Consider the following 72,089-nt stretch of genomic DNA (forward strand, 5'->3'; position numbering starts at 1 on the left):
CGGGTTCTAGATCTGACAAAGATAGAATCAAATCTAGTTTTTTCGAATTCGATCCAGGGACATTTGGACTTGGGTACTAGATTTGCAACCCTCTATCCAGATCCAACCCGATAGCTTTATGGGTTGATACAAATCTGCGGATTTGGATCTAAAATAGTGACCCGATCCAGTGAAATAGTATGGATCGGATATAGATCCAGAGTCTAGATCGGATTCCATAAACCCGACCCGAATCCAAAACAAAAAATGGGTCTGGGTTGCAAGGGTCTTGGGTCTCTTACCCAAGAACCAGATCTGATCCAAAGAACCTTTATGGATCGGTACAGATAAGTTGGGTTCTAATCCAATTATGGACTTGATCCCGATCCAAAAACGACATGGGTCTGGATTTTTGAGAAAAAACAGGATCCCTTACCCAAAACATAGACCTGATCCAGTGAACCTCATGGATCGGTTCAGGTGGGGCGGGTTCGGATCCAAATATGGACCTGATTCGAAACTATAAAATCATGTTTTATGAATTAGGTTTTTAGAAACCCTGAATCCCCTTTTTTATTTTATCTCTCTTCATGAAGAATCGTCGTCGCTGCCCCCTTTCGAAACCTCATTGCTCGAAGATGTCACCAACAGCCAGAGGCCGATGACATTAGTTGCAGACGGAAAAGGGGTTGTCCTTCACCCTGTTCTGGCCGACCACCGAATGAAAGCCGAAGAACTACCGCGACAGGGAAAAACGTAAATGGGCGGCGATCGTGAGCCAGCGACTACGACCGGTTGGTCGATCTTCACTGCCACTGAAGATCGATTGGCTGTCTCCTTCATGGTCGTCAGTCGATGGTGGTTCTGGAAAGCTCCTCGCAGAAGAAAGGAAAACACTCGTCGGTGATTGGTAAGATTTTTTATTTGGGCATTTCGAGAAACGACTGGCATAAAGTTGGGCATTCCTGAAACCCAGTAGATAAAGCGTCCAGCACAGTGATGCATCTCCCTCCGTGAACCCTATAGGGTCGATTTCTTGAAGGGGGGAGACACCAACGCCTTGTAGCCGGATAGGGACCCGATTGCCGAAAAATTGTTGCATCAAAGGGGCATAAAATGCAACTGGCAAGTGTGGGCCCATAACCCAATGTCGGGTTGTGATTCGGCCAACCTGCGCACAAACAAACAGCAACAACAAGTTGCTGATAAAACAGTGCAAAAAGAAATGCAGGGACAGGCATACCTGATACCAGCATCGTTGAACCGAGATCGATGGCTGGAGCAAGGGAAGCTGGTGGTGGTGGCTGAACAGGGGAAAAACTTCTCCTCAGTCGGACCGCTTCCCTCCATGAGCATGGGCTGCTGGATGCAGTAGGTGAGCATGATCTGTTCCCTCACCGGATGGAAAACCCCTTAATGGAGAGGTAAGATATACAACTTGATTCTCTCTCTCATTTTTCCATTTTTCACACTATGTTTTCACACGTATTTGGGGGTCGCTCATGATACCCTTTTTATAGGCACAAAGTGGGAATAATTTATGTAACCATTCCCCCTGATTCTGTGTGAGTTTATCGGAATGAGCATCTTCTGTGAGGGGGTATCCACATCGTGGGTAACCACCACCACTAGCTGGTGGTTTGTCCCAACAACTTCATGAAATATAAAGTAGGAACTTGTAGCACACTATAAAACAACAAAAAACCTAATCTTTTTCTTGTCAATTGTATAATGATATATTATATTATTGATCTTTTATGAAGATCTTCCCTAAATTAGCAACATCCAACAATGTATTGATCCTGCGAGTAGCATCTTCTACTCACAAATGGTGCATCTTACTGCCCCAAAAGATTAGACCATGTTGTTTTATTTTAAAAAAAAAACATAACCCTTTACTGACGTAAATTTTTTTTGTGCCAGTAAAGTGGTGAGCTTCGTTTTTGTTTTTATTTTTTAAACACAACCCTTTACTGGCACAATTGATTTTCATGCCAGTAAAGTGGTCTTTACTGGTGAAAAAAATACTCAAAAATAAAATCTCTACTGGCACAATTTTTGTGCCAAAAAATCAAATGGGGGAAATCTCGTTACTGGCGCAATATTAGCGCTAGTAAAGAGATTTTTATTGGCTCAAATTTAGCATCAATAAAGATAGCCTTTACAGTCACCAAATCTGACAAGACCTACTATGGTGCACTCACTGACGTAACGAAAGTTCCAGTAAATACTTATTGTGGTGCTTTTCCTGTCTTTACTGGCACGATTTTCGCACCAGTAAAGGTGAACTTTTTTTGTAGTGCACATATCCATATATATCTTTGTCCACTTTGAGTATATATATATATATATATATATATATAGAGAGAGAGAGAGAGAAGGGCGTATCATCAGACACATAAAGTGTCAGATGAAATTTGGACTGATTTCCGCTGCTGATCTCGCAATATCAGCGGTGGAAAGAGTCATTTTAAAAAAAAAAGGGTGCTTTAGCTGAAAGCATCTATTTGGTTTACATATTTTAATCATGCATTTTGCTACATCCAGATGTTGAAGGTGGTCTTCTTTATTCGGAGAGGACCTTTCTTACTCACAATTTGTAACAAGGTGATGCACTCGAGGTTAGAGTTTAATAGCAAGCTTAAAAGTGGCAGATTGTTTTCTATTGATTCCAAAAACTCTTATCACTTACAGAAATATTTGCATAATTTGAATCTACAGAAGTATTTTTATAGCTTAACAAGGTATTGTTGACATGTTTTTAGGCATGTAAAAGACAACAGCTCATTGTGTTATGATTTGAGAATAAAAATAGCGAAGATCTTAGTTAAGTTCGGAATTCATAGTCAGCTTTTTTTTCTCTACTAAACGTATAAAATGAAATAGAAGTGGGTGACTGGCGTAATCGGGCCCAACAATACCTGATTGTTTGTTAGAAAGGAATTTCTTGAGAAACTAGTATTTGCACCCATTCTTGATATAATAGCTAGCTTTTGTGAAATTACTGATCGGTGTTTCCTGTGTTGGACTTTGCAGCTCATAGTCTAGCATAGATCGGGTGTAAGTTACCTTCCGCAGCAATTGTAGGTGAACCAACATCAACTATATATTTCCATTTTCTCATACCCAACACCCATGTCAAGTGCAGTTGCCCATCTTCAAGTTCTATTAAGGGATATGTTATAGTCTCATCTGTTAAAATTACAAATGTTCCAACATCAAAGATAATGAGGGGTCATTTGGTCTTTGAGTTAATTTTTAAATGTTGTACTTGAACAATTTGGTATACTATATTGAACTTGAGCATAATATTGTGTCAGTGATATGATAATATTTTTTTCTTTGTCCCATATTAATTTAGCATTTATGCTCAATGTATTGTTTCAACAACTATGCCATTGTGAATGAACTGGAAAAAAAATCATCAAAATAATAGCATTAGGAACAGCCAACGCTCATCTTCTTTTCTTCTGCTAGTATTAGTTTCAACAGTAGCAGAATTGGCTTGCAAAAGATGTGGCGGGAGTTTGAGCGCATACCAGCAGTAACTCCTGTATTGCTAGTATGAGATCAAGTTTGTACTGGCAGAAGCACTGGATCGCCGCAACCAGAATAGGAAACAAGCTTGTGACATTTTCAACAGTAAATGGTTGACGTATGATTGATGTAGTGAGGCGAGGCAGGCGATCAATACCAGTATTGCGCTTTTACTGCAACTATTTGTAAATTATTAGTTGCAGAAAACTTCTGTGCGAAGCGCTTAGCAACATTGACCTATACTGACGTCATTGTGGCATTAAGGTTACTACTGCTAAGTGCTTTTACCAACAATTTAGTGGCAGATATTAATGCGGCTAAAGCCTATTTTTTCGCAGTGGCTAGATACATAACTTTCCTATCGAGTTGAGAAGAGGGTGAGTTGATTTGATCGTTGCACTAAAGAGAGGGATAGCTGCGTTGATCTTTGCCAGATCAAGACCCCACACACGGCAAACCACCAAAAAATGAATATCAAAGAATCCTAAAAAATTGAATTAAAAAACACTAAATGCATAGTAGTCCAAACTGATAGATAGATACACAACTTTCGGATTGCCTTGAGAACAGGGAGAGCTACTATCATCTTTGCAAAATCAAGAACCTACCAAACAACACATTATAAAAAAAATCAAAATTAAGAATCAAAATTAATATAAGATAATTAGAGAAAAAACCTTGGAAAATGAGGACATACATAGAGAGAAATCAAAAGGAACCACAAGTGAACAATATGCAAGTCTTAGGTACACGTCGAAGGTGATTTATCCCATATCAAACCATAGCTACTTGATGCCATCAGCCTTACGTGGATCAAAGGCTGCCAGCGCTTCATATCCCACAACAGTCGAGCATAAGAGAGCAAGCCCCTTCTCCAATAGTAGCAATACAATTCACACACACACACACACAGCAACTCAACCAACAGGGAAACAGAGACATCATCCTCTCTGGCAGCTATACAATGCAGAGACAGAGCTTGTCACAAAGACGTGGACGCAAAGACGCGAAACACTTCTCTGAAAAAAAAATACTCACTACATGGGTTTGACTTGTAAGTTCGAATATTTTTTGAAAAATAGGACACAAGTACACAATCTTTTTATTTTCAATCAATAAAAAAAACTTTTTTTATATTTTAATATTAAATATTTTGTTATTAAAATAAAACTTTAAAATATTAAAAAAATCAAATAATATTAAAATATTATCCATACAGGTCTAGTCCATGTCATTGTGTCCTCCCGGTGGCACTAAGGACACCCTACTAAAATGATGTGTCCTTCTAACATAACAAAGAGAAAAAGAAAAACCTAAAAGCATAGTTTAAAAACTCGTCGGGTCAACCCAGTGACTCAGTTGACTCGGCTCAGGTCACTCATTCATTGGGTCAAAAATGAGTACAAACTCGTCTTGTACAAAACTCGACTGAGTCATCGAGTTGACCCGTCTGAGTCATGGATGAGTCAATCAAGTCATGAGCGAGTTAGTCGAGTCATGAGTCCCATATAAAAATATAGTTATACATATATTGTAATGCCCCAAAATTTTCAACTTGAAAATATAGAATTTTAACCATAATTTTTTTTTGAAATAGCACAGTGAAATTAATTTGGGTTTTAAAAGTCTGACAATCCTCGTGGGTTACAGAAATGAGTTGCTTATTTGAAATAGAGATTCATCCCACAAACCAAGAGAAATAGTTTTCATTCCATGAGTCTCATATAGTTTAAAATATTACACATCCCCAATGTTAATAAAATATCTCATTTAAAAATGAGACACCCAAAAATTGGTTTCAAGATCAAAAACTTAGTTAGAGAATGATGGATCATAGCCTTGCCGCGCAATGCACTTTTGCATCGCATCATCATTCGTCACATGTGCCCCATGAAACGGGGTCAAAACTCTTACGAGCCAGAAATTTACTTAACATGCATTATGGTAAGTAATCAAACATCTATCATACCATGCTTCAGAGCAGTCATATACTTGCAAATAAATCAACGTGTACCTTTGATATTATATCATGGAATCTCAAGTAAACTATGTGAATAACATGATCATAATTTGAAATCTCAACTAAGCAATAATCATAACTTGGAATCTCAAATATGCAATAACATAATCATAACTTGGAATTTCAAATATGCAACAAATCACAACTTATTATGTTAGTCAATTAACAGGGTTAGTGTTTTTGGTTTCAATAGGCTTACCTTCTCTGGGTACACAGAGACAATTGTTATTGCACCACTAGAGCATATTACGGTGTTCATTATGCAAATTATATTTTTGTTGTAGCATCTTAGTGACCAGCTAAACCAACTCAAGCCTGCAGTCTAAAATTGAGAGATTTTTGGTGCAAGAGCAAACTCAGATTGCAATTCCTACCGTTGCAGCATGAGGCCTACCGTTTTTATGTAACCTCAACCTCCCTAACTTCGAGTGATTGAAGGCCCCAAGGACGCCTTTGCTCATTAATTTCAAGCAGGTATGACATGTAGCTAAAACCTACATGAGACATCATCACTCAGGGTTATACTGTTCCACCCTCTCTAAAGTGAACCAGGGTGTGAATGGGTGACGTGGGTGGTTTCATCTTCATTAGGGTAGTTAGTACTCATGTCCTCATTTTATGAGGTAGTTGGGCTCAAAAGCCTCTATACTCCCCTCAGGATAGTATGACATAACAAGGTCTTGCCCAGCCCAAATCACATGATCCCAAGTGAGTACCTTGCCTGTGAAGGAGATAACCAAGATCTTAAATGTGTGGTTGTTTGCATATATAGTGAAACTTTCTCTCACGATGTGGGGTCACAATCCACCTAGGCTCTCATTAGAGTACCAATGCATTTCACAGTTAGTTCATACCATACATGCCTCAATACATCATGTCATAGTATAATAAAGCATAACCATTCATATGCAAATAAATGTATTTCTACAACATACTATGCATCTCATTTTACAAAGGCATCATAGCCAATTTGAGAGGCAATAATCTATATGAAAAACATAAACATCATGATCATATGCTTCTATGCATCAAATGCTACTTATGCATGTATAAGTATTTTTTTATGTCATATGCATCTTTTTTTTTATATAGCCTTACTATTTCATAGGCAATTTGTATTTAGCACAATACAAAACAAGAGTAATCATATGACACTTAGCCCGTGCATAGACATTATGACTCAATGTGTTTATGTCAAGCATAAGCATACCTGTTCTATGTCAAAGTGTACTCATTACATTCATGAGCATAGATAAACATAATTTCAGTGAGTGTTTGTCATATGGCGAATTTCATAAGCATAGACAGGGCAATGCCGCTTTGCCTTTATCATAAGCATATGTAAAAAATATTGGTCAAGCATCTATCATACACATAGACCCGTATGTTCTTTCATGTTGCATTTATCTCAAGTATAAGTATAGACAAGTGTAAGCCTTTTGTGTGACAAATCATCACGCATTTATTGGAATCATACACATACATGTATTGATTTTTGTATAATGTCACCTTGCTTCAATCTTGCTCATTTGTGTAGACAAAAATGAATTCATTCTTTGCATTGCATTTATCTTAAGGTAATTAAACCCAAAATTTCAACAGTGTATGTGCATCTAACTCAATATGATGTTCTTTCTACATATGAAAAAGCTTAGGCATATGCAAAGATTCTCTTCCAAGTATGCGTAGGAGAGTATTATTTGAATTGGACTTTGCGCAATCTATTCAAGTTGAAACTCTATTTTAACCATTATCATCAAAAACTATTTTTTTATAGATACCTTGCTTTTCATTTCTTTTTTTTCTTTCTTTTCTCTTTTTTTTTTGATTTCAATGCCAATGGAGACCACCGACTGCTAGTCTATTCAACCAGCTTGGGACTGGTCTAGACCATATAGCACGATTTGGTTTGGACTAGGCTGGATCGGACCATTCAGTCCAGCCGGTTTGAACCAACTCAGCACAGACTGCCCGAACCAGTTTTTTCAGTTTCGGATAGATCGGTGCTGACCCAAAAGAACCCAGGTCAGAACCGGTTGTTGGTTCAGACCTGTACGATATATGCATGGTTTAGACCTAGCCTGGACCACAATTGGGGTCCCATCTAAGGTCTGTCCGACCAACCTTGTTTCGTCATAATTTGAGAAAATTGAAAATGGGTATGGCAAACAATTTTTGAGATATATTTGTTGTTTAATTTCAAGAATGAAACCTCAAGAGATGCGAGAATTGTTAAAATAGATATGTATATTGGCTTCTTCACCCTTTTGAAATAATTCATTACCTATTAAGACAATTTGCTTTTATCAATGAGTTTAAAGAATTTGAGTAAGTTAGTTGATTATCTAACACTTTTTTTCTTCGTGAGTTATTCTAGATTCTTCAAGAAATCATTTTCAATTTGTGAATCATATCTTATTCACACAGATTTTTGAGAAATCATTTCCTATTATCATATTCACATGAATTTCTAAGAAATTGTTTCCAATTTGCGAATCCTATCACATTTACACAAATTTTTGAGAAATCTTTTTCAATTATCATATTCTCATAAATTTTTAAGAAATCATTTCCAATTTGTGAATTCTATCACCTTCACACGGATTTTTGAGAAATCATTTTCAATTTGTGAATTATATCACATTCACCTGAATTTTCAAGAAATCCTTATTATTGAGGAACATTAGGTAGTAAATATGATGATCTCTCAAGTATGGTTTGCCTAAAGAAAAATAGAATTTGTGAGATGCTTAAAATTTTCAAGAGTGATAACTTTCTTAAAACACAAATTACTTTTTATGATTGATCATGGTTTTTGAAATGAGAAAATACCATTAGAGTTGGTGTACGTCCATTTCAACCATGAATCTTGCCTAAAAATCATGTGTGGTTCAATAAGTGTATACATAAAAAGAAATAAGCATCATGGTTCATATCATGCAAATTCCTTCATCATACCCACATGTATTATGAAACATATGTTTATATGATTTGAGGAGAGAAAGAGAATAAGAGAGAGAAGAGTTTGAATAAATATCAAAATGCATAAAACATAAATCCACTTACGTTATCTTGTTGTTGCAACTAGCTTGATCTACTTCACCTTTGGATCTTTGAATAACTAATGGTATAGAGTAGAGTTCCTCAACGGACACCCTACACTACACTAAAGTGGAGAAGATGAGCAAAATATCAAAACCGTGGGAGAGAAAAAGAAGAGTGGGACAACTCTTGGATGCTTCTCCTTAATTTAGAGTGGTATTTATAGGCAAGAGGTAATGATTACAAGAAAGATGTGTGGCTTAGATCATTTGGAGGGAATGGAAGGATGAGATTTGTCCAATCCAATTCTCAAAAAAAATCTCTCATGCTTAAGCCTTCACTTCTATAGCACATGAAGACTTTTCCTAATATGGAAACCTACACCAAGCTAAGGATTCTAGCTTTTTTTCTTCTTTCGATTTACCTAAGATTTGTAGAGATTCTACTTGGGATTTAGTAGATTTCACATAGATTATAAATCCCTAGGTAATGATTAGCAAAATTCGCCCCTCCCCCCCCCCCCCTTATTTGTCCTCTAGTTTAGTTCTAATTCAACTATCTTAACTACCTAGTTGCCTTTTTACTATATTTTATTGTTTATTATTTTTATTATTTGTTGATATTTCTGTTAGGAACCTCAATTTATGATAATTCCATATTAGTTCTTATTTTTTTTTTTTTATTTATACTTATTTTTCTTGAAATTCCATATTAGTACTTTTTTCTTGAAATTTTATATTAGTACTTTTTTTAAATTCTATTTCACTACTTTTTTTTCTACTTTTAATCTTCCAGTTGGATCTGATCCAATTAAGTCAAAACTCTATATTAATACTTTAATATATTCTTCCTTAATTAAAATCATAGCTTAAGGAATAATTCAAAACTAATTAGCTACTCTAAGGTTAATTAGACATTGTTTCTAATCAATTAAGATCTTTTAACAAATAATCATTGGTTTAGTCTTTTTTGTTAATTAATACAAAACTCTACATTATAAAAATATAAACATCATTAATTAACTAAGTTAAACATTAAATCAATATTTTCACAACTTTGATTTTTTATATTAAAATTCTTCTTTATTGGATTAAAATTTCAAAAAATTTATTAGTTACATCCTGCTCCTCTTAAAAAGGATTTCGATCATTAAATCTGATCATATAACTATACAAATAGGTCAAGATATTTTTCTCTCATACTGATCTCAGGTTTCCATGTATAAAAACCATGAAAGCGCATGGTTTTCCATTCTAAATGGAGTTTCATATGAAGCGAGCTTTAAAGTTTATACAAGCTTTTGGTAACTATGGTTTAAATTATGCTATAGTTGTAATATTTGCTCTCTCTCTCTCTCTCTCTCTCTCTCTCTCTCTCTCTCTCTCTCTCTCTCTCTCTCTCTCTCTCTCTCTCTCTCGAGATGAGATAAGAAGCTCATGACTCCACTCAGTTGGGATCGTCACAAACTCGTTTGTGCTTTTGCTTAACTTTCCATGGGCTCATGTCAAACTCAAACATGATTTTAGCCTTAGCACGAGCTTGAAAAGGCCAAGCTTACTAATTTCCTAATGAAGGTCCTAACCAAATGTGTTCTAATGAATACATGCCTATGCAATAGATGTTCATCAAACCAACTTAGATAATAGCCTCAAGATATCTGACATGTTACAAAAGAATAGAGAGAGCATATCTCTACCCCCCTCAACAGAAATTTTCTCCTTATAAAATTAAAATCAGGGTTTAGAGGTATAAGAGTGATGTAAACTTGCTAAATGGGTTTTCGAGCAATTTTTATTTATTTATTATGTTCGTGTAAGGCTATATGACCATAAGGTAACTATTGGGGGCTATTCTGACAGTCACAATGTTCAAAATACAAAGAGACGTGTCTCTTGGGGCTGAAGGGATTTTTCTCAGAGATGTATCACAAACTTGAACTCTTTATAAGATTATAAATGTGATTGAATAGTATAAAAACATACGCTTACAAAAAAGCCATTCAAATTGTAAGTGAGTTGAAAGTGTGGACCTCCTTGGAAATTTTGAGCATAACAGCGTGCACTTCACTTCACAGTAATTCTGCATCCAAGTATTCTAGTCCTTATATTGGTATCAGAGCAGGTTCGACAGGTCTCTGACAGTGTTGGAAGTCACTTGTGTGTGCGGTATATATATATAGCTTGCAAGATAATTATAAAAAGGCTACTCATATTTTCTGAAATTATAGAAAGCGAGTTGAATCTTTTTGTTTAACTTAGAAAATTTTTAGTTTGAAGTTTTTGTTTTTGTTTTTGCTTAGAAAGGCTTCTGCTTTTCTGAAAATTGCAGAATGGTGGTTTATCTTTTTTGATAAACTCAAAATTTTCAAAAAGTGTTTTATTTTATTGATTTTTTGCAAAACATAGGATCTAATCTTTTCTAATATTATAAAAAGAGGGTTAAAAACTTTCTGTTTAACTCAAAAAAGTTATAGAAAGAGATTTATGTGTTTTTGCTTACATAAAGTCTCTTCTTTTTTTGCTGAAATTACCAAAAAGTTAGAAAGAAGTAGAATACAACTCATGCAGGATAAAGTTAAAAGCCTCTTCTTAGTTGTAGAATGATGAAAGAAGTTAGAAAGAAGTATGATATGACTTCAGAAACCCACATTCAACTTCTTCTGAAGCAATACAACTCATGCAGGTTAAAAGAGTCAAAAAATATAGTAGATCATATGAATCGAATGCAGGTAATGGCTAAGGACTTAGCCATAGCTGAAAATGATATTCTTGAGCGAATGCGAATCTCCACCATACTAAATAGCCTTCCTCCAACTTTAAAGATGGTGTCAATTACCATGAGAATAAACTAGAAATAGCCTTCCTCCCTCTGTAATTATCCCTTGAGCAAGCGCGCATGTCAAAAGACAGGAAGGAAAAAGTTATGAATGCCCAAGAATCATTTTCAGCAACCCCTCATAAGTTTAAGCCTAAAGGCACATTCTTCAAAAAATTTAAGAAGAATAAATTCAACAAAAAATGTCTAGTGCAAACCAAAAACTCTACGTCTGCAACTAGGAGAGCATGTTTTTCTTGTAGAAAAGTTAGGCATTTCAAGAATAATTGCCTAAATAGAACAAAAAAAGAGAGCCTAGGAAAGCAAGTAAATGGAGAACAAAAAATAGTATGTATTGTGTCTGAATTATTGATCGCAGATAGTGATCTCTCAGGATGGTGGATTGATTCAAGGGTGATGCAACATGTGTCTAAGTCAAAGGAAGGACTTATGAAGATGAAGGAGTTAAAGCCTAGAGATCATAAGGTGTATATGAGAAATAACATTTATAGTGATATGGTCGAGATAGGGACCTACAGGCTCCAAGTAGAAGAGAACAGTGTCCTACTAATAAGTGTACTTTATGTACCTTCCATAAGAAAGAATCTTTTAGCAGTAGGAGATTTTGCTAAAAAGGGCTTCAAAATCTGATTCTGGGGTGACAAGGTCACTATTGAGAATGATGGAAAAGTGAAGCTCATGGGTTGCTATGATGTTGACCATGGTCTTTTCCGTTTAAATGTAACTCTTATAAATAATGCAATGAATATTTCTGGTTATATTGATTGTGCATTTAATGTTGATGCATATTTATGACATTTAAGGTTAAGACATGTAAATGGCAATAAAATGAAAAGAATAATTTGCATGGGATTATTACCTTCTCTTAAAAATGTAGAATTTGAAAAATGTAAACCATGCATATCAGGTAAAATGACCATAAAATATTTTTTTAAGAGAAGTAGACCATGTGACTTACTAGTTTTAATACACACAAATATATGTGTACCTTTAACAGTAGAAACACATGAAAAGAAATCATATTTCATCACATTTATAGATGATTACTCAAGGTATGGTTACATATACCTAATATCTAAGAAATATGAAGCTCTAAAAAGGTTTAAGTCATACAAACATAAAGTTGAAGGATTAATAGGAAAGAAAATACGTACAAGTTAATAGATCTGATAGAGGAGGTGAATATAACTCTGATGAGTTTAAGACCTTTTGTAATGATAATAACATAACTCCTCATACAATTATGCCTTATATGCCTCAATAGAATGGTATAGCAGAACGAAGGAATAAAACTTTAATAAATATGCCAAAGTCCATGTTGGCACATGCAAATCTTCTCAAAAAAAAATTGGAGGGAATTAATTTGCACCGCAATGTATATCCCAATAAGGTTTCTTCTAAGGTTGTAGAGCTTACACTCGGTGAATTATGAACTAGTAGGAAGCCATACTTGAATCATTTACGAAAGTGGAGATCACGTGTTCATGTGTTGATTCCTAGTCAAATGAGAGATAAGTTAGATAGCAACATTATCAAATGCATCTTCATGGGATACCCAAAAGGATCAATAGAATATCGTCTATATAATCCTGAAAATGGATTTATAGAGAGTAGAGAGGTAGGATTTCTGAAAATTAAAGAAAGTAATTTTGATCCTGAAGATGATGATATCTTTCTGGATATCATAAATGATCCTAGAGTATATATTCAAGAGTTAGAGCATAACGATCTAGTTATGAATAATGAGCAAAACTTATAACCAGTAATTTGACAGAAAAGAGCAAGAACTCCTCCATCCTATTTGAATGATTATTATACATTCTTGAGTGAGAAATTATATTATTCCATGAATTTAGATGAAACTCTTGACAACTTGAGTTTTGAATATACAGTTGCTTCCAATGAGTCTGAATTATGGAAAAAAGCAATGAAATGTGAGTTAGACTCTATAGAAAAAAATGGAATTTAAGAACTAGTCACACTGCCTAATAGATATAGAAAATTGGTAGTAAGTGGGTTCTCAAGAAAAAACTCAAGGTAGATGGATATATTGATAAATTCAAGACAAGACTAGTAGCAAAAGGTTATTCTCAATGAGAAGGGATTGATTATAAAGAAACTTATTCTTCAGTAGCCAAACTAGCATCTATTTGAATTATTTTGGCATTAGTAGCTTATTTTAATCTTGACATATATCAAATGGATGTGAAAATGACCTTCTTAAATGGTGAACTAAATGAAATTATTTTCATGCAGCAACCAGAAGGTTTTGAAATTGAAGGTTTAGAAGATAAAGTATACAAGTTGAATAAATCCTTATGTGGACTTACGCAGTCACTAAGACAGTGGTATTTGACTTTTCATAATGCTATAACCAAATTGGGTTATGAGGCAAATAGCCTGGACCACTATATATGTGCTAAAAATAGTGGGAGTAAGTTTAATGTGTTATCCTTCTATATTGATGATATATTAATTGCAGAAAATGACATGGACATGATAAATACGACTAAATCATGGTTAAGTTCTTGATTTGAAATGAAGGATATGGGTGAAGCTTCATATATCCTTGGAATTAAAATGCAAAGACATAAAAAATCAAGATCACTATTTCTAAGTCAAGAAAAATATTTTTACCACATTATAAAAAAAATTAGAATAAAAAGTACCAAGGCAAAGGGTACTTCTGTAGTAAAAAGTCTAAAACTAAGTAAGAATAATTGTCCAAAAGATGGACAAGAAAAATTGAATGTTCTCTATGCCCAAGCAATTAAAAACTTGATGTATGCAATGCTTTGCACTAGACCTGATTTAAGTTTTGTTGTAAGTCTAGTGAGTAGATATCAAAGTAATCCTGGGCTCTTTCACTGAGAAGCAGTGAAAATAATTTTTTGATATTGAAGGGAAACTCAAGTTATGCTATCAGTCAGATAGTTTAAAGCTTGTAGGCTATTCAGATGTTGACTTTGCTAGTGATAGAGATAAAGCAAAGTCCACCTCTGGTTATGTATTTATGTTAGGAGGTGGGGCAATTGCATGGTCATGCAAGAAACAAGGGTGTGTGGCACAACATACCCAAGAAGTTGAATATATTGCCGGTAATATGGCAGACACATTTAGAATGTGGATAAATTGCTTCCTAGATGAGTTGAAATTGGATATTTCAAAAGGTCTAGCCTAACTTTATTGTGATAAAAAAGCTACTATAAGACTAATACAAACAAGAGTTGATAGCTCTAAAAGTAAGCATATTGAAGTTAAATATCAATATATTCATGATATACTTATGAAAAATGAAATAGCAGTGGACTATACTCCTTCAAGTGACATGGTAGCAGAACAACTAATCAAGGCAGTCACTGATGATGTTTTCACTAGACATGTGAGTCAAATGGGACTCAGATATGTCTAAGTGGTGAGTGAGTAAAGATCACTCAAAAAATGTGTGTGCAAGGTTCTTGTTGAACATATAAACACAGGAAATCCTTTATGGCCAAGTAGGAGATGTAAGGCTATATGGCCATAAGGTGACTCTTGAAGGCTATTCCAACAGTCACAATGTTTAAAATACAGAGAAATGTATTTCTTGGGGCTGAAGGGATTTCTCCCAGGGATGTGTCCCAAACTTGAACTCTTTACAAGATTATAAATGTGTTTGAATAGTATGAAAACATATGGTTACAAGAAAGACATTCAAATTGCAAGTGAGTTGAGAGTGTGGACCTCCTAGCAATTTTAAGTGTAACAGTGTATACTTCACCCCACAGTAATTTTGTATTCGAGCATTCTAGTTCTTACAGTTCGCACCATTGGCACTTGAAAAATTGGGAGTCCATTCCTCTTTGGGGCCTACATCACTGATACACTGATATTGAAAAGTATGATCAATTCAATTGATTGTTTTCCTAATATACTAAGACCCTATATATTACTTATATTTTCAAGATTTTCTCTATTTATGTTATCATTGCTTTCTTAATTCTAAATGTACCAAGGTTTTCTTAATATTTTTTTGAAAAAATTTAAAATTTTGTGAGATGTTCTTGACAAGAGCAAGGCTTTGCAACACTTTTTGGAAGGCACAATCCATTTGCAACCAAAATGTATCGCTTCCAAAGTCTCACTATCAGCAAAGAAGAAAACTGAAAATTGTATAGATATAGTCTGTAATCTTCTACTCTCCATGAGGCACTGGAAGAATGGAATTTAGAGGTGTGTGGGGCATTGACTGATTCCAAAGCGAGTCTAATTGATGCAAAGCATGATGATCATGCTAGCTATCTGAACCCAAAAGGAGAAAACCAACTGCCAACCATAAGAGCATGCAAAACCAACCTTCAATGCACATGTAGACTAACAAACTCCAAAGTCCAAACATTGTTTTGTACATGAGCCACAACAGTTTTTAGGTTGCATACATTTTATTCATTTCTAAAATATCCTCTAGAATGCCTGAAGCATGGCATGATTCATTTTGTGAGTTTCATCTTGAATTCAATGTCAGCATAAAGGGGGGCTATGAATAATCATATCAAATATCCTTACTAAGTTATATCACTAAATTAATAATTGATAACGATAGTATCATTACTAAGTATAGCACTAAATTAACTGCATATAGACGATGATTATTTTGTTTAATTTAGATTTCACCTTGTTTTTATGAGCTCAATTGTCTTGCATTGCTTAACTTTAATGACTTGGAACTCACGTTGAAAGTTTGTATTGCAAATTCAAATAAGGTTTCATTTGACCACTTTTAAGTAGCTTGATCTGATAATAGCTTTGCCCATCTCCTTCCTAGCATTTAGCATACACTTGCATCCTGCAGAAGAGGGTACCTCCATGGAACATAAATCCAAGGGTGGTTGAATGTTAATAACAGGGATCACTTTCCCTGCAGATGAACAAGATTCACAGCTTGTCCCAAGTTACTGCCTATGTAAGTGTTAAGGAGATCTCAAATCCACATCAAGAAGTCCAGCAAACCGATCCAAGTTTAGATAAGCTCAAATATGGTAGTGGTGCCAAATGGATATCCAGCTCAAGAGACAATAGAGAGGAATCAAATCTAGAAGATTGTGGTGTATATAAACATTCTCAAAATAAGATTTTATGTTTCTAAATTGAAGGAAAAAGAAAAGAAAAATAACCATGCATGGTAATTGTAATAATATATTTAAGGAGAAAAAGGAACCTGCATCTCATGAAACATGAAGAGAAATAGAGAGAGATTTGGGATGGTGGACGTAGACTCCAAAAGTGTCGAACCACGTTAAGTTGAATCATGTATTTTTGCTTTCTTTTATCTTCTTGGTACCTTTGCATGGTATCAGAGTCATGCATCTTGCAATCAGAAATCTGAGTTCCTAGTTGTCTTTCGGGGGAGGGTTCAGTATCTTTAAGTTCTTTTCAATTTGGTTCAAACGAAGGACCAAAAAGTAGGCTCGAACTTGCTACATACGAATATTATAGTTTGAGCCCAACAGTCTCGAGAGTATCGAACCTTCAGTTTTTTGGTCATGGGATTTGTGGGTCAGGTGTTCGGGGTGCAGAACCCTAATTGACACAGTGAGGGAGAGGTCTAAGGTTTCTCGTTGCTATAATCAAGGTGAAACATGGTCAAATAGCTAATCAGGTAGATGCAGTTTGAGCTAGGTAAGTAGTTCAACTAGAGTTTTTGGTCCATAACTGATAAGACCTTCTTTAAGGGTTCTAAAGTGACCTAGGAACATGTGTAAGATTGTTGTATACATTCTAGGGCTCAAGGATATCAGGTTGGGTCGTGGAAGAGGCTGGTGAGGTCGAACGAATCTACCTATGCATTTTCTTGAATCAGCAAGGTGTGGTTTCAAGTTTTTGACTCTTAGAAAAAGGTAGAGATTTAACTAAGGCTGAGATTAATATACCTAGGATGTGTTTGAAGGTTTGTATCATAATTGAGGAGTGGTCCACACGTTCAGAAGAATAGACACTTGATCTGCAATAAGATAACTCGAACCGGAGTGCCAAAAATATAAAACCACACACGTCCTAGTGTGGGAAGAGCTTGGACTCTTCAAGAATGTGTCTTTATGAAACTTTTTTTTGTCATTAGACCAACCAGTATTTTCATTGTTCTTGCGATTGCCATTGTAAAAAAATGAGAACTATGACAACTTGATGTTAAATACGCTTTTTTACACAGATCTCTAAATGAGAAATTTTTTATGTGTCAACCCAAGGATATTAAGATCACTATCACCTCAGTTATGTTTATCATTTAAAAAAGGCTTTATATGGTCTTAAACAAGCTTTGAGATCTTGGTTTGACCATTTTAATTTTTTTTTTGCTTGAATTTGAATTTTTTGTAGTGTTGTCGATACATTCATGTTCATTTGTCATTACAAGAAAGGTATTATCATTTTACTTATTTATGTTGACGATATGGTCTTCATTGGAAATATCATTTTGTACAAATTATGAAAGCCAATTTATGCAAACACCCACTAATTAGCATTATCAATTGTTTAAAAGAATACTAAGATATATCAAAGGGACACTAGATCATGAGATAAGAATCTTCTCACACAGTTTTCTTAACCTATGCGCATTTTTTGACATTGACTATTCTGAGTGTTCAGATTCAAGAAGGTCCACTATTGGGTTCTGCATTTTTCTTGGAAGTAACTACATTTCTTGGAGTGCCAAGAAATAAAACATTGTTACTAGATCTAGTTCAAAGGCCGAATATAGAGCCATGACCTCCACCACTGCTGAATTAAACTGGATTACATATATTCTTTGCGACATTGGGATCTACATTTTTTAAGCTCTTATTCTTCATTGTGATAATTTTAGTGTTTTATACATGATTGTTAATCATGTATTTCCATAATAAATCTAAACATATTTATATTGATTATCATTATGTTAGAGAAAAAGTTGCTAAAAATGCCTTGATTACTAAATATGTTTCTTATTCGAAACAACTTGCTGATATTTTTATGAAACCCCTTCCAAAAGCTCAATTCATTAGCTTAAAAAACAAACTCGGCCCATGTAATAAGCCCAGTTTGACGAGGAGTGTTGAAATTGGTAAGCTCAATCTTGACCTTAGTGTTGGCATGTAACCCATTGCTAATGATGAAAATGAAAAAATTAAAAGAGTCAATCACAACCGGGCTAACCATGAGAAAGGCAACCACAGCAGCAATAGCAAGGCTAAGCATGAGAAAGACGATCACAACAAGGCAGGAAATAGCAACAGCAGAGGCACCACCAGACCATGGATTTACGGTAATCACGATTTTGGCAACAACAGAGCCATTGTGGACAGACCCTGCTATGGTAAGTTTAGCAACGACAACATCATTCCTTTGAAAATGAACGTTGAAAAGCTCATCCATAAAAGTGGAAAGCTTACCCCACTAACAGCAACCCTGTTGATACAAAAAATAGGAAAAGCAAGAATATCAATCAAGTATAACCTGGAAAGTCAACTTTCCTGTGTGAGCAACTTGGGAATGTGGATATCAAAGAGAAAAATGGTAAGATATATATCAAAAAATGAGTCAGCTAATACCTCTCTTGGATCAGAAAAAAAAAATTCAAATGGTAAGATACTCATCAACATAAATAACGCGATCTGCAATCACGTTAATGCTGGAAACAATTTCGAGAATAGCAGAGTGGGTCTCAAACTGATTTTGTGAGAAGGAAAGACCCACAAAACCGTTTTTCATTTCTTTTTTTCTCTAGTTTTTTTCCATTGTTAAGATGTACCTTCTTTTTCATTGTTTTTTTGTGAAATGCTTCATGTTTTTATAGGGTTGTTTACGGCTCATTTTGTAATAAAAAATATAACCACTCTCTCTTTCATGTGGAGATAGGCCACATTGGCCGAACCACGTAAATTGTTGTGCTGTTCTCTCTCTTCTCACCCACCAAGCTCTCTCTTTCTTTATTTGTTGTATGAACATGTGAGATTATTTGTAAACTTAACTGTTCACTTGGTCAGGCTGAAAGATGTTTTTCTCCCTTCTTTTAACAATCTTCTTTCAGTTTATGAGCCACTTTTGCTTCAGTTTGGAAACAAAACAATTTAGCTTATTTTTGCCCTTCATTAGTACCGTGTAAACTGGATTATTGAAGTTGTTTAATCATCCATACCAACAAGGGGTGTCCATTGATGTTGAATTATGCTTCTGAGCAGATTACCTAATATCATTCTCTAGAATAACATCCATTGCACATGCAACAGTCCATTCTTTGCTCCTATCAAAATCCCTTTTGTGGTGAACTCGAGATTCCTAGATATATAGCAGTATTCCAGAGTTGTCCAATTTTTTTCGAATAATTATTGATTATTTAATCTGGATAAGTTATTCTGTTTTGTCCTCATATGTACTTGAGGGAGGATCAGGTGCAATGTGATTGCACACTTTGTGTGCTACTGCACCTGATCACCCTCCATCTTTGGGATGCAGCCTGTCAGCTGTGGAGCCTATAACAGCAGATGGTGGGTGATCAGATGCAGCAGCGCACCAAAAATGTGCAATCACACTGCACCTCATCTTTCATTTACAAGGGCTTCCTTTTTATTTCTTTTATTTAGTCGGTTCAGTGTGCTTGCATTCAAATGATTAGAGAGATGCAGTGTTTTACCACATATCATGTTCTTTTAGGGTGTGTTTGCCTGTCGTTGAAGGAGGCTCTACAACATGTCATGCCACGGATCCACCTTCTGCAAAAACCGAGAAGATAGCAGATCAGGTGCAATCACAGTGCACACTTTAGTGTGCTGCTGCACCTGATCTGACTTCCATCTTCTGTTGGGCCCCCACAGCTAACAGGCTGTACCGCAGAGATGGATGGCAGCCAGGTGCAGTGGCACACCCGTAGTGTGCAATGTAATTGCACCTGATTCGCCCTCCCACGAGAAATGATGCTGCAGAAAGGAGGGATGATTACGTTGAAAACAAAGAGCTCAACGTTTGCTTTCTGCTGTGGGGCCTTGATGCAGGGCCAGAGCCAGAAAAGAGAAATGAAGGAAAGAAGTTAGATAAGTACTAGCTAGGTTCAGGATCCGATTTAGATTCAGAAAAGTTCATCTATTTTTTGCATTTTACCTAGATTTGTTTGGATTTTGGATTTATCCAAAATTGGTCGTAGGACTAGGGTTTTCTTTTAGTATAAATATATTATTTTGGGGTTTTGTAACTAGTTTTGATGATTAATTATTCTAAACTCAGTTAATTCCTTCTCTCTGTTCTTCCCTAAACCCTTTCTCGTTGCTTTCTACGTAATTTGGTAGCATAAGCATATATCCTAGCATTGTTTCTTCGTAAATTACAAATGTCTCTATTTGAAATGTTTTCTTTTCTCTCCCCCTTTTGAAACATCTAAAATCAAAGTACAATGTCTTCCATTTCCTATAAAATATGGGAAGAATTTTTCCATCTCCCTTATGTATGGATTGCTTCTTAAGTTTACCTACTAACCATAGTAAGCATACTTTCTTTGTTTACCATCTATCATGCTAAGTATATTTAGATTACTCTTCGCTCATTAGACTAATGGATAAATCTTTGTTAACGAAAAACATGTCATCACTCTTCCATGTGAAGTACGCCTATTTTTTTTTTTTACTTTTTAAGTTTTATTATAGTTTATATGAACCCTTTTTTAATAAGTAAGATGGGGTCAGGCAGACCGCTACTAGGTCAGAGTTTTAATACAATATCAAAAAGAAATATGCCATCCACAACTACATACTAAGAGAGCCTACGGATCCTTGCAACCAGATCCACTAGATCACAGTCACTACTACAACAATGGAAGGACTAAAACTAGAGGTGGGCAAACCAGGCCTAGCCCGTGATGGATCGGGCTTGGGCCTTCATTTTATACCCAACCTCAACCCAAAGCCGGCCAAATACATGCCGGCCCGGTAAAGCCCCAATATGTGTGTGTGAATCTATATATACACATATATGAAAAAAATACATATATATTAATTTTATAATACATATTTATGTTTATATAATTAGATTTATAATATATACCCATATATAATATATATTTGTATATATTTACAGGCTGGCCCGTCCAAGCTCAATTAGGTCCATGGACCTAATGTGCAGGCTGCAGGCTGCAGGCCGGACATTCCGCAATGGGCCAGCCTGAACCGGGCCTAGGGCCGACCCATCCCGGTTAGCCCAGTTCATTAGCTAGCCAAGCAAGCCTGTTGCCCACTCCTAATCAAATCCAAGGATCATCACTTCTTGTTGATCAATATGTGAACCCTTTTGTCCACCTTTTAATGTGATAACAACAATTTTTTATTTTTTCTATTTTTCTTTATTTTGCAAGAAGGTAAGGTAATTTTGTGTATCATGATATTTATCTGCTTTAGATTTTTTAGTTATATGTTTCAAATTTAAACATATAGTAAGTGGCGTAAAAAAAGGTTTTATTTGCTTCATGTTTTTAATTAGATGTTTTAAATTAAAATATAATATAATTTGTTTTAAACATATAGATATTGTCATTCTTTATTTATCTATTTGTCATAAATTATTAATTGAAGCATGATGTATCTAGGCCCGACCAACAATAGAGAGAGAGAGATCCTAATTATTTATGTATTAAACCATATTAAACACATATAAAAAAACATAATTGCACATGTTTTTTGCTTAACGCTAACATGCAGATACATTCATTATCACTTATTCACTAAAAACATGCTTTTGATCTACTCAAATACAGTAAGAAACCTTGGTTTCTGTTTCATGAAGTTTTGATACAATATGAGCCCAAGTTTTGATGCAATATAAGCCATCAATTTTGGATTGCTCTAAGTATCTACATATGAAAAATGCCTAATCTAAAACTTGTTTTCTATAAAGAACACGTCTATGAGTTTAGATTAAGCAAACACCTGAACCTTTGTCCTTTGAAACCGATGGTTTAAGAGATATGACTGTTTAAAAGACTCTCTCTCTCTCTCTCTCTCTCTCTCTCTCTCTCTCTCTCTCTCTCTCTCTCTATATATATATATATATATATATATATATATATAAGAACTGAACATATTAGGCCCCGTTTTTCATTTTATCCAACAGGTTTTAAGTGTTTTATGATAGATTTGAACCATTAGATGTGCTTAGCATGCTCGATTTAGTGGGGATCGACCCTTGATCATGTTTTTTTGATGAAAAAATATATTTTTATAAGCCAGGAAAAACTGGTACCTTCATACCGATTGATTTTGGATCACTGGAAAAACCTATATACAGGTCAGATTCCGGCGATTCAAAGCTGGTTCTATGACTTTTGAAGGGGCCTAACAAGACCTAATGAAAAAGGAGCCTAAGTAACGCATTACTATATATATATATATATATATATATGAGAAAATGGTAGCTGCAAATCATTTGTTTAGCTAATTGTCGTGATAACCAACCTGTCGAAGGGTTTTTCTATGTTTCCCTTAAATCTGATTGATTAGATATGTTCTACATGCTTGATTTTATAGGAATAGAGTCTTGGACCACCCGATTTTGATACGCAGGTAGGATTTTATAAGTTTTAAAAATCGATGATCTATGATTTTTCTAAATATTCAAGGCTTAAAAAATCATATTTTTCATCGAAAAAAACATGATCCAAGTGTCATTTCCTAATAAATTGACCATGCCCAACACATTTAAGTAATACATGGAAAAGCCCTTAGAAAGCCCGATTAGCACGGTGGTTAGCTAAAAAAGTGGTAACAACTGCAACCCTCTCTCTCTCTCTCTCTCTCTCTCTCTCTCTCTCTCTCTATATATATATATATATATATATATATATATATATATATATATGTGAGACTGTCAAACCAAAGGAAAGTCCAAAATCTATAAACAACAACAATAGGAGCACTCTCCTCCAATGATTGAGCATCTCATCGACCGGACCTTATATATTTGTTCTTTATAATTGATTTAATAAGAAATATACTTTAGACCAAGACTTTACGACATATAAGCATGTTTTTCAAATCGACAACTCAATGCATTTAAAACTTTATAATAAAAAGTATTATGGGCCATTGATTTTTAGCGCTTTAAAAAACACATCTAAATATCAAAAATTCATAATCCAAAACATGTCGCTCATTAAATGAATGATAAAAATCCAATTTGTAAAGGCCAATGATGAAATACTCGACTGTTAGAGAAAGTAATCGGTTGTATATTTTGGACATTCCTTTGGTTGGACGGTCTCCCTATATATATATATATATATATATATATATATATATATATATATATATATATATATATATATATATATATAGGCTAATAATGAAGGTATGAAACTAATGAGTAGAAATCACTTTTTTATTCAAAAATTTCTATTTTTTTGTAGATCAAATGTTAAGGATGTGATGTACATGGTTTGTTTTGTAGGAAAATTGTTTTGAATCATGTGATTATGACAACTAATTAGGTTTTTAAAAGGGTCCAAAAATCAATGGCCCACAATGTGTCAAATTTTCATAACTCAAAAGATTACATTTTTATATCAAAAAAGCATGATCCAAGGCTTGATCCTTAACAAACAAATCATGTTGAACACATTTATGTGCTTACATTGAGTCGATACAACTTGAACCTATGATTTCTAGCTCATTAGTTTTGTACCTTCATTAGTAACTAATATTTACCATATGTATAGGATAAATATTGGATACTAATGAAGGTACAAAACTAATGAGCTAGAAATCATAAGGGCAAGTTGTATCAACTCAATCTAACTAAATAGATGTATTCGACACCGTTTGTTGGATTAGGATCAAGCCTGCCTTTCTCATGTAAAAAAGTGATCTTTTGAATTATAAAATTTTGGTACATTGCCGGCTGTTGATTTTTGGACCCCTTTAAAAACCTAATTGCTTGTCAAAATTCTACTGAACAAACCAAACCATGTAGCATAACATTTGATCTACAAAATTTTGAAGAAAAAAGTGATCATTAGTTCCTTACCTTATTAGTAGCCTGTATATATATATATATATATATATATATATATATATATATATATATATATATATATAGAGAGAGAGAGAGAGTTACTGGAATATAAGAACCACCGTGTGAATCATGATTTTCATAGATTTTTATTCTCTTTAATCTAACCACCTTGGTTTTATAATGATCCGCTCAATTATGATGCATAAATGAGATTTTTTAAGGCTTTAAAATAATGTATCATAATCTTCATAAATATTCTAGCATCTAAAAACCATATTTTTCATAAAAAATACTGGATCTAACAATTGTTTCCTAGCAAATTCACGATGTCAAATACATCAATATGGTTGGGTTTGCTAAAAAAGTACTGAAAATGCCCAATCCACACGGTACCTCTCATATTTCTAGTTCTCATATATATATAAAAAATGGTAGCTGCCTACCACTTTCTGGGACCCATTATGGGCCTTTTATTTTTGTAACCGTAGAAAAACCTGATTAAATGTCACACAGATTATTCAAAACCCATTTCCTATTAAACAAATATTGCAGATCACATCTGTAGGGTCTGATCTACAAAAAAAACCTTAAATATGAAAACAAGGTGATTTTTACTCTATTTCTGTACCTTCATTAGTACCAAATATTTACCCTTTATGCATGTATTTACTTGTATCCACATACTCATCAAAATACATACAAGACATGTTCCACAAAATAAAGATGGAAACTGCTTCCGCATGTCATCTCCAATTAGGTAAGCCAATGTGCTTCAACGACTGGTGCGGCCACCACTCAAAACATTAGGAATGCACCAAGATCAGGCACTCCAATCTACATCTCTGTGGTCAATAGAAGTGTAAGCGAGCTCATGTTAGTAATAAGAATAAAAGGAAAAAGTAGGAGATTAATTGGGAACTGTTCTTTTTCGGAAGAATGAGACTTCAATCCAATAACCTTTGGTCAGGGCACAACTCAACCTTTGGATTCACAGAATTTGATTAAAAGCATGAATGTTTTACAGCTGTTTCAGACAATTTTTTATTTAGTTAGGCTGCTTGTGCAGAGTTGATCTAAAGAAGCATATGATTCTTCACCAGCTATGCGTGAAGCTGAAACACCTTTTCTAGTGAGGCCATTGCATTGCCTCTAAGAGGTTGTGCTAGACATTACAAGATGTTAAAATAAGAGAAAAGGTGTAGGCCAGGATGGTCCAGTTGCCTGAGTAAATTCCACTGTATATGCAAGGCCAGCTTCAGTTGACATATCATAGATAGGCCTGCTACAATAAAGTTAATGATAAGAGTCTGTTTGGATTCATGGAATTTGAATCTATATCACTTCAATTCCTTTTTCTTCCGTTTGTATAGTTTAAATGTACTGTGGAATTGGAATCCGTTCCACTTGATTCTTGAGAATTACATTCCATAATGAAAGCAAGGATTTCAATTTCAAAAAATTGAATTCCACTTTCACTACCTAAAAATGAAGCAAGGGCCGCCTAACATTTCTTCTTGAGGATTGCAGTGGGTTAGAGTTTTGACAGATTATATCACATCCAATCCATATTAGTGGATCTGGAAAACTTATATCTAAGAACAGATTGTTTCAAAACAAATATGGTAGGATATATTTATAGTTGGGTTGAAACCAAGTGAACAAATGACTAGATTCTTGGTTGAAACTGAGTGCAACATAATCATTTTATCTATTTAAGTTAAAAAACAAATAGGTTCTACATGTTTTCAGCAGATCCAGTATGACCTTAGTTGTCAAAAGCGCGCCTAGGCTCCACCTAGGCTGCCTAGGTGGGCTAGGCGCAAGGCAAGGCCACTGTCTAGGCTTATGGGTCTAGGCAGTAGGGGCTTAGTTGTCAAAAGCAGTGCAGGGGCAATGTTGTGAAAATCATTGAAGCATAGCGAGGCACTCCACAAAAAACCGAATCGAGGCATAAGCCTCAAGGCGTAAAGCGTAAGCCTCAGTATTTTTTTTTCACTTAAAAAATATTTAAAAATATCTAAAAATACAAATGAATAGAAGAGATGCTTTATTGATGAAGCAGCAACCAATAAGTTTACAGATTATTTCCAAAACTGACACAATAAAATTCAAAGACATAACATAAGCATCATAAGTTGGACTGCAATTTCTAGAAGCCAAGCCAGAAAAAAGCTTCAAAGATATAATATAAGAATCAAAAGCTGGATAAAAAAAATCCTCATAAGAAAATCAGTAATAATAGCATACAGAAAAAAAATCTTAACTTAATACAAGTTTAGAGAATAGTATACAGAAAAAATCCATATTCACTAAGTTACAGGAATGAAAATCTTAACTTAATACATGCCTATGATTCCAGTTTAAGAAAATCTTAACACCACTAAACCAATTCCAGTTTATTGATGGCCCTACTGACAATATAATTCAGTTTCTGTGTTCTAATATAACAAACAGACACAATTTCAAGGCTGGTCAGATCCAGATTTAAATTGAAAAAGGTGAAAAGTGACAAAAATCAATAGAACATTCTCGAATAGGAGTAGGACACACAATCTTTACAAAAATAAACACATACAGAGTTAATTACATGTACATACATAATCACATGCACAGTCAATTAATTGCACAGAAGAAAAAGAACATTCGAAGAAGAACAAATGAAGAAGAAGAAGAAAGAACTGAGGGAGGAGGGAAGAAGAAGAAGAAAAAATAAGAAAAAAGGAAAAGGAAAGAAGCAGCGGCAGCAAAAGAAGGGAAGAAAAAGAACAGAGGAAGAAGAAGAAGCGGAAGCAGAGGACGGGAAGAAGAAGAGAGAAAGTACAGCCTCTGGTGATGGTTGCCGCCAGTGGTGAGAAGGGTGGGGTTTGGGAGCAAAAGGGAGAAGAGACGAAAGGGGGAGGGGTGCCCTAACATCGGACCTCCCTCCCCCTTTTATTTTTATTTATTTTTTAATTGTGGAGTGCGCCTCAAGCACCTTGGGGCACGCCTCGTTATGAGGCGTGCGCCTCACCTTTAGGTACTCCTCGTTACAAGGTGCATGAGGTGCACGCCTCATACACATTTGTGCCTTAGCCTTGTGCTTCAAGGCAAAAAGCTCCTCGCCTTGAGCCGAGGCATGCTTTTTGTGCTTTGAAGAGCATTTTTTACAACACTGCTATGGAGGCCATGTTTTTCTACCTAGGTGGCATCTCGGCCTCAAGGACATGGTTGTTATTTTTTTAACTTTTTTTTTCTCTTTCCTTTCGTCCCAAAAGCTTTCTTTTTTCTTCTCTCCTTTTCTTCTACTTTTTCTTTTCTTTTTTACCTTCTTGCTTTTTTTTCATTCTATTTATATTTTTCTTCCTCTTTTCACCCCTCCGACTTCTCGTTTTCTTCCTCTTCCTCTTCCTCTTCCTCTTCCTCTTCCTCTTCCTCTTCTTCTTCCTTTTTTCCTTTTTCTTTTTTTCTTTTTCATTTTTTTTTCTTCTTTCTCCTCTTGCCCTCCACTCTCTTATTTTGTTTTCCTTTTTCTCTATTTTATTCTTTCTTTTTATTTTTTGTTATTTACATGTACACATGTGTTTTTTACACACACATATATATACAATTTGAGAAGGGGGTTCATCCTATCCCTTTTTTTTACATCACCGTTAAGACCCTCCAAATATCAAATTTTAATGTGTATTATGCTCAATTCCAACCATTAGATATGTTTATCAATACTTATTTAATGAGGAACAAGCTTTGTTTCAAATTGATTTGATGTAAAAATATGAACATTTTATCATGAAATTTTAATATGATATCAACCAATGATTTTTTTACCTCTTTAAAATACACATCTGAGCATAAAAATGCTTAATCAGTTACAAGTTCTCTATCCAACAACAATCATAAAGACATCTAATGGTTTAGATAGAGCATAAAAAATCTAAAAATTATAAATTTTGGAGGGTCCTAACAGTGACCTACCAAAACAGGGGCAAGATAACTCTCTCTCTCTCTCTCTCTCTCTCTCTCTATATATATATATATATATATATATATATATATATATATATATATATATAGAGAGAGAGAGAGAGAGAGTAATGGGTAGGTGTGAAATGATAGGTGCTAAATGAGTTTTTCAGGGTTTTTTCATTTTATTTTTAAATTCTGACAGTGATCTATGTACTTGATTTTATAGGGATCAGCTCTTGAAGTATTCAATTTCGACACATGGGTGGGTTTTTACAAGGTTCAAAAAAATCAGCGGTCCAAAATTTTTGAAGCTCCAAATATCATTTTTTTCCATCGAAAACACATGATCTAGGTGTGGATTCCTCGTAAATCGACCATGCCCAACACATTTATGGGGTCGAAACTGCAAAACAAACACTGAAATGGCTGAAAAACACATTTAGCACGTATCAATTTCGCACCTACCATCTCTCTCTCTCTCTCTCTCTCTCTCTCTCTCTATCTATATATATATATATAGTAATTTTGTGACATGTTAAGACCCTTCAAATATCAAATTTTTAGGTGTTTTATGCTCAATTTGAACCATTAGATGTGTTTATCAATATTATTTATTGAGAAACAAACTTTGTTTCAAGTTGATTTGATGTAAAAATGTGAACACTTTATCATGAAATTTTAGTATGATATCAACTGATGATTTTTTTGCCTCTTTAAAATACTCATAGGCATAAAGATGCTTAATCAATTACATGTTTTTAAAAGAAAACAAGGTTCTCCAAAAGATATTCACCAAAACAACAAAGTGGACACTCAAAGAGTTTCACCAAAGAACCAAAAGAACATTCACATGCAACAAAATGGGCTCACACACAAACACCCATTAAAGGGGCAAACAAAAATAATAATAATAATATTTTATTAATCAAGATCATGCAAGAAGTATAAAAGATAGTGGGGTTTTACCTCATATTTATACACATGAGAGAGGAGGCTCAAGAGAGAGTCGTTGGGGGTCCAACTGCCCTAAATAGAGTTGTTGGGATCCCAACGGCCCTCTAGGCTGACTAGTCAATTGATGCTGACTAGTCCTCTCTTAACCAAAAAGAAAACTAGGAAAAGGAAAACTAATTCTATCCTAACACTAATTACTATCTAGTTACACACATATATATATACATTTTTTAACATCCCCCTCAAACTTACTGTTGGACAATTGAAAGTTTGTCCAAGAGAAAGTGAAATCTAGGAGCAGCGAGATGTTTGGTGAAGAAATACATCAATTGATATTATGAAGTAATATAGGGAAGATCGATAGTGCCATATAGATATTCCTCTTGTACATATTGACAATATATCTCGATGTGTTTGGTTCATTCATGGAAGGTTCAGTTGCTGGCAATATAGATGAAACTTTTGTTGTCACAGCACAGTCGTGATGCACTTTTACTCTAAACACCCATGTCAACCAGCAATCTCCTCAGCCAGACCACCTCTATAATGGTTGTAGCCATGGCACAATATTTTGAGAGAAAAACTTCATGTTGCTTCTTACACCTCCATGAAATCAACGAGTCACCTAAAAACACAAAAAAACCAGTAGTTGAGTATCGGTTATTTGGATCACCTCCCTAGTCAGCATCAATATAAGCAATTAAATCTAATGATGAAGAAGCAGACAAGAAAAGTCCGCAAAACTGCTCTCATATGGATAGTAGTGGGAGCATGCTAAAACTAGCTCGTTGTTTAAACTGCATGCGCAATGTCAGCTCTCATAATTCAAAGATATGGCAGAGCCCGACAAGTTGTTGGTATGGTGTTGGATTTTAAAATAGTTCATCATCATCAATCTTCATTTTGACATTTACAACTTCGAAAGTGTCAACCTTTTTATCATCTAAAATACTCGACTTGGCAACAATATCTAAAGCAAATTTAGATTGAGTTACTAAATAACCCCTAGAAGAATAAGCAACTTCTATACCAAGAAAATACTTTAAAAACACCAAATCAGTCATTTAAAAATGTGTTTTGAGAAGTCTTTTAATGTGTTCAACTCTCCGTTTGTCACATCCTGTGATGATCATGTCGTCCACATAAAGGAGAAGGATAATAATGCCTGCATTAAACATCTTAACAAACAAAGTTGTGTCAGTTAGCAGACATTTTAACAAACAAAGTTGTGTCAGTTAGACAAAATTGAAACCCAACATTAAGTATAACTTGATTAAACATATCATACTAAGCCTTTGGCGCTTGTTTAAGGTCATGCAAGGTCTTATCTAAACGAACAGCATTTTCTTTAAGAATAACTATACCAGACAGTGCTTCCATGTAGACTTATTCAATCAATTTTTCATTAGAAACTCAAACTTAACATGCATTTGATATATAGATCATTTTTTCACAGAAGTAAGGGCTACTACGGTTTTAATTGTAGTCATTCTAGCAACTGGGGCAAAGGTTTCTTCATAATCTATTTTAGACTCTTGGGAGTATCCCTTGGCAACTAACCTAGTTTTGTACCATTCAAGAGTTTCATCACTCTTGGTTTTTATCTTATATACCCATCGACAACCTATGGGTTTCTTTCCTAGGAGTATATCTTGAACATTCTACCTTCATGGCTTCTACCCATTCAGGATGTTTTTTTGCTTCAGCATAATTTAAGGGTTTTATATAGGAATGTATCAACGCAATGTATGCTTGATACTTAGGTGAAAATGACTCATAGGACACAAATTTCTCAAGAGGTTTTCTCGATGACCTTCTAGCTTGTATTTCTAAATGATCATTACTATATTTTTCAAGGGCACATTGATATTCAGAATTACTACGCCCGGAATATTGGATACAGTTTTGATCTCGAAATTGTTCTTTACTTATCTCATTATCATGAGATTCTTCTTCACTAACTATATTATTTTGTATTTCTTAATCTTCATCAAGATCATCATCATAATCATCAAGCTTTGGAATTAGATCCAACAAAAAAGAATAATCAATTATTTTAAGATTTTTAAAATAAAAAAAATCTTTTTCTAAAAAAGACACATTTCTTGAAACATATATTTTTTTATTTATAAAGTCAAAGCATTTATAGCCTTTTTGGTTATTTTCATATTCTAAAAAGACACAAAGAGTAGGACGAGGAGAAAGTTTATCATTTTTATCAGTGAAAACAAAACATTTGCACCCAAAAACTCTTAATCTAGAATAGTCAGGGATCAATTTAAAAAGTTTTTCAACTAGTGATATATTTTTCAAGGAGACAGATGACATTCTGTTAATAAGATAATCTGCAGTCAATGTGGCTTCATCCCAAAACTCTTTAGGCACTTGATTTGAATAAGCAAAGTTCTTGTGGTTTCTATAATATGTCTATGTTTTCTCTTGGTCAAGTCATTTTGTTGTGGAGTGTAGGGACAAGATTTTTTATATGTAATACCATTTTGGATACATTAAGATGGCTAAGTCTTTTATGCCATAAATCCAAATATAGTTTCTGAACATTATAACAAAAAAGTATTCTTTGGTATTTTCAAAAAATTCATGTAGTATAAGCCTCCTTCTCTATGGCCTTCCCCAATCAGCTTTCCTAACTGACAATCCTGCACTCGACAACCAATATAAGAGAAGAAAACATTATACCCATGGTCAAATAATTGAGACACAGATAAAATATTTAGGTTTAATTTGAGAATATATCTAATATTTGGAAAAGATAACCTTTTTGAAATATTTGTGAAATTTTTTATTCTTTTTATTTCAAGAGATGTTTCATCAGCAATAAAAACATTTGACCCACTTGAGCTATAGTATTCGGATAAAAAATCACCATTTAGTGTCATGAAATGAGGCACCTGAGTCAAGAAGCCAAAGAAATTTATCGGGGTCAGAGATGCCAACAAAAGAGACTGCAGCTCCGGTTGATGAAGCTCTTTTGATTAGAGGTTGAAGAGCTTCTACGAGTTAAGGACAAGCTCCCAATAGATGATTCTTGTGTAGCTTTGAGCACGCTTGGCTCTTGAGTAATGGAGGCTACATTTTTCTCGTAAAGTCACTTTAGTTTAGAACAATATGTTTTGAAATGTCCCGATTGACGATAATAATAGAAAATAAATTTTTTCTTCTCAAAATCATTGTCTTGCTTTCCATAGTTATCATTGTTTGGTCTCCCATAATGTGGTGGTTTGTAAGCATGGACATGGTTTCCCGGCCTATAAACGGCTAGGACTGAATCATCATCTTTAGACTTCTTTTTTAGTCTATTTTCCCCCATACTTAGCTCTTTAATGGTATCTTCAATAGAGGGGACTTTACCTCTATGAAGGGGAGCCGATTTGGTAGACTCAAACTTCAGTCTTAGACCATTAATAAATTGATAGAAGTGTTCTACATCAATTTGTCTTTGACGAAGTTCTATGTCTTCGAGACAATGCCACCTAAGCTCAAGAAAAGTCAACTCGTTCCAAAGATCGGACAACTCACTAAAGTATTCTCTAATACTTTTTTCTCCTTGAGTCATAGTATGTATTTTGTCTTGTAAATTGCATATATGTGCAATGTCTGCCTTTTTTGCATGTTTAAATTTCACTAGACTCGAGCACTTTTTTATGTCAACACTACTAATGAGCCAAGTCATAATATTGGCATGCCCTATTCTCCACTCTTTCCATTTTTTCTCGTAAGTGGTCATAGCATTGATCTCCTCTACCGCCGTAAGAGATACTTTTTTTTCTCCATCCCCTCCACTAATCCTCACAATCCTTTCCCCCATATAAGGTGCTTCATGATCGAAGCTCATGTTACATAGTTTGTGTCATTGAGTTTGATGGGTTTTATGGTAACATTATCATTGTCATCCATGTTTATAGCTAAAGAGAGTAAAAAGAAGATAGAGAGAAGGAAGAAAAATAAGAGAAAGAGAAGAAAACAAAGAAGATCACAAGCACTTTTACCACCAAGAGAGCACCTCCAATACAGAGCATGAAGACGTAATCACTCCACCACCAAGAGAGCACCTCCAATGAAGGGCACGAACACTCCTCCACAAAGTGAGTACCACAATCTCATGAGTACTTAAATGGACTTGTAAAAGAGACTTTATCTCCTCCAAATCTTGGGTGGCGCGCTTCCCAATGTACCAAAAAATCAGCTAGATATCCAAGTTTTGATACCATAAATGGAAACAAGGTCCTCCAAAAAGATATTCACCAAAAAAATAAAATGGACACTCAGAGTTCCACCAAAGAACCAAAAAACATTCACAAGCCACAAAATGGGCTCACACACAAACACCCACTAAAGGGTCAAACCCAAGAAAGAAAAATAATATTTTATTGATCAAGACCATGCAAGAAGCATACAAGATAGTGGGGTTTTACCCCATATTTATACACATGAGAGAGGGGGCTCTAAATAGAGTCGTTGGGGATCCCAACAACTCTAAATAGAGTCGTTGGGACCCCAACCCTCTAGATTGACTAGTCAACATCAGTTGACTAGTCCTCTCTTAACCAAAAAGAAAAGAAAAAGAAAACTAAGCTTTTTCTAACTCTAGTTAATATCTAGTTACACGTTTATTTATATATATATGTATATTTACATTTTTTAACAATTCTCTATTCAACAACAATCATAAACACATCTAATGTTTCAGATCAAGTATAAAACATCTAAAACCTATGATTTTTGAAATGTCCTAACAGTGACCTAACGAAACAGGTGCGGATAATCTCTCTCTCTCTCTCTCTCTCTCTCTCTCTCTCTCTCTCTCTCTCTCTCTCTATATATATATATATATATATATATATATATATATATATATATATATATATATATATATATATATATATATATATATATATATATATATGTGTGTGTGTGTGTGTGTGTGTGTGTGTGTGTGTGTAATCAGATGGTGTGCTCCAAGATTTTGTGTATGTTCAATATCATATAGTTTCATCAATTTTGCGACATGTTACACTGAATTATACACTTCATCCAAAGTTACAATCACATGTTTGTTACTACATTTAACTATTTATAGTAATATTTTTGTTTTTATTGATGTTCTATTTTTTTGGTTTCACATAGGCCGACTAGTCTTGCCTAGGCTCCAACTAATCCTTTTAGGAGTCTTCTGCCTAGGCTCCGACTAGCGCTTTTGACAACTAAGAGTATGACAAGACTGCATTTTTCAACTAGATTTGAATCATTACGTGGGATCCAAGTAATTCAAAACTAGAACCTGACCTAAGATAACCCGTTTGTCTATTGCACTTAAAAGAACAACTCCTTTTACCTATTTTCAACAGATCTAATACTATGGGACCGTGTTTCTAAATCAAATCTGGATCTTTTTATAAGATTCAAAACAAATCTACATTTGAAACAGGAGCTGACCTGGCCTGTTTATCTTTTTCACTTAATAACCAGTAGAGTTTAACTATATTCAACAAACCCAATACAATGGAGTGTTGTTCCTCATTCGGATTTGAATCTTTTATGAGATTGAAGTCAAAGCTAGATTTTGAATGTACTTAACTCGACCTGTTTACCCCTTTCATGGATGGTTAAGATAAACAAATTCTTTATATATATATTGGTGCTATTGAAGGCACAAAACGATAGAACTGGAAATCACTGTTTCGAGCTTTATCGAAAATATCTGACCACATAGATGCATTCTGCATGGTTTGTTTGCTAAGAATCAAATCTTAGATTGTATTATTTCAATCTAGAAATATGACCTTTTGAGATGTGAAATTTTAGTGCATTGTGAGCCATTGATTTTTCAAGTCATTAAACAACTTGCTTACACATCACAATTACATGATTCAAAACTCATTTTCTAATATATATATATATATATATATATATATGTGTGTGTGTGTGTGTGTGTGTGTGTGTGTGTGTGTGGATTTAGAATCCATTTCCACAGTTGAATACAAAAACCAAAATAGAATCCAACTTCAATTCCATGAAAGATCCCAAACAAAGGAATTGGAATCTCTTGGAATTCAATTCTTAATTGAATTGCACCCAATTCCAGGAATCCAAACACACTAATGGATCTTAAAATATGATTCAAATCCAGTCCAAAATATGCCACTGTCACATTTTGCCTACTAAAAGCAATTAAATATATTGTTTTTAAGCGCAAAAGATAAATGGACCAGGTTATGATAACTTACAAATCAATATCTAATTTGGACCTCATAAAAAATCTAGGCCCAGTTAAGAAGTAGTGCCCTGTGGCACTACTATAGGTAGGGATGGCAGTGGACCGGGGGAGAACGGGGCTCCGCCCTGCCTCACCCCGTTTGGACCGGGGATGGAGGCGGGGATGGACTTACGCTTTTCCCTGCCCCGCCCCATCCCAATCCCCGCCCCGTTCCCAATCCTTTAAGGGATGACTATAAACTAAGGGGAAACGGGGGCCCGCCTCGCCCCCGTTTGAACCGGGGATGGAGGACATGAAACGGGGATGGAGGCGGGGGTGGAGGTTAAAATCCATCCCTGTGTGGGGATGGAGGTTCGGATTTTGAAACGTGGCAGGGGTGAAGACCTTGTCCCTCACCCCCGCCCCGGTCCACTGCCATCCCTAACTATAGGGATGTCAATGGGCCAGATTCGGGTCGGATCTAGGCATCATCGAATCTGACTTAATTGGGTCTTAATCAGACTCAGAGTCGGATGGAAACAGTTAAAATTGAATCCGGATTTGACTAGCTTAAAACCCGATATTTACACTTAATTGGGTTCGGGTTTTAGTCAGAATTGGTTTTTAGTCAGATTCTGGTCGGGTTTCAATTCAAAACTCAATACTAAACCCGAATCCAATTTTTAAACAAATCCAGATTTGGCTACCGAATATGACTAATCGGATTTGGATTCAAGTTGGATATCGGGTTACATCCGACCTGTTGACATCCCTACACTATTGGATTTGCTGAAAATGGGTTAAATCTATTGATTTTTAAATGAAAGGGGTAAACAAGTCGAGTTAAGTTCATTCCTTAATCTGACTTTAACTTTGATTTCACAAAAGATCCAAATCCAAATGAAAAATAAAATCATATTGTACTAGTTTGTGGAATATAATTAAACTCTAATATTTCTAAAGTGAAAAAGATAAGCACGCTAAGTCAGGTCCAATTCCAAATCTAGATCTGATTTGGATCTTACAAAAATATCCAGATTCGGTTGAGAAATGAAGCCTCATAGTACTAGATCTGTTGAAAACGGGTAAAACCAATTGTTATTTAAGTGAAATAGACAAACGGGTTAGGTTAGGTATGATTCTATTTTTAAATTTGATTTGACTCTCACATAAAAATCCAGATTATGGTTGGAAAATACGGTCTTGTCGTACTGGATCCACTGAAAACAGTTAGAACCTATTTTTTAAGTGAAATAGACAAATCGGATAGGTTACACTTAGGGCATGTTTGGTTGCATCCTTTAGAATCACTCTCTCAGGGCCCTGAGAGATTTGATTCTAAAAGAAGCTTGAAATCTCATGTTCAACTGAGATTTTTGAATCATTCCGATTAGAAATCATGGCAACCCGTGAGATCGGGTTGCCCTGGGAGATTTGAAATCATTCTGATTCCAAATCAGAGTGTGAGTTGAGAGGCCGAACTCACCCTTAGTTTCAACTAAGAACCTGGTCATACTTGTTCACTTGATTTCGACCCAAATACGAATATTTCTGACCATATTTGTTTTGAAACAATGTGGACTTGCATACAAGTTTTCCAGTTCCAATAATATGGTTTGGATTTAATACAACCTGGGTCAAAGATCTGACCCATTGCAATCCTCATAAGGAAATGTTAGGCGGCACTTGTTTTATTTTAGATAATGGAGGAATTGAATTCTTTGCTTTCATTGTGGAATGGAATTCTCAAGAATTAAGTGGAATGAGATTCCAAATCCACGTACATTTAAACTATACAAACGAAATAAAAAAGGAATTGAAGGGAATTTGATTCCAATTCCACGACTCCACCAAACAGACCTTACGGTCATTTAAAATACGTCATAAATATTGACTTGCACCAACAGTATAACTACTTCCCCAAACGAGGCTGGTTCTAGGGTCCCTATTTTCAGGAGAGTTGCATATGTTAGGCTCTGACTGTTAGCCAGTTGCCTGAATGCTTCTGCGTCATCTCCATTAGTCCTCAAGCACCAAAATGAGCTAATACAAGATAGCTGAGGTTACTTACTGTGGAACAAAGAAAGGCATTAATTCAAATCCAGCGCTTCTTGATCCTAGCCCATGCTAATGCAGCAACTAGAGCACCACCAAGATGTGCTGATCCTGATATGTGAGGGTCTCCCTATCAATCAACACCCAAAAGAGTCTCAGAAAAGCATATTTTCTCTGAAAAACGGAGAAACAAAGTGAATATATATTGCACATGTATAAGTGCAAGTGCACACCCACCCACACCCAAAGTGGTGTTACAATGACATTAATATTGAATAAGGGCATTTGGTTAGAGGGGTGAGGAAAATTACATATTATCAAAAACTATCAAGATGTATTCCGTGCAACAGATGTGCCTCCCAAATTGTGAAACAAAACAGCCCCTAATGGTGTTTGGGCATTTAGCATGGTATGGTTATATAAAACAGGGGATTGTCTTGTAAAATACCATGTGTGTATGTGTGCCCATGTGTGTACATATCTTATAAGAAAAAGAAGTGACGGATCTTCTAGTGTTGGTAATTCGCTAATTGCAAAGGTGCATATTTACCTGATACAATTGCAATAGGTCACTTCAGGATTACCTTGTAAAATACCATGTGTGTGTGCCCACACGTGTGCATATATTCTTATTTATAAAAAAAATGTTATTCTGCTTTCCTAGTGCTGGCAATAGCAAAGATGCATGTTTACCTGATATACTCGCAATAGGTCACTTCCAATCAAGAAAGCTCCCTGGAAAAGAACATATGGAAATCAAATAACTAGCTTAATCAATGCAATTTGCTCCCCTGTATAAATCTATGCTTCCTAACCAATAGCATTGCGGGCACTGGAATAACAAATTGAACGTAATGCACGGCCCGAGGAAAGAGAAAAATGTCAAGTAGGATGACAGCATTGACTGCGCCACTAGCTCCCTGTAAATGAGAAGATATGCACCTAGTCAGTAAGAAACCATGCCATTTCTGGTTAAGCTAAATGCTTTGCAGCTGCATTAGCTGTCTCAGTTTTAGAACTTAAGACCAATGTCAGGCCCAATTGTAATGCAGAAGTCTCTGTGCATCTGGTCTTCACCAACTCAATCCGATAAAAATTGGAGTTGGACCCACATCTAAGCGTGACCAAGCGACAAGTTTATTTGGTCAGGATGCTTCACCTGAGCCTGGACTTTGCCTAGGCGCTTCCAGCCCGGCTCTAAATCCAACTGAAGATCTGACCAAAGTCCAGTGAATACTATATTTAAACTAACTAAATACTGGAAATCTGCCCAATAGATTAACCTTTGGTTTCTACCCACTAAAAACAGAGACCAGGTCCAATTTGCAGAACAGGTAGGGCCATCACCAGGACCTTCTATGAGTCCATTATAGTCAGAACAAGATACAGGCATACCCCAGGTATGGCCTCGGTCCAACTCATGATGGCCTTACCTATATGCGCATATGTGTTCCTTTGAGACTCACACATGTTACTATGAGATCTTGTATATCAGATGTCCCTCATGCACTATGTTTTCCGCTGATGTATGCATGCATAAGAAACAGACAAATAATTAGTTGCAAACATGCATTCATTATGCACTTGGAAAGAGCAAGGAAGAAAGAATTACCAATCCAGACATATATCTCCAGTATAGTGCTGAGCTGTCCTGAAATTGGAAAGAAATATGCGATGGGTGAGGTAAAGAAGCTGTGAAAAATGTAAGCATCCAGACTTTAGATTTTAGAAATGTCACTGTGTATAAGACTATAAGTTCCATGGAACAATTGGATGGAAGCTCAAGCGACACCACTTTTAGGACATGTAGGCATTAGGGAACAGGATAGACCCCGCACAAGCAAACCAGCTTAATTTATGAGCCACACTTGCCTAATGCAATGCTGCAAGATTTTCTACAACTTGAGTTAGGACACATTGGCCTATCGAGGCCTCAGTTTCTCCAAGTTGGAAATTTTCAAACACTGGTTCCAGGTGGCATTATTCAGTGCATTTTTTTTCAGACATTTATATGAATACCTTGGAATTTCGAACCAGCAAGACCTTGTGAGCCAAAAAGAATATTGAGCCACAAATTGCACCTGATAAGTACAGTTTCACCAGAAAATTGGGTCCAAATAACCTCTCAATCTGATTCAAGATAACAAAAACAAAATCAATCAAAATATGATTGCTGAAAGAGAAGAGGGGAAAAAACTCAGACCACGCGCATCAAATCAACTAACAGAAATTTGATATGCTTCCTGTGACTTATGAAAAGAAGTGTTCAAATACTCATTAAACAGATAAAGATCCTAGTAGTCAATTGTCTACCAAAAAATAAGAAACAGAAAAAATATAGTTTTGAAGGTTACAGTTATGGCATTGAAGTATAGTAAGAGAAAAAGTTTCATTATTTCTAGATAATTTATAAAGCATAAAATAAGAGAGATGATCGAATGCTGAATAGTGGTTATTTGCCAACAATCTAGAACCCAAGGCATAAAAAGTAAGACTGTAAATAGCCTTTAAGATCACATGCATGGGGATACTTGGTTGGCAGCTAATGAAAGTTGATGATAATTTTAGGCATCGTCAGATTTATCAGAGTTCTTGCACAAGAAGAAAAGAGGAGAAAATAGAATAGGGCTGGCCTTCAATTCACGTTTTCCCAATGTGGGAACGTGTGATCTCCTTTCTATTTTATATTAACAATGACAAGAAATTACAACAGTAACCCCATGCATAATACATGATGTACATAACTGATAGGGGCAGTAAAGGAACACAAAAATATTAATAAAATACAACAGCACATGTATAATAACAGCAGTGGATCCAGGTCTGGATCATATTGGATTTGAACTAGTCAAGACCCAAGAGACGTCTCAAACTCCAAATCACATCTCAACAGCCTCCTTCAAGATGCACATGGTCTTCACCATGGACAACTTGCTCTTTAGATATCAGAGTTCTTGCACAAGAAGAAAAGAGGAGAAAATAGAATAGGCTGGCCTTCAATTCCCATTTTTCTGATATGGGAACGTGTGATCTCTTTTCCATTTTATATTAACAATGACAAGAAATTGCAATAGTAACCCCATTCATAATACATGATGTACATAACTGACAGGGGCAGTAAAGGAACACAAAAATATTAATAAAATACAGCAGCACATTATAATAACCACAGTGGATCTGGGTCTGGATCATATTGGATCTAAACCAGTCAAGACCCAAGAGACATCCCAAACTCCCAATCACGTCTCAATAGTTGATTTAGTTAAATCATGGAATATTTGAAATGATATTCCGTATATGATGTAATGAGTTGTTTACAAAGATAATAACAAACATGGCTATCTATTCTGGCAGAACTTAATTCAGATTTTGCAAACAATTGATATCAGTTGAAACTTAATCATCTAATCAGGCTACCACAAGGTTTAACCATTCAGTAGAGGGTGTCTTACTGTTTGTAGCTGGTGATAGATCATCACTGCATAAAAATGGATGCGCTATAAAAAAATCTTGTTGGGATCGATAACTTATTCATTTATTTTTAAATGATGTGGTATACCATTTTTCTGTTTATTTCTTTTTTTGTTTCCCAGGGAGGGAAATTGGTAGCTCTAAACTTCTCTAGTTGGTGAAGAAATGGGGGACACCAACCAGAGCAGAATCAATGCACTGTTGGATTCTGTTCTTCTTCATATAGTCTCAGTTCTTCCTATTCAGTCTGCAGCAATGTTATCAGTATCGGTGCGTATCGGCCTGTATCTGCTGATACACATGATACACTTCACCCTGAATCAGCTATTTTTTAAATAAATGCAAAAATTACTAAAAAATATTTTTTAATATTATTTTAATGGTTTTAACATGTGTCACGTTATGATTGGCACATAATATTTTTATTATTATTTTCTGGCCAATACAGAACGATTCACTTGAGTATTAGTATCGGCCGATACAGCTGAATCAGTGGCCCAACGATTCAGGGCTAATACCGATACTGAGAACAATGGTCTGCACTCTGCAGCATGCACCAGAATGCTTTATAGGTGATGAAAGTATCTAGGGACTTCCCAAATTTCAATGAGTATGACTTCCCTTCAAATATGAGGAAAGAGTTGGTCACAACTATTGATTGTTTCTTGTTGTGTCATGTTGGAGACACAATCACCAATATCATTCTCAGGAATTTCTTGGCAAGGTTTTTCTTGGGAGTTCTTTTCAAAAAGCTGTTTTTCTCGGACAAATCTCAAGAAAATATCAGAAGTTTTAAAATTTGAAAAAATATGAAGAACAAAAAAAAAGATAAGAAATAATAGGTTTTATAGTATTTTTCTTGCAAAAATATGCAGAAACTATTACAAAAGTTTGTTTTAAATATAAAAGAAACAAAAAAATATGTGGTTTAATATCTTGGGAAATATCATGATATTTTTTGTTTTAGTGGTATTTTAAAAATATAGAGAAAATATTGGAAAAATATTGGCTGACCTTGAAATACAGATGATATTACTACATTTTCAAAATATCGGCAATATCGGTGACTATGGTTGAAGGGAATGAGAGCTTTTCGCTTGTCACTGGAATCCAATAGCACCAAACATGGTCATCATGAGGATTGATGGATCAGCCACCAAAAGCAGGAAATTGAACTAACATTTAGAAAGTGGATGTATAAGAACTTACTGAAGTGCCAAAAAAGTAAAGGCCTATCATGTTTGAAAAGAAATGCCCAAGCTCAAAATGACTGAAAGCAGAAGTCACTAGTGTATGCAGATGACCACTCCTCAAATTCTCCACTGAAATCTGTTGGAAGAGAAGCAAGTCAGCACATATTGTGATTTCTTTATAGCCTCACCAGAACAGATCAAACGCATGGTTTATTGATTACTCCAAATTAAGATTTATACCTGCAAGAAACCAAAAAAAAATGTGATGCCAACTAAGCAAACAGAAACCATGTGATGTAGTAAAGCAATAGTGCTTACACAGTATGCTTAATATACTCTGCACTAGCTTCAGTAATTAGAAAAGATGGCTGCTACGTTAACTTCTACAGAGGAAGTAAGCATATAGTAGCAACTACAAACACTTGAAATCTGGAGAACTTATAACATCCTTTTGAGATTCAGGAACTCTGACATGGATAAGGCAGCTAAATATGCCTTTGTATCTCAATTTTGATAATGATAGTATTCATGTTGCTAAAATATGTCTTTGTATCTCAATTTTGTATTTTTTGTGCCCATCAATAGCACTTCAGTATTTTAGTAGCTAGCTGTTAGCTAAACAGCAAGCTCTTATAGCTGTTTTAGGCTATTCTAATGGCTAGAGGGCCCTCTCCTTTTGTATATATATGGGGCATTTACCCCTCTTGTAGCTTATGCTTTTCTTAAGCATTTTGGCCTAATAAAATTATCATTTTTTATATTGTGTGCTCTCTCTCGCTTTTGTGCCCATTGTTGCTTATGAGTATGTGTGCACCCTAGTAGTCTTTGCTATTTACCCTTGGTGGCTTTGTGAGTGTTTGAGAGATTCTTGCTTGTGAGAACATATTGCTCTTTTGGACCCATTCCATCACAAAGGTTACTTTCAACCAAAACCTAAAGCAACTTCACCTGGGACTTGACTGTGACTTGTCCACATCTACTCTTCATATAGTATACAGCCTATAATAAGTTGCATGAGTGGACAAGATGCCTGCTTGCATGGTTCCTACTAATCTCCTATGGCAGCCCAATAGAACAAGACCACAACACAAGTTCATCATGACTGGATGCCAGTCATTACAAGCTAGGTTAAAAGTTGAACTGAGGATCAAATAATCAATTCCAACGGTCTGCATGAGATTATTACTTACACGAACACAGCTGGTAGTATAACGAAGTTTGTACACTCATAAAACCTGATAAAGAGTTTAAAAGGGTCCTAAAAAATCTAACACAATCACATGGCCATATACATGCCCAATGTATATTGCCAGGTTGTTCCTATTAAGATATATCCATTGTATTGTATACCTAAGTATACTAAGGTATACTTAAGGTATTTTTCTTTGTATTCTTTTGTATTTTCTTTGTCATTGTAATTCCAAGTATACTAAAGTATACTTATTGTGATTTAAATTTTAGTTGTTATATAGTTTAGAATAAGTAGATATATTGTATACTTTTAGGCTAGTATAGGGATTTTATTTTTATTATTATTAGTCATTATTTAAGATGACTAAATTTTGTAATTTTATTTATTTATTTACTTTTCTTTTTGGTCAAATGAGATTAACCAACTAGCAATTGGGGTTTGTAGCGGCTAGTTTGACTAGTCAAACTTGCCATTAGGATTTGCTTTAAAGGCTAATTTGAATAGTCAAACTAGTTGTTGGGATTTGCTCTAACAAATAGTTTGACTAATCAAACTAGTTGTTAGGACAAGATCTAGCCGTTATGTCTTCCTCTATATATTACTCATCCTTTGGTTGTATAGGTGAGAGAAGATGGATGTACATATGGGGTGTGTTTGAGTGTTTTTGTAGTGAGGTTCATTTGTAATTTTTTATTTATTTGTTATTAATAAAAATTATTTAATATTTATTTTATTTCTTGGTGTTCTTGTGGGTGTGTAAATATGTTGTTTCTTATCTTTGGTTGAATTATGTGTATGCTTTAGATCCTTTTTGTTTGTCTTTCGGTTGTGTCTCGGAATTTGTGCACCATACCATTGAAAAGAAGTCGTGTTTATATTTGGGTCCAAATCGGGTCTGGATCTGACCCGTGTTTTATTAAGTTATTTTGTACAGGGCTGACGCACTCTCATTAATGGTCTTCTTGTAATTTAGTTATGTTGTAAAAGGGTATTTTAGTACCCCTAAACTTTGTATTAGATATAACATATAATGAAGGCTTATGCGTTGATTCCTGTGTTGAGGAATCATGGGTTTCTGCTGCAACTTTTTGTCTCCTTGGTTTCCTCTACTCTTCTCGTGTGATAGAACTTTGGATGTCTTAAATTTTTCCATGGTATCAAAGCATAACATCCAGGGTTTGGTGATTGTGATCTCTTTATGAACAACGAGATTGATATTTCTGCTTCTTTCTAAGGTAATATATTCTTGCTTTCTTATTCTTCTTTTCTTCTCATCTATTCTGTCCACATTTCTTTCTCTTTCTTTTCTTCTCTTGATTCCGATTTGTGTTTCGGTAAGGTTGTAATTCCAATCGGTTTTGTCATAGTTATTCTCTTGAAATCGTGATCTCATCTTTTCTTTCTTAATCGTTCTTCTCATTATTCTATTTGGGTTTCTTCCATATTGATTTAATATTGATCTCTTGTTTTTGTCATTCTTATTCTCTTGGAATCATGACCTCACACCTTGTTCCTTAATCGATTTTCCTGTTAGTCTATTTGGTTTTCTTTCATACACCATCGAGATTCAAAGTTGCATCATCTCAACACAAGGTGACGTGCAAAATATTGGTTAACTATTGTTCAGACTTATTTTCATAGCAACATCTGATTTTTTGCCTCTTTGCCTTTGGTTTGAGTATTGACAATGATTAAAAATAAATAAATAAAATAAAATAAAAATAAAAAAAGAGGAGCAGAATTTCCTTGAGACTAAAAAATGTGTTAAACATATTGTTCATCTATTCTTGAATTCCTTTTTCTTTGGAACATGGACTCGTTCTCTTCTCAGTCCGGTCCTTCAAGTTTTCTTAGTCAACTCGTGTCTGAAAAGTTGAATTGGATCTTTCTGGACATCTGGATGGCTCTATTCCAGTTCCTCCAGAGTTTATATCACAAGAAGAAAATGACAGTAAAGGAGCATCTACCACAGTGTATGTCAAAAATCCAGTGTATGTCAGAAATCCAGAATATGTAACTTGGATGAAAAAGGACCAGGTGTTGGTTGCTTATATCACTTCTACACTGTCACAAGAGGTAATTGTGGCAATTCCAGATGATTGTTCGGCTATGCAGTTGTAGGATAGATTAGTTCAAACATATTCATAGGTTTCTCAGGCCAGAGTGGTGTTTCTTAAAAGGAAATTTCAAACGTTGAGAAAGGACTCCATGACTATTATGGAGTAATTGAACAAAATGAAAACCATTACGGATCAACTAGCCATTGTTGGTTGTGTAGTGAGTGACAAAGACATGGTGCAGCAAACTCTGAGCGGGTTGGGGTCTGACTATCACATGATTGTTACCTCTTTATTGTGTTTACCTGATCTACCCACATTTGAAGATCTTCGTGCAAAACTATTTCAATATGAGATGACCTTGAAAGGATTCTCTGAAGAGTCTCATGTACACGTAGGCACACAAGATGTCCTTGCCACAGGGGTAGCTTATGGGCAAGGATGAGGAAGTTATGACTTTCGGGAAAAGGGAAGTCAAGGAAGGAATGGGCAAGGAGGTCGTAGAATATTACATACGCCCAATATACCTCCCAACTCACAGAGACAAAGGCCAATTCCCACTTGTTTTTTGTGCAATAAAAAAGGGCATATCAAGGGTAATTGTTGGTTTAATCCTCAAAATAGAGGAAAATCATCACAGACAGAAGCGAAGAAAGGGACAGATAGTCCAAAGACCAGCAGAAAAGTAAAGGAGTTGCTATTGTCAGCTTTGGCAGAATTAAATCTAAAACAAAATGATCAGAGCACTTGGTATGTTGACTCTGAGACAGTGACTCATGTTACTGGTGATGCTGGTAAGCTCCTAAATCTTGTTCCTTACGTTAGCAGAAATAGCATTGTCACTGGAGATGGATCTCACCATTTTATTTCTCACATTGGAAAATCAGTTATTCCTATGTCAAAGTCATCTCTCGGTCTTTCAAATTTCCTTTATGCTCTTAATATCAAGAAAAATATTGTTTTTGTTTCTAAGCTTGTTGATGATATTAATGCTTCAGTTGAATTTACTCTATTTTTTGTTCATGTCAAGGATCTTCGCACGAGGAAGACGTTAGCGGAAGGAAAACGACAAGGCAATATGTATGTCTTTCAAGAAGATCCTTCTACTTGTGTTCACACTGTTGATCTCAACTTGAAGCTCTCCTTATCGTCTCCTTTAGTGATTCCTAAATGTGTCTTTAGTGTCTCTGAATGCAATAAGTCAAATCTTTGGCATGGTCGTTTAGGTCATTGCAGTAGTTGTTTCATTGAGAAGCTTGTCTCAGATAGTTTCATTCTAAAGTCTAGTTTAGGGTTAAATGTCGATGACAAAAAATGTTCTAGCCGTCTTTTGTGTAAGTCATGTTCTACATTTTTATTCTATTAATAAAAAAGCTTCAAGACCTCTTGAAATTATTTGTTCTGGTGTTTGGGGGCCTGCCTCTGGATCTGGAATTAGATATTATCTTATATTTGTTGACAGTTATTCTCGTTACACCTGGATTTTATTTATGAAATGCAAGTCTGAGACTTTCAGGTTTGTTCCAAAATTTCCATTACTTTGTCAAGAATCATTTCTCTGAAAATATTCTTTGTTTCCAATGTGATGGAGGGAGTGAGTTTTCTTCAAATAACTTTATTAATTTTCTCCAAAATAATGAAATAAGTAGAAGGGTGTCTTGCCGTCATACACCTCAACAGAATGAAATTGCTAAAATGAAGCATCGTCATACTGTTGAGAGTGTAATGAGTATGATGCATGATAGCAATCTTCCAATTACTTTGTGGGATGAAGCTTTTCATTCGGCAGTTCATGTGATAAACTGATTGCCCATGACTATTTTGGAGAACAAATCTTCTTATTTTTTTCTGTACGGAGTTCATCCAAATTATCATGATTTGCGTGTGTTTGGTTGTGTATGTTATGTCCATATTGACAGTTCAATGAGACATAAGTTTCAGGACAAGGCCTTGAAATACTGATTTGTGGGATATGCTTATGATTATAAGGGATACAGGTGTTATGACCCTATAAGTAAGCGCATCAAGATATCCAGAAATGTTGTCTTTGATGAACTAAACTTTGATTATCAATCTACCACTTTCTCTGAATTAGACTCTAAAGTTGAGATCTATCACTCCTGGTTGAATTCTGAGCTTTTTCTAATACTAATAATGTTTGTCCTTCAGATTGTATTCAAAGGGATGGGAGAACTATGCTTGCTGACAGGTTGACTACCTAAGAGAGTATGAGGCCAGAACCATCCTTGGAACCAAAAAGGTATAAAGGTGTCGTTTATACTCGACGAGAAAGAGAGGTGCCCTCCATTTTTAATCAGGAGATAGATACCCCTTCTACTTCTGCCCCAACCATCGACGTTAGAAAATCCACTCGCTCTCGTCATCCGATTGAAAGATGGGTAAGTTATAAAAAAAAATTGATGGATTTTCAACTCCTTCTAACCTCCTTGGGCAAGGAAGATCAACCCACAACATTTTATGATTTTCAACTCTTTCTAACCTCCTTGGGCAAGGAAGATCAACCCACAACATTTTATCAAGCTGCAAATTCCGAAAGATGGATTGAAGCGATGAATGAAGAAATGGAGGCCCTTCATGAGTGTGGTACTTGGGATGTTGTTCCCAGACCACCTGATAGAAATGTAATTGGGTTAAGTGGGTGTACAAAATAAAGTACAAAGCGGATGGCAATATCGAACGATAAAAGGCGAGACTTGTTACAAAGGGTTTCACACAGAAGCAAGGACAGGACCATGATAAGACTTTCAATCCAATTGTAAAAATGGGGTCAATCAGAGTCATATTATCCTTAGCTATTAAACATCAATGAATACTTAGTCAACTTGATGTCAAAAACGTTTTTCTACATGGAGAACTAAAAGAGAAAGTGTACATGGAGCAGCCCACTGGATATGCAGAAGAAGATCCTAAGAAATATGTGTGCACAGACTAAGAAGAGCAATATACGGGTTGAAGCAGGTGTTTCATTCTTTGTTTGAGAGTTTTTCTCTTAAAATACAAAAATATGGCTTTAGCCGATCCCTTCTTTACCACTCCCTATTTATATTCAAAAGCCAACATGTAGTTACTTTGTTATTGATACATGTAGATGATATCATCATTACAGGTAACTCTAATGATCATATTGATGAGGTCAAGCAGCTCTTGAATTAGAGATTTAAAATGAAGGATCTTGGAAAATTACGATATTTCCTGAGAGTTGAAACTGACAGAACTACTGAAGGAATGATCCTCACCCAACATATGTACACCATTGATATTCTTAGCAAGGCAGGTATGAAAGAGTGCAAACCTTTAGGAACTCCAAGTGTTCTTCACCAGAAACTCAATTCCCAAGATAGAGAATTATATGAGGATCCTATGAGGTATCACAGCATAGTCGGGATGTTGCAATATCTCACTTTCACTCAGCTTGATATTGTTTACTCAGTTAATCAGGTATCCCAGTTCATGCATGAGTCGCGTGTTAGGCATATGAAAGTTGTTAAACGAATACTTCGGTATTTGAAGGGAACCATCGAGGATCGTCTTTTGTATAGAAAGAGGATGAATTGGCAAAATACACATGAGCTCATTGTTTACACTGATGCAGACTGGGCGGGAGACCCAGATGAACGCAGGTCAGTCTTAGGCTATTGTGTCTTCGTTGGGATGAATCTAATATCCTGGAGTAGTATGAAACAAAAAGCAATTGCCAGGTCAAGTACAGAGGCCGAATATAAATCAATGGCAGTCATCACTACTAAGGCTACATGGATTAGGCACCTACTGACAGAGGTAGGAGAATCGGTCTCTCGGTCTCTTCTCTTATGTGATAATCAAAGTGCCATCAATATGTTTTTTAATCCTATTTACCACAGTCGTGTCAAACACATTAAGATAGATCAACACTTTGTAAGGCAGAAGGTGGAAGAGAAGGAGATTGAACCTGAATTTGTCCGGACTACTGATCAAGTTGCTGATTTGTTCACAAATGGATTGACCAAGGACAGATTTTGGATGTTAAAAGGCAAGTTGTTCATGGTTCAAAACCATGCCCAACTTGAGGGAGGGTGACAAGAAGTCATGTTTATATTTGGGTCTGGATCCGACCCGTGTTTTATTAAGTTATTTTGTACAAGCCTGACGCACTCTCATTAATGGTCTTCTTGTAATTTAGTTATGTTATAAAAGGGTATTTTAGTACCCTAAACCTTGTATTAGATATAACATATAATGAAGGCTTATGCGTTGATTCCTATGTTGAGGAATCATGGGTTTCTACAGTAATTCTTCTCTCCTTGGTGTCCTCTACTCTTCTCGTGTGATAGAACTTTGGATGTCTCAAATTCTTTCAACCATATGGGGAAGAGCGCTTCTCCGGAGCGCGTTTCAAAAGCGCGAAATGTGACGCTTCTGAAATGTGCGGGGAAGAGCCAAAAAAAATTGGGAAGCGAGCTTTCCCTTTTTTTGTGTGTTTTTTTTTTTGTCTTTTTTTTGCTTCCCCATCGCTTCCGAGATGATTCCTGGTTCGCTTCCAAGTCGTCCTGCACTTCCCACTTCCTAAAATTTTGGAAGTATCTCGCTTCCCGCTTCCGCTTCCCGCTTCCCGCTTCCGCTTCCCGCTGCCGCTTCACCGACTGGCAACTTTGATTTATCTAGGCTAATAAAAGATTGCCAACTCATGATACTTATAGAAACAAATGTCGCATGTATTCTCATGACAATTTGCAAGATGAAACTGTGATGCTAACTTTAAAATATTCCCAAGAGTACCATGAAATTCTTCTTCATAAATTCAGAATCCATGACTCTCCATAAAACATAAACAGCAGCATTAGCTGCAATCAGTCCTAAAACTGCTCCTCCTGTATCTAGTGATGTGAAGGCTGAACCCCTGCAAACAAAAGAAAAATATGAGGAATTGGTAGAAATCCAACACAAGCTGACTCAAAACAGATATTTAGCTTCTAAATAGATTCCTGCAATATCTTAGGTTCTTTTGAATTATGCTAATAAAAAATGGAGCAAAGGTCATTCTGCTTTTGTTCAAAGTTTTAGATCCATATAACAAACTGTAGGATCTGTCTACCATGACTGTATCCTAGTGAAGTTGTGCTGCTTCTAAATGTCTACAGGTCATTTTACAGCTATGTCACAAGGACATGGATAAAAGGACACGAGACACACCATTTTTGTGCAATTTTCTATTAAAAAGAGTATATAAAGGGACACAACATGAAGGCAAGTAGAAGAATCCCTGTGACATAGTTTTACAGTAACAATTTGTCTGCAGATATTCAATCGTGATATACAAAACCTCATGGCACTGAACAAATTTCATCCTTGTGTGATAGTCTGAAGCCTATGTCACATGGGTGCGAGTGCGGGGTTGCGGCACTTTCAAAAAACTTGGGTGCGGGGGTGTGGCAAAAATATAAAAAATTATATATATATATATATATATATATATATATATATATATATATATATAAAGTCCAAAAGTTGGACATAAATGACCTTGGGTGCGTTGACTGCACCCAAGGTCAGGTTGACCGCATTGGGTGCGGGTGTGGGTGCGACGCAGGTGCGGCACCTAGTTGAAGAGTCCCTGTGACATAGTCTGAAGCATTGTTTTGATTATCCGAACAAATAACTTCCCTAAGAAAATAGTAACTAAGATATGTAAAGAGAAGCATTCCCAGATGCAAGTTTCTACCGATATGGAGATACAAGGGAATAGAAAACACCATAGCAAAAAAATTATCGCATCCTAATTATCCATCAATCAGAGGGGGCAAAATAATGATGACAAAAATTTTACATGAATATCTACGCCAGTTCTGAAAATGAGAATGCAACGCCATCCATCAGTGCATGTTTGCCAAGCAGCCACACCCACAAGCAACACTGCATCATTGCTTATGAAAACAGCAAATGCCCTCCTTGAAAGTAGATTCTTTTGTTCTTGAGGGAAACCGAATCGGATTTTAAAATCTGAAAGTTCTCAAAGAGCTTTCATAAAATGCAAGCAAGCAACAATGAATCAGGCAGGCTGCTGCAAGCAAGATGGCCCTTAGGTCCTTGCAACCTCGTAGAAGGTTATCAATTTTCAGATCAACAGGCTCAACAGTGAATTTTGACCTTCACAGTTTACTCTCCTGTGCAAAATTCAAACAAATTATAGAAAGACCTATATCTAATGCATTCTCTACACAATTTTCACATGGCTACTTAGTTGTCAAAGGCACCGCTAGGCGGAGCCTAGGTGGTGAGCCCCTAAAAAGACTAAGCGAGCCCTAGGCAGACTAGGCGATGCTCCAAATAAAAAAAAATAAAAAACATATAAAATATGTGAACAAACTACTAAAATTAATAACAAACATGTATACACCATAAAATCAATTAACAATAAGCAATAGACAAATAATAACATGTTGTCGAACACTGTAAAACAATTATATTACATAAAAACAGTCAAATAGATAACTCATACGCTTATAGATTATATATGAATTAAGTACACAGATATGTATATATATAATTATATACATAATATTGTAAATTTATAATACATATAATTATATACATTACATAGAAAACATATATATGTGTGTGCAACTGCGCATCAGACCGAGAGACTACCTCGGCTAGGCCGCCTAGGCGGTGCCTAGGCTCCGCCTTTGACAACTAAGCAGAGGGGTGAAAGGAGAAGGAAGAAGAAAAAAGCAATGTAAAAAAGAAAAACAAAATAAGAAAATGAGAGAATGAGAGAATAAAAAAACAAAGCTTTTGGGGTGGGTGAAAGAATAAAAAAAAAATTAAAACATGACAACTATGCCCCTACGGCTTAAGCATAGACAGTCTAGGTAAAGAAACAGGGCCCTACCGCCTAGACCCATAAGTCTAGGTGGTGGCCCTACGCCTAGCCCCTAGGTGCAGCTTTTGACAACTAAGCATGGCTAAACTCCTTCGCAATGCACTTCCACGTGCACTTGGAGGATCTACATGAGGCATAAGATGTCTGTCATTATTCTGCATACAGACTGTGGAATTTTGATATTTGGGATATGCTTGGATTTAGGGAATTCACTGGAATTGGAACTCAATCCCATTGCATTACTCCTTTTTCCCGAGAAATGTCCACAAGATCAGTAGAAATTAGCAGAAATGCATTCCCCCACCACTTCAATTGGCCTTTATCCACTAAAAGCAGGAATAACCACTAAATTTCCCGAATCCAAACACGGTGCAAAACAAATTCTTGAAATTCAAGTATTGACTATTAACTCTAGTTCCAGTACGGAGATCATTAGATTCATCTAATTTCTACACATATCTATAGTTCTTTCAGAACATTGGCGGACGTTTATGTGTTTCAACTCCTCGGATTATCACCAGATTCTAAACGTTCACACTAATATCCCTAGTTATCTTACACTCACCGTAGTCCCTAAAACTCTAAGGCTATGTTTGGAAACCGAGGCAGTTTATTCATTTGAAAAGGTGACAGCAGCCAAATCCTGGATTTGACAGCTACCACTTCTAGGAGGTGGTAGTTACCAAATCCAATAGGACCTCACTTCCCATCTCAAATGTGTATACTCTCATCCCAGCTAATAGTTTCCAAACATCCACTACTAGGGTAGTTTGACCAAGTTTTTACCAAATGCATTAACTCGCATCCCAGCTACCAGTTTCCAAAAAGAAAAGCCTAAATGACTAACCCAAAGTCCAAAAACATCACGAAATCACTCTCCACGGCAAAGAAAAAGAAATCGATTTTTTGGAACGAAGCGCAAACAAAATCACAGAAACGGCATCAAATTCAAGAAATAATCTCAACAAAAAGAAAAAAAAACAAATTACCCGTAGTTTCTCTTGGACCCAAACGTGCGACTAAGAAACGACCTCGCCGAGCTCGCTCCAAAGGAGCGAACGATCGACGCCGAGCTTCCATCCTTCAGAACCCTCCCGGAAGAGAAAAACCGGGAAATGGAGCTAGGTTTCCCCGGCCGGCAGCCGACGAAAACCCTAGAAATCGTCCCGGAGATATCCACAGTTCGGGCCGGAAAGGGCGGGAATTTTCCATGAGCAACCCGGAAATTCGTCGAATTCGGTGGCGAGGAGTTCCGGAAGAGGAGATCCTGAGAGGATTTCCCCACTCGCTTTAGGGTTCCGGAAAAGAGAAACCTCGTCATTCTCTCTTCCTTTTTAGGCTCGTTTTTTCTCTCTTTTTTTTCCGGAAAGAAGAGGAAGAAGAAGAAGATCGCTCCTGCTGAAATCGAAAATTTTCCCTCTTTCCTGCTCCTTCCTTGAAATGACGAAAAAATCCCATTTCTCTTTTTCAGAGTGGGATCAAATCGGGGGTATTTATGGAAATATGCCCTTCTCTTTTACCGACGGCCCCTTTCTCAAGTAGGGGTGGCAATCGTGTCGGGTTGGCGGGTCGACCCGACGGTTTGGCCGGTCAGCATACCTCAACCCGAACCCGACCCGTTTAATAAACGGGTAACCCGACACGACCCGCCAACCCATTTAATAAATGGGTTGGGTCGGGTAATAGGGTTCTCAGGTTCGCGGGTCAGGTTCGCGAGTCGGGTTGACGGGTCGGGTTGGCGGGTCGATGGGTTGGCAGGTCGGCGGGTTGGCAGACGGTTGGCGGGTTGACCCACCCGCCTAACCCGTTTATTAAACGGGTCAGCCGGGTTGGTGGGTTGGCATACCCCCAACCCGAACCCGACCTGTTTAATAAACGGGTTACGCGGGTCGACCCGTTTATTAAACGGGTTGGCTTAAGCCCAACCCGAACCCACCTAAGAGGCGGGTTGGCGGGTCGGGTTGGCGGGTCGTGTCAGGTTTTGCCACCCCTATTCTCAAGCAAGGAATTTCCTTTTGTCTGTGACTCTTTGTGGTATGGGTCGGGTTAAGCAGGACCCGCACTATATCCGGATTTAAAATATGGGACCAGTTCTGGATCCTGATACTACCACTATGATCTCGCAGTGGACTCCCGGTTCAGGACTGTAGCCAATGAAAAGCGTAAAACCTGCTGGGTTTCACTGAAACAATAAATCGGGTTGGGTGTTACCCAATTCTCCATATCTGTTTACCCATCCCTACCCTGACCATAGGGATGCAAACGGGTCGGATCTGGAATAGCTACATACATATGGAAGTCAGAACCCATCAGATCAGGAACAGCCAAAAATTGCAAATCCTCCATCCGGGATCCAGCCCATTTGCACGCCAAGCTGACCATATTTGTTTTGAATCGGAACCATATTTGGAAATACACTAGCCAGATCAAATAATGTGGGTCTGATTAGGTTCCTAACTCCAACAGATTTGTGCTCCTAGCAAACTATTGCTTCCAACAAGTCGATTGGACCCTCTGAGGTGGTTGTGGTTGGATTACTGGGCTGGGAGATCCTGGTTCCAGCATGCAGAATTTTCAGGCCTGAATCGGAACTACAGATAGGGATGTTAATAGATTGCGTTTGGTTCTGATGTCTGACCAATTGGTTACCGTTTGCCAAGAAGATTCAGTGAGCACTTCATGCATCTCATTAAGTGCTGGATCTGGATTATAGGTGTGTCAACATGCCGAGCATGACCTGATCCCGACCTATTGGGGGCGTTTGATTTGTAGATAGGGAAGGACAAGAACATGGTGTCCTATTCTGTCCTGTTCGCAAACAATCCTATATAAGGACACTTTTTGGATTTTCATTTTTTTTCAAAGGTGTCCACACTATCATGTCCTTCCTTGTTCCACGGGAAACGCAAAACAGACTGGGATAGCAAAAGGCCGCCCGTGAGAATTTGTTTGGTAGGGTGTCTAGCCAGGACTCGCAGGATGCAGTGTCCTGCGTTGGTGTGGGTGCACAAGCGTGTATTTTCTGTGGCACACACACTAACGCACCTATCCGATAGGATCCAGGATTGGTAATAAAAATATGTAAAAAAAAAAGTGTTTGTACCTATAAGATCTGATTAGCATATGAAGCCAAGTATGATTTATGAAATTTCATACCGTCCCAATATTCAACCCGAGTTTCAATTAAATTTTGCAAATTTTTATTGAAATAAAATAAAAAAACATTATTTTACCGTTCTAGTTTATGTGTTTTTATATGGTATGTTTGATATACATAACGCAGGTTATGTCTATTACGTAACAATTGTACTACATCCAACACTCTACACGGAAGTTGTATACTAAAGTACAAAATTTGTTTTACTTAATGTGGACAGCATGGATAATGGGTCAGACAACTTCGTTTTGGATCATAAGACTCAATCCGCTCAACAATATGAGTATTTTAACATGTTTATTATGGATTTTAACTTCATAAATAGATTCTTGGATCTAAAAATTAAAAAATATTTAAAAATTTATGTAATTTGAGAAAAATAAAAATTGATATATATATATATATATATGTGCTTTAATCAATGTCATGTTAGATCTAATTATAAAAGTTTATCAAATAATTATGGATTTTAGCCTCAAATATGGATCCCAAATTGGATCCAAGTAAAAAAAATGTTTATTTTTTGGGTAATTTGAGATTCAGTTCATTGTTGCAATTGGGTATTAGATTGTAACTCGCCCAAGGTTTGCTAACTTAGATTGATTAAATGATTTCTGTTGTGCTATCAATTTGATTTTAAAAATAATTAATTATAAAAAAAATTAATATAGAAATTTTGAGGCATTATAACTTTGGTAACTGAGCCTATGATAATAGTTATTGGTTCATGGCTCTTCCAACATCTGACATCGCATTGTAAGTATATTTAGCCTACGTAGAATTCTGCAATGTTTATTATGATAAGTTCATAGTGTGATTGTTTACGAAACTTAGTGTAAAAATCGAAAACCTTAAGAAAATTACTAGGTATATCACATGAAAGACTCGACCTTCAGTATAAAATTTACTTTGAATTTTATTGAATAGATGGCATGGGTGAACCACTATAATAATATCATGAAGACATTGACTAACTTGGTAGACGTCACGACTCGGCAAACGATGGCGATGAAGGCCATGGGTGATACATTACAACACATGACTCATGGCACGCCTATTGTAGGTAGCAAGGTCACCTACAAGAAATTCATGGATATGAATCCTCCTGCGTTCGTAGAGAAGATGGACACAGAGGTTGCGAAGAACTAAGTCTGGGAGATTGAAAGGATATTTCATGTACTCGAGGTCCCGGATGACTGCAAGGTCACTTTTGGGGCATACTATCTGAAAGAATATGCAGAACGATGGTGAAAAATGGTTTATGAAGTAAAGTTTCAGAGTAGACATATCACATAGGAGTAGTTTGTTGAAGTATTTTATGCGGTCTATTTCCCAAAGCACAAGAGAAGCAGAAAGATGCAGGAGTTTCTTGACTTACAGCAAGGCGGGACAACATTGACAAACTACATCACAAAATTTCAAGGTTTGAAGCGTTATTTTTTCAATGTCTACACGAGAGAGGAATATTGGAGGATGAAATTTGTGTTGGATCCAGCTCTATCACTCATTAATGGTGTGGGGAAGTGGAATAGCCACCCACTACTTCTCATTAATGTAGGAGAAGTTGAAGGGTCAGCCCTATCCCTCCATTAATAATGTGAGGAAGTGGAATAGCCACTCACTTCTCATTAATGCAGGAAGTTGAAGGGTCAAAACCCCTTCGGTTTCTGGAACAAGTCTAGAAGACTCTATGTCATCTATAAATAAAAGTGCATAGGTTGTGTACTGGTGGGAGAAGAGTAGAGTGATGTGAGAAAAGTGGTTGTGTGCAGCATGCAGAGAGAGAAGTAAGAGAGAGAGAGTAGAGAGAAGAATGAAGAAGGTTCGTCACCACACATTGATCCTCAGAGAGAGTTGTTGGTTGCGGTGTGGGTTTTGACTCAGGTTGTGCACCAAAGAGGTAATCTTGTATCAATCTTTTCCTGTGATTGCTCTGTTGTTATTCTCTTTAGCTTTTGGCAAGCTATTGGACGTTGTACTCTCTACTATTATTATAGTAGATTATTCTCTCTGTGCCCCGTAGATGTAGGTCGTGTTAACCGAACCACGTAAACCCTTGTGTTGTGATTTAATTGTGTCTTTATTAGATCTTATATTTCTTCCACGCGAATATTTTTGTTATCTTCATTACTCAACAAGTGGTATCATAGTTGGTTCATGGAAAGTCATGTCTTCCAAGTCAATTAGTTCCAAGTTTGAGGTGGAGAGGTTTGATGGCAAAGAAAACTTCTCTTTATGGTAAAGAAGGGTGAAGGCTCTACTTGCATAGCAAGGGTTGCACAAGGCGCTTGTCAGAAAGGCAAATAAGTCAGAGACCATGACCGATGATGAATATGATGATCTTGACTTGAGGGTCGCATGTGCGATTGAGTTGTATCTATCAGATGAAGTCATGTGTAACGTGATGAAAGAGAGGACAACGACGGGATTATAGTTGCGGCTAGAGAGTTTCTATATGACCAAGAACTTGTTTAACAAGTTACACCTCAAGAAACAACTTTATAGTCTTCGTATGAAGAAAGGTACTTCTATTCTTGACCATCTTAGTGTGTTTAATAAGATTATTGTTGGTTTATTTAGTCTGGATGTTAAACTTGAAGGTGAGGATAAAACTTTGTTGTTACTAACCTCATTGTCAATATCTTATGAGCATCTTGTGACAACCATAATTTATGGAAAAAAATATTAGATATGAAAGAGGTCACAGGTATGCTCATTTCAAATGAAATTAGGAGAAGATCATCACCGAATAAGGATTCTGGTGAAGGATTGATGGTGAGTTCATCCAAAGATAGAAGTCGATCAAAGGACAAAAAAATGGCCGCAGATATAGGAGCAAACCCATGTCAAGGAAGGACATCACTTGCTACAAATGGCACTTCCAGAATTAGTGCAAAAAGCCAAAGAAAAATCAGAAAGAGACAGAATTATCATAAACCAATGAAGATACCACAACCACAGTTGAAGGTGAGCTTGTGATTTTGTCTACTACTAATGATTCATGTATTTGTGTGTGTCAGTATACATATTGGGTCATAGACATAAGAGTCTCGTATCATGCCACACCACGAAGAGAGTATTTCAGTACATACAGGACCGATAATTTTGGTGTTGTCCGAATGAGAAACACAAGAACATCAAAAAATGTAGGGATTGGAGATATTCATCTTCAAACCAGTCTTGGCTACATGTTGGTGCTCAAGGATGTCAGACATGTTCCAGACTTGAGGTTGAATTTGCTTTTACTAGTAAAGCTTGATGAAGAGGGCAGAAGCAGTGTTTTCAGCCAAGGACAGTGAAAACTCAACAACGGGTCATTGGTCCAGGCCAGAGGAAAGAAGTGTTGTACTCTTTATAAGACGCAAAGCAAGGTATACAAGAAACAATTGAATACAGTTGATGACTCTTCTATTGATTTGTGGCATAATCGATTAGGCAACATGAGTGAGAACAACTTGCAGATTCTTGCTAAGGGAGAGCAACTTCCAGAGTTAAAAGGTACACATCTAAACCTGTGTGTTTATTGCTTAGCTAGTAAGCAACATAGAGTATCTTTTGTTAAAAATGTCTTTCATAGAAAATCTCACATTCTGGAACGAGTTTATACTGATATTTGTGGTCCTCTGAGAAAAAAAATTGTTAATGGTTTTACTGATGTGAAAACTTTCAGTGGTGCACTTTATTTTGTTATTTTTATAGATGACTTCTCCAGAAAAGTTTGGGCATACCCTCTGAAAACCAAGAATCAGTTTCTTAATATATTCAAGCAATTTCATGCTATGGTTGAGAGAGAAACAAGAAAATAGCTGAAATGCATCAGGTCAGATAATAGTGGCGAGTACACAAGTCCATTCTATGAATATTATAAAATTCATGAAATTTGCCATGAGTTGGCAGTTCTAAGTACCCCACAACACAATGCAGTTGCAGAAAGGATGAACCGTACAATTGCAGAGAGAATCAGGTGTATGCTTACACAGTCCAAGCTGCCAAAAAAATTTGGGGACAAGGCTTTAAGGACAATACTTGATGAAATCAACTTGTCTCCTGCTCATGCCTTAGCAAATGATGTTGCAGATAGGGTGTGGTCAGGAAAGGATGTGTCCTACAAGGACCTGAGGGTATTTGGATGTAAGGCATTTGCACATATCCCCAAGGAGAAGAGGTCCAAGCTTGATGATAAGACGAGGCAATGTATTTTTCTAGGATATGGTGATGCTGAATTCGGCTATAGGCTATGAGATCCAAAGAAGCAGAAGGTATTCAGATTCAAAGATGTGGTATTCTTTAAAGACCAGACACTTGAAGATATCAAGAAAGAGGTGTCAATTCAGACTTCTACAGGTGAATCTATCCACTTGGATCCAGTTACTCCTCCAGTGGCACAAGTTGAAGGAAGAACAGTGCAGGAAGATGATGCAGAGACTGATGTTGATTTACCTGCAGGCCATGTTGAGCAGGAAGAAGTTTGAGAACAACCTCTTTCAAAACCCCAGCTGAGAAGATCTTCCAGAGAGTCACAACCTTCTAAAGGTATTCTCCACATGAGTATGTGATGCTTACTGATGCAGGTGAACCAGAAAGTTACCAGGAAGCACAGGAGTGTGAGCAGAAAGAGCAGTGACTAATAGTTATGCATGATGAGATGGATGCATTGCAGAAGAACCACACTTATGACTTGGTGAAACTACCAGAAGACAGAAAGGCCTTGAAGAACAAGTGAGTTTTCAGGTTGAAGACTCAAGAACAAAGTTTTCAACCAAAGTACAAAGTTAGATTGGTTGTAAAAGGCATTGATCAAAAGCAAGGCATTGACTTTGAAGAGATTTTTTCTCCTGTTGTTAAAATGTCTTTTATTCGTGTTGCTCTAGGTATTGCTGCTAGCTTGGACTTGGAGATTTAGCAGCTATATGTGAAGATTGTTTTCCTCCATGGTGATTTGGAGGAGGATATATACATGGAGAAACCAGAAGGCTTCAAAGTTAAAGGTAAAAAAAATCTTGTCTGCAGGTTGAAAAAGAGCTTGAATCGGCTGAAGCAAGCTCCAAGACAGTGGTACAAGAAATTTGATTCATTTATGGCTGAAAATGAATACAACAGACCGGCTTCAGATCATTGTGTCTACATAAAATGGTTCGGTGAGAATTTTGTTATTCTCTTGTTATATGTTGATGATATGTTTATCCTTGGAAAAGATATGTCTATAATTGACATGCTCAAGAAGGAACTGAGTAAGACATTTACAATGAAGGACATGGGGCCAACAAAAAAAAATATTGGGCATGCATATTTCTCGTGATAGAAAAACCAAGAAGATATGGTTATCATAGGAGAAGTACACTGAGAAAGTGTTTGACAGGTTCAGTATGAACAATGCAAAGCCAGTTGGTTCTCCTTTTATAGGTCACTTTAAGCTAAACTCAGAGCAGAGTCCATCAAGTGACGAGGAGAAGGAGAAAATGAAGAAATTTTTTTATGCTTCAGCAGTCGAAAGCTTGATTTACGTGATGGTATGTACGAGACCAGACATCGCATATGCAGTAGGTGTTGCTAGCAGATTTCTTGCAAATCCAGGAAAAGAGCATTGGGCAACAATAAAGTGGATCTTTAGATATCTTAGAGGGAGCTTCAAAGTTTGTTTAAGCTTTGGGGGTGGACCACCTGCCTTGACAGGTTACACAGATGCAGATATGGCTAAAGATATTGATACAAGAAAGTCCACATCAGGTTTTGTACTCACTTTTGCAGGGGGAGTTGTATCATGGCAGCCAAAATTGCAAATGTGTATTGCTTTGTCTACTACTAAGGCAGAGTATATTGTTCTTATAGAAGCTTGCAAAGAGATGTTATGGATGAAAAGATCCTTAAAAGATTTGGGTTTAGAGCAAGACAAGTACTTGGTGTACTGCGACAGTCAGAGTGTCATTCATCTCGCCAAGAATTCGAGTTTTCATATAAATCAAAGCATATAGATATCAGGTATCATTAGATCCGAGATATGTTTGAGAAAAATTTACTTCATCTTGCAAAGATCTCCACAAATGATAATGGTGCAAATATGTTGACAAAGGCCTTATCAATGGAGAAACAAAATACATGTCGGCAGTTGGCCGACATGGACTCCAGTTGATTAGTTGAATTAGTTGAATTGGAGTATCCCCTTGGGCTGGAGGGGGAGATTGTTGGGTTCAACCCTATCCCTCATTAATGGTGTGGGGAAGTGGAATAGCCACTCACTACTTCCCATTAATGCAGGAGAAGTTGAAGGGTCAACCCTATCCCTCCATTAATGATGTGGGGAAGTGGAATAGCCACCCACTTCCCATTAATGCAGAAAGTTGAAGGGTCAAAACCCCTTCGGCTTCTGGAATGAGTCTAAAAGGCTCACATTTAGAAGGTTCATATCTAGAATACTCTATGCCATCTATAAATAGGGGCGCAGAGGTTGTATGTTGGTGGGAGAAGAGCAAAGTGTTGTAAGCAGAGTGATTGTGTGCAGCGTGCAGAGAGAAAATAAGTAAGAGAGAGAGAGAGAGAGTAGAGAGAAGAAGAGAAAGCAAGAAGGTTCGTCACCATGCATTGATCCTCATGGAGGGGTGTTGGTTGTGGTGTGGGTTTTGACTCGGGTTGTGCACCCGAGAGATAATATTGCATTCATCTCTTCTTGTGATTCCTTTATTGTTATTCTCTTTAGCTTTGGGCAAGCTATTGGACGTTGTACTCTCTACATTGTACTCTCTACTCTTATTATAGTGGATTATTCTCTCTGTGCCACGTGGATGTAGGTCATGTTGACTGAACCACGTAAACCCTTGTGTTGTGATTTGATTGCGCCTTTATTAGATCATATATTGCTTCCGTGCGAATATTTTTTTATCTTCATTACTCAACAATTTGCACGTAAACTAAAACCAGCATAACAGACTAAGGTCTACACGCGTGAGCATAAAACACTTGATGAGGCTATTGAAATAGCCACTCTACTTGATAGTGATCGGGCAGAGTCCCAGAAGCCCTAGTCGCCCAAATTTGTGCAGAGGTCTGTATTTGAGAAGAGTTTTTCCAAGAAGCATTCTAGCGGGAAGTTTACTCATTTTGTCAAGAGGCATAAACCATAAGCAGTAAGCCAGTCACCATAGCAACGACAAACTCAAATATGTCAGAAGTACAGACATGGGACATCCTTGTCCCCGTGAAACTAGAGGTTGTTTGTATTGTGGCAGGATGAATCATTATATCAAGTAATGTCACAAGAAGGAAGCCAACGACTGGAAGAAGGGTGTTGGAGGATCTCAGCTCCAACAGCCATCAAGGTCACAACACCGGCAATAGTAGAAGCAAGCTAAACAAAAGTATATATATATATATATATATAGAGAGAGAGAGAGAGAGAGCAAAATGAGGCTTAACCAACACATGCTTCCATTGAGATTTGAACTCAAGACCTCTTGCTTACTAAAGAGGTGCTCTAAACCAACTTGGCTATGACAGCTAGTGCATATATATGCAGTGTTGGTGGAAGCCTTTTAGCCACACTTTACAGATGTATAAACAAGTGAATGCAAATGATGAACAAAAAATAGATAGTGGTGTTGAGCAGATCTCAAAAACAAAATAAAGAACTTCATGGAAACTATCCATATTCCATTCAATACACAACAAGGTACAAAACACAGAACACAGATACCATAATTTTAGCATTTTCAAAGTCACAAAGCTCGAGCTGGTTAGCAAGTGACAATGAGTACTGGGATGACTAAATTTTTTTACCTCATGAAGCATTTAATGTTTCTACTCCACAGTGCACAAAAAATTTGTTTTTTCGATAAGCTGCACAACGCATTGAAAGTTCACCAAACATAAATCAATGAGTCAGTCTTCAACACTAATTCAAACCATAAAGGAAGCTATAATATATATATATATATATATATATATATATATATATATATATATATATATATTGCTTTGAAACTTTAGCATAAAAAACAAGTACCGTGTGTTGCTTTGCTGCTAAATGAATTATGGATTTCAAGTTCCTTAAAATAATCTATTCTAAATGAATTATGGATGCTCAAAATAATCTACTCTATGCCTGAAGGACTTCACGTTCTTAAAACTGATAAGAGATGGAAAGGATGAGCTTGAAGAAGAAGATAAGGACTTCCAAGAAAGACGAAAAAAAATTACTATGTATTACAACCAGACAAGGAAACTGCAAACCATCATCTGAACCTTGTCCAGAATTAAAGCATGACTCTCATATACGCTATTAGTCTAAATAACTTGAATTAAAATCGAACAATCCTATTGAATATTCCAACTCTCACGCAGAGTTATGAAGCTCTAAAAATAGTTGAAATATAGACATCATGGATTGGTCTATTAGGTAAATCTAGGTATGTCAACAAGCCTAAAAAGTAACTAAAAAAAATAACCGCAAAAGAATGGATGGACTCACAGTTATTGCATTTTCAACCAAATGAAAACTGGCCCTTGCATGTCGATAATAATGGAATCATTCTATTGAGTATAATCTATAACTGATCTAGAGAGATCACAAACAATTTTAGCAGATTTTCCATCCAGTGGCTTCTTTCCATCAAGTTTCATGATAGCTATCAAATTTCTTATTTTTTCTTCTTAACAATGCATCCTTCATGCTAAAAGCTCTGGTTGGTAAAAAAAGACATCCAATATCATTATCAATTTATCACAATTTAAACTATACACATCATCCACTACAAGGGTACACTGACAGTTTAACATTCAACTCTTAGAAACACAATAGAATATCAAGGACCTAAAACCCAAGGCAATAAGTTGGAACTATGTTAATGGACCTGCAAAATCAGAACATTGATGACTGATCGAAGACTCCTTCACCGCCACGGGATTCTTGGATCCCGTCCGGAACATCTGGCGGCTTCCTCCGCCATCATCGTCTGTGGCGGTAGCATTGCAGGGATCATCGCGGAAAATTACCGGAGATGCTGTTTCCAAAACCTCAGAAAACACAATCAAAACAGGAACAGAACAAAAACGCCAATGACGTAAAAAACAAATAAAACGAGGGAAGGATCTTTACCTTGGCGGAGGAGGTCGGACATGGAAGGCAACCGCGGGAAGTCGCTCTTCGGAGGAGCGGCAATAGTTGCTCGCCGGGGTCGGGACGGAGGCAGCAAGAGCAAGAGGGTTCGAGGGAGAGAGGCAGTGAGAACGAGAGAGGGAATATCGTCGAGGCAAGGGTAACATTTTACAAATATTTTTTTAATTTTGTTCCCCATGTCCTCGTTCCGGGGTGGAGTAAAAATTACACTCAAATATGGAAGCGGTGGACGGCGTCCACAAAACATGCACCACGCTGTCAAACGTTCCTAAGCGCTTATTCAGGGTTGGACGAAATCAACAAAAATAGAACAGAACATTGGTTATGTTTCTATAACAATCGTATAAGTTCAATGTTTGTTTGGACCGTATTTAAATACTATATTTTTTTGTTTGATAACACTATAAGAAAAAATGCAGATTAGCGACGGATGCTATCCATCGCTAATGATGTTTAACGACGGATTCACGATGGATAGCGTCTCTCGCATATTCTTGGTCGTTAATTAGTGACAGAACTGATCTGGCGCTAATCTGTTGCTAATTAGAGATGAATTAGCGACGGACATAATCCATCGTGAATCTATCGTTAAAGAAGCACAGATTTGGTTTTGCGACGGATACATATCTGTCGCTAAATTAGCGTCGGATTACATTCCACTATTGTGCATGTGGATTTTGTTCAAGGTTATTAGTACATTATGATGTCCTATAATATGGTCATGAAAAAACAATATAAAACCCCATGACTATATGAAACGCACATTATATGATGTATTCATTTTACTCTAGAACTATGGATTGCATATATAGTTTAGTAAGCAGTAAATGGTGAATATTAAAAATAAATTATTGCACATTATATTACACATTAAGGGTTATGATAAAATTTTTGACATGATAAGAAACTCATATAGTTTTGTGAAAGGAGTGCATGAAATGATGATTTTATGACTAAACTCATATTTTATGTGAAAAAATATCATGGTTCATATGATGAAAAACTACGTGACTATATAGGAAATAACCTATAGCATATGTGAAAAATATTATATTTGAAAATGAAAGAAATATCTATATGACTATATGAAAAATAACCCATAGCATATGTGAAATCCACACGACTATGTGATAAATAACTCATAGCATGTATGAAAACCTCATACTTGAAATCGAATGATGAAAAATTCAGATGATTATATGAGTAATAACCCATAACATGTGAGAAAAACATTATTGATATAACCCAATAAATGTTAAACGGTTATTTGGTGCATATTTTATCATAAATTAAGTGCTATATCTGATACATGATGCACCAGTTATGATACAATGTGGGTATTCATCTTGTATGGCCAAGTGAGAGATGTTGGATATGAATAATAGATCCGGTGTGACTATAAGGACTTACTACGGAAACCGAAGAGCCAAACAATGGTGATCTATTAATTCAAGTAACATGTGAGTTAAATATTGTATTGAATAAGATTAAAAACTTTATTCAAGGCAGAGATAACGGCTAACCAGGAGAGAATTATATATTCTCAGCCCATGAGCACTGCCGGAATGTACCGAGAAAGAACCTTCATGAGCGGGCCATTAATCAAAACCCCAATTCCCTTCTCTTCTATTAACAAAATGCGCTCACCAGCACTGCACACACCCCAATCTGAATCCCAAGAGTTAATGACCAAGGTAGTCTTGGTGAGGGTGGTTAACTGTCTTTAGCCATTTGACCATTGCAAGAGTAGAAAAAAAAATTTGTTCAAAGTCATTTTTGTGAAAACTGAAACGATAGATTAATAGCTATTGAGGTCCGTTTAGACATCTAAAAATGGTTCATACCCTCCCTTTGCTCATACAAAACCCATGTTTGACCTCTTAGAGCAGAGTTTTTTCTTCTTTCTGCCTTCTCATTCTATTTTCAAGAAGTTCCTTAGTTATTCCTATTTGGCAGCTTTCTTAGGATTGCGCTAGATCCCAACGGGTTAATTGGTGTCTCGATTTTGCATAGGGAATGAGGTGACTGTAGTTACAAAGCAAATATCTTAAGAACTTGTTTCTAAGTGAGATATCTAGGGATGTCAACCGGTCCATATCCAATCTGAATCTGATTAGTGGGATTCAATAGCTAAATCCAAAACTGATTAAAAATCAGATTCAGATTCTGTATTAAATTTTCATTGAAATCCGAAATCCGAATCTGATTAAAACCCGAATCCAACTAAGATCCAAAACCGATTAAGTGTAAATATCGGCATTTTGGACTAGTCGGATCTGGGTTTGGTTCTATCTTCTTCCATCCAACTACGAATCTGATTAGGTCAGATTCAGTAATGCCTAGATCTGACCTGAATCCGACCTGTTAATGTCAACTTTCAGAATCGTTTATGTGCCAACTATGGTTAAGCCACCCCTGCGAGAGTTTAGCATAGCAAATCAAGCTGCTCTATCTAGGAACTGGGATAGGAGTTAATGCATTCGGCAAAAAGTTGGTCAAACTACCACCCGGTGGCTGTTTGGAAACTGGTAGCTGGGATGGGAGTCAATGCATTTGGGATGGGAAGTGGCATTGTATTTACACTAAAGCATGGAACCACCTCTAGGAGTTTCCAAACAGGGCCTTAATGTCAACTTAGGATGCTTTTAAATTGCAGCCAAGAAACGTAATCAACACCAAAAATAGGTTTATGTTTAAGTTCATGACCTTTTATTAAGAGGCAAACATGATAAAGCCATATGATGTTACTCAAATTGGTTATATAAGTAAATTTTCCAGAAGTGTTTTGACACATATGAGCATTTTAAATGTCTAACAATCATTTTTGTATGTCTAGAAGAAAAATGACAAGCATTTTGTTTCTCTGCAAGCAAGCCACGCAATGCTTTTCCAAATTTCTTAATTAATTTGAATAAGCTTATCTTTGTGTTGTCATATTAGTGGATTTATGTTTTATTCAACTTTCTCGACTACATGGAGATTAGGTTAGACACAGTTAAACTATTACAATTATATATGACTCTTTAACCATATTTAGACAGCAATTCGAGAAGACTGTGATGATAGAGACTTTTGAGACAAGGGTGACATGCAAGAGGTGATGAAGTTTCAATTTTTTCTTTGCTTTTTTTTTCCCCTATGGGGTGGAACCCACCAAGATTGGGCCCTAAATCGTTCTCACCCTATAGTGGTAAACATAGTGGACCTGCCCCATAATACTGCTCATACTTGCCGCAGGATTGTTCTCGTGGGGAATCAATCTTATGACTTGCAAACATCTCAAACGCAAGCTCTAACCAACTAGGCGACCCCACGGGATCACTTTTCAATGATATTAAGCAATTCAAACAATGGGCAACATCTATGGCCTGGTGTGGTGCAACATCAATGCACATTCTGTTTTGCAGGCAATCTGTTTTTCTTCGCCACAGTCATGTAGCATCATTAAGAGTGAAACCTAGGAGGCTAAGATTAGCAACTTAACATCAATCCCAATCCTAGACTATAAAACTTATAGTTGGTAGATGCTGATCTAATGAAATTATAAGTTGTAGATATGGTCATTATTGAACTACATAGCAGATCTAATAGCTTCTTTGACACAGCAAAAACCATGAGGGTAGTTTATAGGCATTTATTTGGTTGGTAGTTCGTATGGTGTAATACTATTGGATTTTCTTAGTAAGTACATGAATATAAGACAAGCTGTCAATTTAGATGTTGATATTTCAATAAAACATGAAAAAAAGTTGGGATAAGGCTTGTGGATGACGTCTTGAAGAACAAATTTTGCTAGGTTGGAAGATGAAGGGTATGTTTGATGGTTTGTCCAGGATTGGACGAAATGAACAAAAAAGATGGAATAGAACTATTCTATAAAACTGTACCAAGTCTAACCTTTGTTTGGACCGATATTGTGTTTCAAATGTTCATTGTTTGATGACGGTATGCCACAACTTGGACAGTCATAGATAATGAGGTGAATTACTTCATTTTTTTATGGTATGACTTTCTCAACCATACTGGTGTTTTAACATATTTATTACGGATTTTAACTTCAAATATAGATATCGGATTTGATCTTAAAACTAAAAAATGTTTAAAATTTGGGTATCGCCCAACCATTGATCTCTCCAGGTAGTTCAATGGCCAACCGGTGTGATCCTTTCAGACATCCTTCACAAACACCTAACATCCCAGACCATGTAAATGAAAAACCAACAAACCTTTAAAAACACTACAGATCCAAAAACAAAACTCATAAAAACTGAAATGGGAAATCATGACAATTGTGAAACCCGTAGGGAAAAGATACTCAAAACAGAAAATTCAAAAATCATAATTATTAAAAATTAAAATGACCCAAAATATTCAGAAAACCCGACAATTTTTTGGAAAAGCTTCTGAATTATGCAACAAATAGAAACAAGACTTATAAGAAAAAAAACTCACCAGTGACAAAACTAGCAAAGATCTAGGAAATATAAAAAAAACCAACCTTACTGAAACAAAAAACCTATAGTAGATTCAAATCAAATTAGTCATAAAAGATTTAAAAACAAAAACAAACTGAAGCAGAACGAGAAGAAGAAAATGAAACAGCATATTTAAGTTAAATTTTCACCAAACAGGCCATACCCATTATAGTAAAATGCAACGCCTAGAATCAGAAAAGCAAAAAAACCACACCAATCATATTCCTAACAAGATCTCAGAAAAAGAGATCACCTGAGACCCCCAAGTAGAACAGAAAAAAAAATGGACCACCATCATGAAACTAACACATCTGCCAAATCGTCCTAAAAAAATGGATTTACCTTGTATTCATCCCTGAATTCCAACTGGAAGGCATCCTTGATCACCTCCGCCAAGGCCCGATGGCCGCCGTCGTTGTCACTCATGAGGATGAGGACGTTCTTGGTGCACTCAGCACTAAGCTGCACCATCTCCATGCCGTTGTCATTCTTCAGGGCAGCCATGGGAGGAGGAAGAAGAGGGCGAGGAGGAGAAAGAGGAGCACCTGTTGTGGTGGTAGTGGCCGAGCATGCTCTCGAACACTGACTTCCTCGTCGATGCCACAGACATCCCATCTCCTCCTCTCCGTCAAGAAAGGTGCGCAACCAACTCTGTTAGGGAAGGTACGCATCAATCTCTAGTTCCTTCCACTTCACCCTCGGTGACCCCCCACTGCCTGCAAAAGCGAGAGAGAGAGAGACAGGAACCCCTATCAAGGCATTTTTTTTAACTTAATTCTCCTTGTCCCTGTTCTTTTCGTAAAAGGGGGTGAAGCGAACATACATATATGAACGTGCCTAATGGTGTTTCGCCTCACGTCCAATGTTTATTAAACGAACATATACATATATACATATTGTTGGGGGAGAAACCCAAAGGTGCGGAAGACTTTCCCTCTATCGTAGATCACTTAGGAAATTCAACAAATACTTGACATGTATACATAAGAATGCCCTAATTCCTATGCAACTACCACCACAATCATATAACATACAGTGAAATAAAAGAGAAAAACATAAAGGAGATCAAGCAAAAGAAAGAATACATCGATTTACGTAAAAAACCCTCTCTTGAAGAAGAGGGAAAAATCACCAGCTAATGCAACAAGTCTATTATGTGAAATTGGTTACAATGACTTCGTCTCAAGCCTTTAACTTGAGGAATTACTTTCTCTTTGCATACAAAATCATCCATTTGCTCTTTAAACGAAGGAAGAAGCTTTCTTCTCTCTCACACACACAAGCATGTAGAGGAACCACTTAGGAAATTCAACAAATACTTGGCATGTACATATAAGAATGCCCAAAATCTTGTGCAACCACCACTACAATCACATAACATACAATGAAATAAAAGAGAAAAACATAAAAAAAATCAAGCAAAAAAAAGGAACCACGTACCAAAACAAAAGACTCAAAAGCTCTCTCTCTTTTACAAAATAAAAGAGATATAAAGGCCTAACTTATTGTACAAAACATGGACAAGTATAGACCTCTTAGTCAAACCTCACATGTGACTTCCTACAACAAAGAGAAACAAGGGATAAATGTATCCTCCCATATGAGGATGAACCCATATCCAACACATATATGTTAAAAATACATATATGAACCAGGATGAGCCATCAAACATGCTCGAATGGTACTAGCACATAGATCTACACCAATGACAAGTATAGCGTTATGTCCACATATACTAGACATTTCATGGTACAATAATGCAAGTTCATGACATGGATAAACTAAATAAGAGAATTAAGAAATTGTCAAAGTTGTTGAGTATCACCTCCATGTCAGTGATTATACAACAAACTTACTATTGATTCTAATCTATTAAACATATGGCTCCATGTTTTATAGCACCTTGAAAGCTTTAAAGATAGGATTTTGATTTTTGAATATTACAAAATCCATTTTCTTAATTATGACAATAGACAAATACATAGGCTACCACTGTGAATTCATCTCTCATCTAAGTTTTTGTCAAATAAATTGCTGCAGTGATTGTGATAAGGAAGATCGCACTGTCTCCCAAAAGAATAGACACCTAGAACAACTACAAAACTAAAAAATTGTGAAAAATAAAAAATTGACAAAAAATTAAAGAAAAATCATTGAAAATATCTTATAATTCACTTATCTCTTTAAATTATCAATCTACAAAGATCTCTTATCTATAGATAGATGAGATTTTTCCTAATTCTAAACAAAGTAAACTATGTAATCTGATAATCCTTTAAAAAGCTAAAACTTATCTTAATATAATAAGATATGGTTATTGTATCAAATACATAAATCCAATATCCGTTATAAATGAATAAAACACAAAAATAATCTAAATTCTAACATATCCAAATGATAAAATCTAAATTATCAGATCTAAATGGATCCTTATAGACTCTAGTCTTCGATGACGACAATCAGAAGGCAAGAAGAAGAGGAAGCAAGTGAGAGAGAGGGGGGAAATGATAGCCGTGAAGAGGAAGAGGGAGGATGTGCAACTGCGGGGACTCTTGCCAGAGGGACTATCTCCTATTGGTGGCGCCCATTTGGCACAACCTCGTCGGTGGGGCGATGTTGTCTTGTTGAAATATGGAAAGAGGGGGAAGGGAGAGAGGAAAAGACAACCCTCTCACCCTCTTCAATAATTGTCACTCGAAGGTCTCTCATCGGCGAGACAGACTCGTGCTGGCCAGACTCGTCTGGCATGAGACTGCCAGATAGGGTTCCATTAGTGTGGGTCGGGAGTTGTTCATTCATAATCAACATTGTCAAACCAATTTTGCCCAAGGCTTCTTGATCATTGGTGGCTATCCCAAATATGACATTTGACCGGATGACTTGTGAACCCGAATGTTGCATGCATTTTCGATCCTTTGGTTGAATACAACCAATCTTTGCTAATTTCAATGTTGAATCGATCTCTGGCAATA

General features: G+C 36.3%; 1 protein-coding gene across 1 annotated transcript; it reads right to left on the minus strand.

Moving 5' to 3' along the window:
- Positions 1-25,026: 25,026 nt before the first annotated feature.
- On the minus strand, positions 25,027-53,736 carry LOC149818867 (RHOMBOID-like protein 12, mitochondrial). Its single transcript, XM_089984612.1, has 9 exons — positions 53,366-53,736; positions 50,273-50,393; positions 42,264-42,383; positions 39,603-39,713; positions 39,196-39,234; positions 38,399-38,503; positions 38,277-38,318; positions 37,600-37,713; positions 25,027-25,260 (listed from the first exon to the last, which is right to left on the minus strand). Exons 1-8 carry the CDS (start codon positions 53,695-53,697, stop codon positions 37,624-37,626), a joined length of 960 nt encoding a protein of 319 aa, XP_089840738.1. The 5' UTR covers positions 53,698-53,736; the 3' UTR covers positions 25,027-25,260; positions 37,600-37,623.
- Positions 53,737-72,089: the final 18,353 nt, after the last annotated feature.

The sequence above is a fragment of the Nuphar pumila genome, chromosome 13, assembly GCF_984573655.1.
Source record: "Nuphar pumila chromosome 13, dmNupPumi1.hap1.1, whole genome shotgun sequence".
Lineage (NCBI taxonomy): Eukaryota > Viridiplantae > Streptophyta > Magnoliopsida > Nymphaeales > Nymphaeaceae > Nuphar > Nuphar pumila.

Excerpts from the sequence above, each read along its gene's own strand:
- LOC149818867 (XM_089984612.1), bottom strand. The coding sequence starts at position 53,697 with ATGACGAGGTTTCTCTTTTCCGGAACCCTAAAGCGAGTGGGGAAATCC. Across the intron at positions 38,504-39,195 it reads GGAGATATATGTCTGGATTG|GGAGCTAGTGGCGCAGTCAA; the intron begins GTAATTCTTTCT and ends TCTCATTTACAG. Across the intron at positions 38,319-38,398 it reads CAGTGCCCGCAATGCTATTG|GGAGCTTTCTTGATTGGAAG; the intron begins GTTAGGAAGCAT and ends GTTCTTTTCCAG.